Source organism: Aquarana catesbeiana, linkage group LG13 (genome assembly GCF_042186555.1).
Source record: "Aquarana catesbeiana isolate 2022-GZ linkage group LG13, ASM4218655v1, whole genome shotgun sequence".
Taxonomy (NCBI): Eukaryota; Metazoa; Chordata; class Amphibia; order Anura; family Ranidae; genus Aquarana; species Aquarana catesbeiana.
This window is the reverse complement of record NC_133336.1, coordinates 48659265-48731353: the sequence shown is the minus strand read 5'-3', so window position 1 is coordinate 48731353 and position 72089 is coordinate 48659265. Positions and strand designations below refer to the sequence as shown.

The 72089-nt window shown below is 42.5% G+C and overlaps 1 protein-coding gene across 1 annotated transcript; it reads right to left on the bottom strand.

The window, feature by feature from the left end:
- Positions 1–18284: 18284 nt before the first annotated feature.
- LOC141117129 (prostaglandin E2 receptor EP2 subtype-like) lies at positions 18285–69034 on the bottom strand. Its single transcript, XM_073609767.1, has 2 exons — positions 67854–69034; positions 18285–21815 (listed from the first exon to the last, which is right to left on the bottom strand). The coding sequence occupies exons 1-2, from the start codon at positions 68640–68642 to the stop codon at positions 21495–21497; spliced, it is 1110 nt and encodes a 369-aa protein (XP_073465868.1). The 5' UTR covers positions 68643–69034; the 3' UTR covers positions 18285–21494.
- Between the last annotated feature and the right edge of the window lie 3055 nt (positions 69035–72089).

The window sequence follows — 72089 nt, the reverse complement described above, 5'->3', positions numbered from 1 at the left end:
AATATTTATATCTGTGCCCTTACCCAGCATAAACCCAGTCTGGTCAACATGGATCAATGTGGATATAACTGAGGACAGGCGAGTAGCCAATATTTTTGCCAAAACTTTTGCGTCCACATTGATCAACGAGATGGGTCTATAGGACGCACAGTCCTGAGGGTCCTTGCCTGGCTTGGGAATCAGGACTATAATAGCCTCCTCCATGGATTCGGGCAGGGCCCCCCCATCCGCGAGCCTAGAGAAGAGGGTTGTCAGTCTAGGTGCCAGGAGCTCTATATGTTGGGCGTAAAACTCTGTGGGTAGGCCGTCCGCACCCGGGGTCTTACCACTCTGAAGACTTCCTATCGCTGCCTGAACCTCCTCCAGGGAGATATCCTCATCTAGTTGGGTCCTGTGGACCTCAGACAAAACCGGGAATGGGACGCTGTCTAAATATTCCTGCAATTCAGCTTGGGTGGTACAGGTCTTTGAGGTGTACAGATCCTGGAAAAAAACTACAAAATCTAGAGCTGATATCCTCAGGAGAGGAGAATAGCAACCCTTGGGTGTCCCGAATATTCGCAATGTGGGTGGATCCCTCCTGTCTCTTAGCCAACCAAGCCAGAAGCCTGCCATTTTTATTACCATATTCAAATACCCTCTGCTTGGAGTTCAAACATGGACTTTTTGGTTTGTTCAACATTATACAGGGATAAGTCTCTCAGTGCCTTCTGCCATGTCACATGACCATCTGCACTTGGGGATGCAACCTATGCTGCCTCACACCTTGCCGCCTCCCCCTCCAGTTTTTCCAGGGACTGAGAAGCCTCTTTCTGCAATGATGATATGCGGAATATGTATTCTCCCCTTACCCAGGCTTTAAATGTGTCCCAAAGGGTTATAGCGTTAGCTGTTTCCACATTTGAGAGCCAAAAATTACATATAGCCTCCGTCATTGCTTCCTGTATTCTCTCGTCTGTTTCCCAGAACCTGGACAGACGCCAAAGTCTCAAGCCCGAGGATTCAATCAAGGAGATGGTTAAATTAAGAGGTGCGTGATCAGATATTCCTCTAGAAAGGTGTCTAACCTCCCTCGTCCAGCGCAAGGCAGCAGTGGACACAAAGGCTAGGTCTATACGAGAGAGGGTTCGATAGGAGGTGGAGTGACACATATATTCCCTATCATGTGGGTGAAAGTGTCTCCACGTATCCGTTAGGGCAAAAGTATCTGCCCAAGTTTGTAAATCAGAGGAGGGGCGGGCCACAGGGTGCAGTCTGTCCAAGTCCTCTAAGGGCACCAAATTAAAATCGCCAAATATAAAAACTTCTCGAGTATTATACCCCATCACTATCTGCATGATGTCATATAACAGTTGTACATTAGCCGGGGGGAGGAAGATATAAACCCACCAGTATCATCTGTTTAGCATAAATTAGTGCATGGATGATCACATATCTGCCTCCAGGGTGAGTACGCACATCAAGTAACTGGAATGGAAGAGACCTGCAGACCAAGACGCTCACCCTCCTGGCATAATTTGAGTAAGTGGAATGATATTGGGCTCCCACCCAAGCTCTCCGGAGGCCAAGAGTCCTGGAGCCCACCAAATGAGTCTCTTGGAAGATGCATATGTGCGGGTTATTTTTTTGAAGGAATTTGAAAACTAAGGACCTTTTAATAGCCGAGTTCAACCCCCTGAAATTCCAAGAGGTAATTGAAATGTTAGTCATTAATTAGCAGGTGATGAATAAATAGCCATGGTCCGCATGTCCCCTCCTCCCACCAACAGGACCCAAGAGGCAGAGACACGACCCAACAGACCACCACATACCAGGCGGACCACCATAAACCGTACGACAACATGTTATAAAAGAGCTGGTAAGAGTAGTCATGCACATAGGAGACCGCATATCTCCGACAATGGTAAAGCAACTCCAAAAACATTAAAGTAAATACCCCCAATATCTGCAACGGCAGAAAACCTTGCCCCCCTCCCTGCATCCCCCACAGCAATTGGCGATGCATACTATCCCTTAACCCCAACTATTAGAACTTTTCAGAGGATGTGAACTTAAAGCAGAGGGCTGTTGCTTAACAGAACAACAGAGATGCTGGTTAGATGTTGCGTCAAAATTCTCCTGGGTGAATCCAGGGGTATGTATCTTAGTTGCATGTAGAGACGTGGAACCTAACATCATACAGTTATAGTTCAAGTAAACCAGGTTTGTTGGCCCGCTTCAAAGCCCAGATTATAGATACAATTCCACCCCATATCCAGTGGAAGAGTTGCTCCAGCGTTAGTGTCTGCCTGCAAGAGAATAAACCGCTTCTACGATGGTGGCCATCTCATGGTCAGTCAGGGCAAGGTTATGACAACCATAGGGCACATAGACTGTCACCCAAATAGTTAGTATCTTATGGCCATAATACATAGCCCACGCAGGACTGCCAACCAACTGCATCTGTATATTTAATAACCATCAGCCACTTGCAAATAAGGGGCATCCAGAGTTAACGGCCATGCATTAGTATCTTAGCCCCTTGATTGTTGATGAACTGTAAGAGCGATGAGCAGACTTAGTCTCCATACCTTACAGCCCCAATCAACAAAAGCAGAACAGCAAAAGAGAGAAATCAGTGCATTCTGCGGTCCCGTAAGGAAGACAACTATGCTGGATACTTTCAGAGCGGGGAGCACACACTGGAACGACTCCATTTAGAGAGGAACAAACCCGATGGTGTACATTGAAATTCAAAGCGGGCATCACAAAAATATATAAAACAAGCACATGGAACAAGTAGATTCCTAGAAGAATGTTGATGTCAGCTGAATCTTTCCCCTTAACGGAGGGGAGGCAGAGACTCCAGCCATGCAGCGGCTTCTTGAGATGAAGTAAAGAATTTTACCGATTCTCCATCCTGTACCCTCAACTTAGCTGGAAAGAGGACGCTGTATTTGATATTTCTTGCCCGAAGCCCCACTTTAACCTGATCAAAGGACCTTCTTAATTTCTGGGTCTCAAGGGAGTAATCCGGAAAAAATTCACATTTTGATATTTCAACTCACCCGCTCTTCGAGCTGCCCAAAGTATTTCATCCCGGTCCCTGAAGTTTAACATTCGAAATTTCAGGGTGTGGGGGTTAGATCCAGGTGGTCCAGGCACCGGGGGATCCTGTGAGCGTACTCCACAGTGAAGTAGGGGGAGAACTGAGCATCCGGTAGTATGGCTCGCAGGAGCTCCTCCACAAACACCGTCGGGTTTTTCCCCTCCACTCCCCCCGGCGTACCCACGATCCGGAGGTTATTCCTCCTGTTTCTGTTCTTTGCGTCGTCGATCTTGTGTTCCAAGGCCCGGACTTTAGTTTGGAGGGTACGGATGGACACTGCATGCTCACCCACAACATCCTCAGCCTGACCGACTCTCCGCTCCGTCTCCGATACCCTCGAGCGGAGCTTGTCAATATCCTGCCGTATGAGGCCAATATCCAATTGTACTGCCTCAATCTTGTTAGTCAGGGCCACCTGACAGGAGGCAATCGCCGCCATCACCTCCTGGAAGCCGAGCTGATTCCCCGTCGTGGAATCCTCCATCACTGTCTGTGACGCCATGCTGCGCATTCTGCCAGACCGTCCCGCCACGTGGGGAGACTCTTTCGGGGTTATATCCTCCTCAGGCTGTGGAAAACTGAGCTTTTACCCCCTGTGTCTTGTCCTGTATGACATCCGGAACAAAACTGGGTAAATTTGAGGGCAAAAGATCAACTGGGAGCAGGATAAGTATAAAATATCCAGCAGAGCTCTGGTTGCTGCGTCCTCTCAGGTTGCCATCTTGGTCACGCCCCCCATTTCTGCACTTTAGTTAGCGCCACATACTTCACTTATTCGTATATTTTATCTGTGTTGGGAACACTGTTATATGTTGGCAGCTTCTCCCATCCTTTTATATCTTATTCTATACAGTTTGGTTTTGCGCATTAGTTCCCCCATTTCTTAATGTGAAAATGAATGCTGTATATGATTTTACATGTTGACCACAGATCTGCTTTAAGTACTGTTTTACATTTTTAATAAAACAGAATGAACTGTTCTGAAATGAATGAAATGAAATGAAGTGAAATGCTACAAAGTAATATGGAGAACACAAATATGATCCCTGCATCCGTTCACTGATGTCCAGGGATGGACTGGCCATCGGGACTACCGGGAGATTCCCGGTGGGCCGATGGCTCAGTCTGGGCCAGTCTCACTTTCAGCCGCATTTGCGGTGCCCGGCGATCTACCCGTCAACCGCCAACAGCTGGCGCCTGACGGGTAGATCGAGATTAGCCAGCATGCAGAGTAGCGCAGGGAGCTTCTGTAGTAATAAGTTCTCTCTCGTGTCATCACGCTGTTCTCCGGCGGCCCCGCCCCCTCCTCTCTTCTCGTCTATACTAATTGGCTTGTAGGATCATCTGTTATAGACAAGAAGAGAGGAGGGGGCGGGGCTGCCGGAGAACAGCGTGATGACACGAGAGAGAACTTATTACTACAGAAGCTCCCTGCGCTACTCTGCATGCTGGCTAGTAAGACCCCACAATGTTCCCTGATGATGTGCTATGTGCCCCATCATGTGCCCCGCTATGTGCCCCATCATGTGCCCCGCTATGTGCCCCATCATGTGCCCCTCTATGTGCCCCATCATGTGCCCTATGTGCCCCGCTATGTGCCCCATCATGTGCCCCATCATGTGCCCCATCATGTGCCCCGCTATGTGCCCCATCATGTGCCCCGCTATGTGCCCCATCATGTGCCCCGCTATGTGCCCCATCATGTGCCCTATGTGCCCCGCTATGTGCCCCATCATGTGCCCCGCTATGTGCCTCATCATGTGCCCCATCATGTGCCCCATCATGTGCCCCGCTATGTGCCCCATCATGTGCCCCGCTATGTGCCCCATCATGTGCCCCATCATGTGCCCCGCTATGTGCCCCATCATGTGCCCCGATATGCTATGTTCCCCATTATGTGCCCCGATGTGCTATGTTCTCCATCATGTGCCCCGATGTGCTATGTGCCCCATCATGTGCCCCATCATGTGCCCCGCTATGTGCCCCATCATGTGCCCCATCATGTGCCCCGATGTGCTATGTGCCCCATCATGTGCCCCGATGTGCTATGTTCCCCATCAGGTGCCCCGATGTGCTATGTGCCCCGATGTGCTATGTGCCCCATCATGTGCCCCGATGTGCTATGTTCCCCATCATGTGCCCCGATGTGCTATGTTCCCCATCATGTGCCCCGATGTGCTATGTGCCCCATCATGTGCCCAGAGCCCTGATGTGCCCCATGCCCTGATGTGCCCCGATGTGCCACGTGCCCTAATGTGCCATGTAGCCTGATGTGTCCTAATGTGCTATGTGCCCTGATGTGCCCCGTGCCCTGATGTGCCATGTGCCACGTGCCCTAATGTGCCATGTAGCCTGATGTGCCCTAATGTGCCCCATAATGTGCCCTGATGTGCCCCATCATGTGCCCTGATGTGCCATAATGTGCCCTGATGTGCCATGTGCTCCGTGCCCTAATGTGCCATGTGGCCTGATGTGCCATGTGCCCCATCATGTGCCCTGATGTGCCATGTGCCCCGTGCCCTGATGTGCTATGTGCCCTGATGTACCATGTGGCCTGATGTGCCCCATGCCCTGATGTGCGATGTGCACCATAATGTGCCATGTGCCCCATCATGTGCCCTGTGCCCTGATGTGCCATGTGCCCCGTGCCCTGATGTGCCATGTGGCCTGATGTGCCCCGTGCCCTGATGTGCCATGTGCCCTGATGTGCCATAATGTGCCCTGATGTGCCCCGTGCCCTGATGTGCCCCGTGCCCTGATGTGCCTCGTGCCCTGATGTGCCATGTGCCCTGATGTGCCATGTGCCCGTGCCCTGATGTGCCCCGTGCCCTAATGTGCTATGTGCCCCGATGTGCCCCGTGCCCTGATGTGCTATGTGCCCTGATGCGCCCTGATGTGCTATGTGCCTGGATGTGCTGTGCCCCGATGTCCTATGCCCTGATGTGCCTTGTGCCCCGATGTGCTTTGCCCTGATGTCCTGTGCCCTGATGTCCTGTGCCCCGGTGTGCTGTGCCTCAATGTCGTGTGCTCTGATGTTCTGTGCCCTGATGTGCTATACCCTAATGTACTGTGCCCTGATGTGTTGTGCCCTATTAGCTGATGTGCTGGGCTCTGTACCCTGATGTGCTGTGCACTGTACCCTGATATGTTGTGCCCTGTACGCTGATGTACTGGGCACTGTACCCTGATATGTTGTGCCCTGTACGCTGATGTACTGGGCACTGTACCCTGATATGTTGTGCCCTGTACGCTGATGTGCTGGGCACTGTACCCTGATATGTTGTGCCCTGTACGCTGATGTACTGGGCACTGTACCCTGATATGTTGTGCCCTCTACGCTGATGTACTGGGCACTGTACCCTGATATGTTGTGCCCTGTACGCTGATGTACTGGGCTCTGTACCCTGATGTGCTGTGCCCTGTACCCTGATGTGCTGTACCCTGATGTGCTGTACCCTGATGTGCTGTGCCCTGATGTGCCTTGTGCCCTGATGTGCTGAGCTCTGTACCCTGATGTGGCCTGATGTACCGTGCCCTAATGTGTTGTGCCCTGGGCCGGTCTGGATGAAGTCCAGGGCCACATTTTTGTCCCAGTCCAGCCCTGCTGATGTCACAAGTTTAGGTTCAGATTGAAAATTCGCCATCTTGGAAGTGTTGCCTGATGTACTTTCCCAATATGTAAAGGTCTGCTTTAACACACTTTTACCACTGCTTTATTGGAAGTATTTTTTTGACAAAATAATCAATTTTCCTTTTAAACTGACATTTGTGATTTCTGTTTAGTGTGAAGTAAATGTCTGAAAGATGGTACTTGCCAGTACTGTCTTCAGTGCAGCTGGGAGTGCTCATTATGTTATATATAGAAGAACCTGGTTACATTCCAACTACATGTGGTATGGTTTTTTTTTTTTTTTTGCTGGATGCTCGCGTAAGCTTGCCAGTCTCAGGGAAAAAAGATCAACTTTTTAAAATAAATAAAACCTAAAGTACAATGGAGTTCTTTAATTAGTAAAAACAATTAAAGAGTTACAGCTATGACATTTTTTACATCATTACATTGGTACAGCTTGGACCAATATAACTTTGTATATACCATACCTGTGGGATCCCTATGGAAGCTGGAAATCAATATAGTAAACATAGCAACTCCAGTCATCTCAATTAGCTTGGGGTCCTGTGCTGAGCAGGTGCCCTGCTACATTCTGAACACAGGAGATTTCCCGCTTGACACAGGAACCTTTAAGAGAATGCTTTGTTCTTCTCAATAAATGCAAAGCATTCTCTGATTGGACGAAACGGGGACAGTAACAGGATAAAGCAGGGGTGTCAAACTCAATTTCATCATGGGCCACATTAGCATTATGGTTGCTCCAAAGGACAAGTTGTATCTGTAAGACTAGCTGTCCAGAGCAATTCTCTCCACCTAACATCAGATGTCAAGAACCCCCCACCATCAGAAGTCAAGCGTCCCCACCATCCCTTTCATCACAGTGCACTCCTCTTACATTGTGTTGCTGCAGGGAAGAAGCTCACAGAGAGTCAGTAACTGGCTAGTGTGAAAGGGGACATCTATACTGATAATCAGGGCAGAGGGCACTGATCATCAATGTCCTGATGATCAGTGCAGCCCCAACAGTGCCCATCACTGCTGCCTATCAGTGCCCTTTAGGGATGCCTAGCAGTGCTGCCTATTAGTGCCTATCAGTGCCCACCAGTGCGGCCTCATCAGTGCCCATCAGTGCAGCCTCATGAGCACACGTCAGTGAAGGAGAAAAATTACCTGTTTGCAAATCAAAATCTTTTTTTCATTTGTTTAGCAAAAAATTTTAAAAAGATTAAATACCATCAAACGAAAACTCTGTGTGAAAAAAAAGTGATTCAAATTTAATTTGGGTACAGTGTTGCATGACCGCCCAATTGTCATTCAAAGTGCAACAGCGCAGAAAGCTGAAAATAGGCCTGGGCCGGAAGGGGGGTGAAAGTGCGTGGTATGCACGTGGTTAAAGAGTAAATAGCTATACCCTAACACACACATTTCCAATTATTCTCAGAACTCGCTGACACCAGGAATTGTATCATTCTCATCACATAACTGCTTGTTTATGACAAACATTTGTGCTTTAACATTTTGGAACTTGACCAAAGAAAAGGAGAAGATAACTGACAAGCTGCGTGTGCAGCGGACCAGAATTAAAGTGTCTCAGTTTGTTTAAGGAACAAAGTCGGCTGGCTTTGTGATTTTAAAATATTTATTTACAGTGAAATCCTGTTTGTGAGTCATTCAGTATGAGTTTTGTTTATTTATCTTGCCTTTTTAACAATGAAATGCCAATTAGGCCTCATGCACACTGGATGTCATAAAAAAAACAGTAGCGTTAGCTGTAGAAAGATGTAGCTCTAGAACGAGTTTCGCAGTAGCGTTTTTTTTTTTTTTTTTTTGGTGTTTTTAAGCTTTTATCAGAGTTAGAGCATTTTTACAGCTGAAAAACGCCCCTCAAAACCCACTGGTTCTGCCAAAAACCACTGACAACAGCCTATGTGTGCATGGACACATAGGATAACATACTGGGGAGTTTACTGGCTGCAGAAAAAAACTCCCAAAGCCAAAAACAGCAGCTATAAAAATGTCCAGTGTGCATAAGGCCTTAAAGTGCCAACATATTCTGCGGTGATTTATAAAGTATCGTATTTATCAGTGTATAACAGGCACAGGCGTATAACACGCACTCCAGTTTTAGGAGGGAAAAAAAACTTACATTTTAAATAAAGAACTTTGAAGCAAAATTAGTGTCACAGCTCATCAATGCACCCAGCTCAGTGCCCATCTGCAGCCTCTAAATTGCCCGTCAATGCAGCCTGTTCAGTGCCCATCTGCAGCCATTACATTGCCCAACAATACAGCCTGTTCAGTGCCCATCTGCAGCCTCACCTTTCCCATCATTGCAGCCTCGCCAGTGAATTACACAGAGCCGCGATCTCCTGTGTACCCGGCGCTCCGTCACTCACACCACGCCTCCTGGCCCTGCTCATATAATAGACAGAACAGTGGCCCAATGCGGGGCCAGGAGGCGTGGCTGTGAGTGCCGGTTACACAGGAGATTGCAGCTCTATGTAATTCAGCGGCGCTCACTCCTCTTCCCTCGGAGACAGCAGGGATCGGTGTATAACGCGCACCCACGATTTTTCCATGATTTATAAACCTAACTCAGCCATCACATATTCCCTGCCAATGCCACTCCCTTTAATTGGGATCAGTGATATAGCACTACACTTTGGACCTGCCACTGACTGGCCTGGTCATGGCTCCTCCTCATGATATCGTGATGCTGTTGGGTTCTTTAGGACCTGTGAGGATCCAGCCAATAGAAAGTGTCCATGTCACAAGGAAGCAATGTAGAAATCTGAAAAATGGACCCTCCCACTCTGCCGCTAAGAGAGGATTTGGGACTTAAGATATCACATGGCCACAGATGTATATGAGTATTTGAGGCATTCTTATTAGGATTTTAAAAAAACTTGCTGCAGGGATAAGTTAGAAAGGGGTGGGGGTATATTGACATGCCTGACTCTCCCCTGGAGTATTTGCTCCACGTGCCATCTATTCCTCTCAGCCATTACCACAAGTCGGTTCTACCTCAACTTCTGAATGCAGCCAGGCGTTTGATCCTCGTTCACTGGAAAACAGCTCATGTCCCTGGTTGAGTTGATTGGATCCACTTGGTAAACAACATTATGGCTGCAGAGGAGTGGGTGGCAATGTGTAAGGGCTGACATGAAAAGTTCTATGGGATTTGGGCCACTTGGATACATTAAATTACAGTGCCTCACAGACCCCATGGCCATCGGCCTCAGGGTCCCATACATCTTTATAGTTGGGGAACTGATTTAGCTTAGTTTTGTTAAAGATTGGGGCAGACTTGCTCAGATCCATGGAATATTTCTGGAATTCATTTATTTTCTCAGCTATAGCGCTGTCTGTTGTGTCTTTTTGTTTTTGTTATTTATTTTATTTTGTTTCTTTATTACTTTTATGCTTGATCTGCTCCCCCCCTTTCTTTCTCTTCCCCTCCCCCTCTCCTCTTTTCTCCCCCCACCCCCTTCCTTGTCCACATAACCACGTTTTACAAATGGGCTCATAGCTCTTGACTGGTAATATATGGGTATATGAATGTATATCAATATATATATTTGTAGATAGTTGCACCAATACGCTTTGATTGCCAATTTCAAGTCTTTTTTTTTTTTATTATTCTCCTTTGTCATTTTTGACCTCGTGCCCGTTTTGGCTTTCTTTTTTTTTTGTTCTTTGTAAGCTAAATGTTTGTAAAAATCAAAATAAAGACTACTTAAAAAAAGAAAAAAGAAAGGGGTGGGGTACTGTTTTTTATGGTAGAGGATCCCTGCCAGGAACATAGCTTTAAATAAAAAAAACACAGCTATTTTCTGTTTTAACAAAAAAAAGCCAATAAATGCCTTAAAGTGGATGTAAACCCAATGTCATCCTTTCTAAACTATTGCCATAGGGGTTATCTATAAGGATATACATGCCTCCTGTATGTATCTTTACCTGTCAAATGTCTCCCCTCTGTCTGTTATTAGACCCAAAAAACTGCAGATTCTGTGGGCGGGTCTGTTGTCTGGCGCTCGGTGGGTGGAGTCGTGATGTCAGTAGACTCCCCGCCCACCTCTACACTCCCCTTATCAATATGCCTTCAGCATGCCAAATCATGCTGAGGTGTGGAACAGCCAATCCTTGCAGAGCTGCTGAAGAAAGGAGTGGGGGTGGGAATTAAAAAATAATGCATGTCTTAGGCTGGTGCACGAGATATGTAAATTACCTGTCACTCACAGCAAGGGGGAGGATTTGACAAAGTTTTTCTCTGTCAAGTTTTATCTCACTGAACAAAAAGAGGATTGCTCAGAGCTGGATTAACTCTTTGTGGCAAGACTGGGCTCAAATGATAGGAAATCTTATACTCTACATTATGACATAAAAAAAAATAAAAAAATTCAGGTTTACATCCACTTTAAAACACAATTTATTCCGTGATCATGTCACTATACCTTTCTTTTCTAATGTGCACACCAGAGCTGTGTGTGTTGAAAGCCAAAGCATCCAATCATTGCCAGTGAAGTTGCTGTTGGTTTCAGGACAAATCCCATCAATTTAGTGCAGACAGAGAGGCATTGCTGCATGAAAATGGGAATCTACAGTAAAGCAGTGCATTAGCACTATGTCCTACAGTCCCAATGCTGGGGCATGTACAGCGGGGTGACCGCGTCTATAGCATCACAAATCTTTTGTTAGTGCTGTTAATTATTCAGAAGAAGAGGCACATGCTGGCAGGATCAAGAGGAATATACTTACATTTATGAAACAGATAAAGAATTGCACTGGAATATTTGGCAGACAAGGAGCTGAGGGAAAAATTGGACCTGTTGTGGAAATTTAAGCTAGGACCCCAGCACTGCAGAAGACAAGAGCTAGTCATTAAGTTACACATCTCTATGTACAGTGTACATACTTACATATATACAGTACATGCATACATAACATATGTATACATTTATAAATTAACCTTCCAAATTTCAGAGCTCTTTCCTCCTTATACCCCCTTTTTGAGTCCTATTTTTTTACGTTTTGGAGAAGCCTGAAACTTGTACATTTTGTAGCTCTTGTATTGTACCCAATTATAGTAAACAATATTTTTCTTCTGGTGCACATAGTGCTTCCATTTGGTAGCAACCAGTCTCTGCAAGGTATCTCCAGAAACCGTAATTGGAAGAGGAGGGGGAAAAAAGGAGGAGAAGGGGAAGAATGAGAAAGCTCCACTATGGAGTAGTCGTTTTAGGCCCCTTTCACACGGGGCGAATCTGCTCAGCAGACTCCGCTAGCTGAGCAGGAGATCGATGCGTTGATCCCCGCCGAGCCGGCAGATGACAGGTCCGTCTCTGCTCACTGCGCAGGGACAGACCTGTCAGAGCCCGCTGATCTCTATGGGAAGATCTGATGAAAATAGACAGCACGTATTGCCATCCTTCTGTTTTAAATGGATCTTGTCGGATCGGATGGCAGGCGGGTGTCAGCAGACACATCTCCGCTGATATCTGCCTGCCCATACAAGTCAATGGGTGGATCGCTCAGAAAAACGGACAGGCGGATCCGAGCGGGTCTGTCACGTGAAAGGGGCATAACAGTTGATTGCCACTGTGGATTGTGAGCAAAATTATTCTGCACTTACATTTGTGAAAGTGGATCTAAAAGCTAGAAGGTAAGGCATTATGTGCATTAACCACATGCCAACCGGGCCATAGCCGAAAGACGGCTACAGCGCGGTCGACTTATTCTGGGTGGGCGTCCATGGACATCCTCCCAGAATCCTGCTCTTGCGTGCCCCCTGGGGCGCGCACCCGAGAACATCCGTGACCGCCGGGTCCAGAGGACCCAGCGCATCACGGATCACTGATCGCGGCCGTTCACCATGTGATCCCTTCCCGCCGCCCTCCGGTGCTTCTACCGACTCACCGCTACGATCGAAGCCAGGATCGTTTTTTTTTTATTTTTATTTCAGGCTTCCCAGCCTAGAATTGAGATGTGGGGTCTTATTGACCCCATATCTCACTGTAAAGAGGACCTGTCATGCCATATTCCTATTATAAGGGATGTTTACGTTCCTTGTAATAGGAATAAAAGTGATCAAAAAAATTTTTTGGGGGAAAAAAGTGTCAAGCTAAAATAAATAAAGTAAAATGAACAATAAAAAGAAAAACATTTTTTTAAAGCGCCCCTGTCCGTGTGCTCGCATGCAGAAGCGAATGCACACGTAAGTCCCGGCCACATATGAAAACGGTGTTCAAACCACACATGTGAGGTATCGGTGCGAACGTTAGAGCGAGAGCAATAACTTTGGCCCTAGACCTCCTCTTTAACTCAAAACATGTAACCAGTAAGTAGCGAAGTTTGGCGCCATTCCACGAGCGTGTGCAATTTTGAAGGGTGACATGTTAGGTATCTATTTACGTGGCGTAACTTCATCTTTCACATTATGCAAAAACATTGGGCCAACTTACTTTTTTAAAGCACGAAACTGTTTTTTTTCCCCAAAAAAAAGCGCTAAAAAAATTGCTGCGCAAATACAGTGCGAGATAAAAAGTTGCAACAACTGCCATTGTATTCTCTAGGGTCTTTGCTAAAAAAAAACATATATGATGTTTTGGGGTTCTATGTAATTTTCTAGCAAATAAATGATGATTTTTACATGTAGGAGAGAAATGTCAGAATTGGCCTGGGTGCTCCAGAACGCCTGGAGGTGCTCCCCTGCATGTTGGGCCTCAAAATGTGGCCACGCTGTGTAAAAGTCTCACACATGTGGTATCGCCATACTCGGGAGTAGTAGCAGAATGTGTTTTGGGGTGTAATTTGTGGTATTCATATGTGGTGTGTGAGAAATAATCTGCTAATATGACAATTTTGTGGAAAAAAAAAAAAAGAAAAAAAAAATCTTGATTTTGCAAAGAATTGTGGGAAAAAAATTACAACTTCAAAAAACTCACCATGCATCTTTCTAAATACCTTGGAATGTCTTCTTTCCAAAAAGGGGTCATTTGGGGGGTATTTGTACTTTTCTGGCATGTTAGGGTCTCAAGAATATAGATAGGCCGTCAGTAATTCAGGTGTGATTAATTTTCAGATATTGGCACCATTGCTTTTGGACTCTATAACTTTCACAAAGACCAAATAATATACACCGATTTGTACTTATTTTTACCAAAGATATGTAGCGGTATAAATTGTGGCCAAAATTTACGAAGAAAAATTGCTAATTTGCTACATTTTATAACAGAAACAAAGAAAATTTCATTTTTTTTACCGAATTTTCAGTCTTTTTTCTTTTATAGCGCAAAAAATAAAAAACCCAGCGGTGATTAAATACCACCTAAAGAAAGCTCTATTTGTGGGGAAAAAAAAAGAGAAAAATTTCATATGGGTACAGTGTTGCATGACTGAGTAATTGTCATTCAAAATGTGAGAGCACCGAAAGCTGAAAATTGGTCTGGTTAGGAAGGAGGTTTAAGTGCCAAGTTGTCAAGTGGTTAAGGTAAAAAACCTTCTGTGAACAGGACCCCCCCAGCCCCCCCATTATACTAACCTAAGCCCGATCTTGATCCAACACTGCGCCCGACAGCAGCAACTTTCTCCGTTCGCTCTCTCTCCTCACAGGACAGAGAGGCAGCAACGGGAGCCGTTGGCTCCTGCTGTTAATCAATTCCTGTGATGAGGGAGTTGGGGGTGGTGCCAAGCTGCGCTGCCTGTGTCTATGGATGCAGGTAGCATGGCTCGGGATCAAGCCCACACGAGTGCCCCGTAGAATGTGGCTTCCCATGGATGCACTGGCCGAAAAGGAGAAGCCAGGCACATTGACTGGGGACCCCAGAAGAGGAGGTTAGGGGCTGCTCTGTGCAAAACCATTGTACAGAGCAGGTAAGTATGACATGTTTATTATTTAAAAAAAAAAATCTGAAGATTTAAGTTTGCAAGAGACTAAAGTGGTATCGGCAATCTGGATTTGATGTGTTAAAACTTGAGAACTCATGTCCAGCTATTGCCAGAATCTTAACATACCTTTCCAGAGGAAGTGTGATTTTGATTCCATGAAACGTGTTTCCGTTCAATGTATGTTTTTAAAGGGCAAAATCTGAGATAATATATTGTATTTTCAAAAGCCAAGGGCCTAATATAGAGTACCCCTTCCCCCTTTACAGCTATAATAGCCCCTCCATTCTTCTGGTAAGGTTTTAGAACAAGATTTTGGAATGTGCATGTAGGAATTCGGGCCCATTCAGCCAGAAGAGCATTTGTGAAGTGGGTACCAAAAGTACATTGAACAACCAAACAAACTCCAAGATGAAAGACAAAAAGTCACCAACCTCGATGGGGAGATTTCTTCACCCAAATCTTTCAGATGATACAAGCTAGCTGGGTGGGTAATTATTCAAACCAGACATAAGGAATTCAGTTAACAAAATAATTGGTTTAATATATTTTATTACAAAATTCAAACAATAAACACAAGTTCTATTTAATTTAAATAATATTTGTCCCTTGCTGTACATATCATTGAAATATCTGTCCATAGATAGATTGGAATGTAAGTGCATTTAACATACATCAAGTGTCAGGTGATATTGGTTCCTCCATAAAATAGCAGTTGTAAACACATTTTTATTCATATAATAATATAATTAAAACACAAAATAGAGGATTCCTACATCATATCATTTATAAGGCATCAAATTATTATTTTTTTTTGCACCAGCAGAGAAAGGGATTGAAGTCATTGCACACATCTCAGGATGAGAGGAAATTTTTCTGCACTTGATTTACTCATGGAATTACCAATTTTTCAGTCAACAAAATTAAAATTGCAATTGAACTTAAATTTCATCATGTAGAACAATTAAGTGAAACATGCTCTAAATTTTTTTCTAAAAATAAACAAAGCTAAGGCCATCTAAGGCAAGCCAAGCAAGGATCGTTTTTTGAATCGGCAAGCAGGCTGATCAAAAAAAAAAACTGAACAGATTCCCACATCCACACAAGCAAGGATGGAGGAATCCTCTCCGCTGCACTATTGTATTCTGATAGCACAAACTCCTCTTCTGTCAGAATGCACTGATTGGCTGCAGCGCTGATCGATAGAAATTTTTCCATCAAGCCAGTTTGAGAGATGTTGATGATGATTATTAGATCGACTTCTCTAGACCTGGAATAGCTATAGATGGATCGAAACCTAAATGCCATAGATGAATCGAGCCAAGTATTGAGCCATCTATGGCCAGCTTTAGGCTGGACCTTTTTTTTTTCTCCTTTTGGATGATGTAGAGAAGGGTTAAAATGCATTCATTTCCTGTACTGTAAAAACAGCAGGAAGTGAGAGTAAAGCAGGACATAGATGATTTGATTTTCTTTCCTTCCACCATGGGTGGAAGGAAAGAAAGTCGCTTGATTCCCCCATTAACACAGTCAGTGTTGATAGGGGAATGCCTACTGCAGCACTATTGTGTTCTGCTGGCGGGGGGGGGGGCACAGGGAGCCTTCACCGCTGGCAGAACACAATGATTACAGCTAGTGGCTATAGCCACCAGCAGTAATCGCATGTAAAACAACCGATAGGCTGGTTGGATTAACTTGGGTACAATCAGCCTGCCTATAGATGGATTGGATCTCAGTCTGCTGAAGCAATTGAATTTTGATCCATGTATGGCTGGCTTAAATCTATCCAAAGTGTCAGAAAACCTCTTTTGATTGTCACCAGAACAAGCGCTCATATTAAAAGATTTTCCATTAATTCCAATTCCAGAGATAACTGAAAAACTCAGATTTTTCTATACTCTTAGTCCCAGTGACAATGGTCACTGGGAAACCCAGAGAGGGGAACAGAGCAGGGACACAGATAGCAACAAAAGCCTGACTGGGGTTGTAATCCTTCACCACTCTATCCAAAACGAAAACAAATTTTTCTTTTTCTGGCATTATGTACACTTTAATGCCAATCCTTAAGCTAGCCCCAGCTTTGAGTCTAGGTTTACAATGGCTGGCACTACTGTGCATTGCGGGTGTGGGAACTGCATCGCTACTGAATGGCACCCCCACGCATCTCAGCAGCAGCGTGATTGTGGGTGCAGGAATGCCAAGGAAACTGTATGGAAACCATTTATAAAAATGTGCATGCACCTTTTTTGTGCGTTTCACACAGCACAGCATTCCATTCAAATGAATGGGCTGCCATGCCTGAGCAAACGGGGGACGCACAGCCCAAACTATTGTGGACCAAGCCTTACAGTAGTTTCTAACAAAACCATCAAACATTATGTCAGTGCTGACAAGGAGACCACACAACTTGATCAACTCGATGTGTACCTAGAAAAACATTTTTTAAAGCCCATTTGAACCCTCATTTGTATTACTATAATGCAGTCAGACGGCATATACAGTACAGTAATAAATACATAGGGCCCCAAAAAAATGTATACACTTCAACATGAAAAATAAATGCATAAAAATGTTATAACTAGATTTATATAAACATCAAATTGTAGCTGTAAGTCATGTTTGAATTATGCAATCACATTAGCTGCTCAAAGTGGTTACCATTAGCATCCAGACACTATTGATTTCATGCTCCGCACGATGTTTCAATTTCTTCCTGTAGTGCAATCAATGTAGGTGTGTTCCCCACAGATAGAAATGGAGGGGTATTAAAGTGATTGTAAAGTCTAGTTTTTTCTATTTTTTAAATAACAAACATGTTATACTTGCCTCCTCTGTACATCAGGAGAGCTTAGACATTTGTAGAAATCACTGGAGAGAGATGGGGCTCAGGTAAGTAATTAGGGGGTGCTGGTGTGGCTGCTACACACAAAAGGGTTTTTATCTTAATGCAGAGAAAAACCTTCTGCCTTTACAACTCCTTTAAGTCTAGGGAACACGGAGGGAATTCAACAGCACCTCTATGTCCTATCCAACGTATTGGCAGAATGTTGCTGTCTTGCTGGAAGTAAAATTGCTTATTATCTTTGGCTCTCTCCTGTCACATGATGACATCAACAATGGTGCGACTACTGATATCTTTAGGGGAAACATAATACTGCACATTGCCGCCATGATTAAAGAGGAACTGCAGTCTGCTCACGTAATTTGTAATAAAAACATCTTTGCCATTCTGAAGCTTCCCTCCAACCACTTTGCATATTATTTTATATATACTGTGATTCTATACTTGCCAAATATGCTGCAGAAATCTCCCTCCACTGAGTATGGTTGCAGCCATTTTAACTGTGGGCAGCTGAAGCTGCTGCCTGTTCACTTCCTGGATTCACACCTGCAGCTCCAATTGGCCCTCTTATGACTCATCCCCCCTCCCATCCTGGCAAACTCTCACGAGAGTGAGAGCGCTTTGCATGATGTCATAAGCCTAGGCTTTTTACCAGACAAGAAACACGAAGTGGGCTGCATATGGTATTTACTGGCTGAAAAGTTAAAAAATACAAGGGCAGAAGATTTAATAGATGGAAAGTTGAAAAAATGACTAAAGGTCCGCTTAAATCTTCTGCCCTTGTTGTTTTAACTTTGGATAGTAAAACATTGTTTCTGCCAGTAAATATCTTATACAGCCCACTTTCTGTTTCTTGTCTGGTGAAAAGCCTAGGCTTATGACATCATGCACATCTCTCTCTCTCTCTCTCTTGCAAGGAAGAGAGAGTTTGCCAGGAAGGGAGGGGATGAGTCATAAGAGTGCCAATGAGAGCTGCAGAGCTGGAGAGGTGCCTCTGTGTGTCTGTATAAATCCAGGAAGTGAACAGGCAGCAGCTTCAGCTGCCCACAGTTTAAATGGCTGCAGCCAGACTTGGTGGAGGGAGATTTCTGCAACATATTTGGCAAGTACAGAATCACAGTATATATAAAATTATATGCAAATGTTTTTATTACAAATTATGTGAGCAGACTGCGGTTCCTCTTTAAATTCAGGTTTTAAAAAAAGGGCATAGATAGCAAATGTTGAAGTTAGTATACATTTTTTGGGACCCTGTATGCTGTTTTTTGCTTGTTTTTTTACAATGCTGTTACAGCAGGAGTGCAGAAATGGTTATAAAAACAGACACGCACACAGTGAGCCCACCTCTACAGCAGTCTGACAAGCCACCCCAAACACTGCTTTAATCAACAGTGCTGCTCAGGGAACGCTGTGATTAGAATATTCTTCAGGAAGGGGGCCTGTTAGACCACTGTAGAGTCAGGCTTCAGTGGTCCAACTCTCCTATAGGAGAGTTGTCTCCTTCAGGCACAGGGAACTTTAAACCTTGCTGCAGCACTTAGCAGTGTAAGGCCTCTTGCACACTGCAGCTTAAAAAAGCTCAGTACAGCTTTTTTTACTGAGCTAAAATACAGCCCATTAATTGTAATGTGCCTATGCACACAGGCGCGTAAACAAGCGCCATGCATTCTTCAGTAAAAAAAAATAAAATAGAAAAATCGTCTCAAGTGCGAAAAATACGCGTGATTGCGCGCAAATGCCCATTTACAAACTGCCGAACAAAAACGCGAGGATACGCTTTTGCGCGAGTGTGCAAAATTGCACAATACAGGAGTATCGTGTACGAGAGGCCTAAAAATGGCAAAAAACAGCTTACCTGCTGTAGTATTGTCTATGCCTGAATGCATACAGTAACAAGTCATGAGGGTTCAGTTAGATTTTAATAAAATGAAGTGTATGTATCTAAACCCAAAAGCAAACAATTTAATATATTGCAGACAGTTAACTAATCCCTAGATGTGGTGGCAACATTCGTTTTCTTTATTCAGGATTTTTTTCTATTTATTTTCATCTTGCTATCTGGCTGGGAAGTCTGTTATTTGTTAACTTTTCTTAACAGCCAAGCTGTCCAGCAAAAGTGGCATTTAGAGGGTTGAGACAAACCATATACAACTGACATGGGTGCTTACAATGGTCAGTCTTTATTCATTTATGAAAACTTTTATCCCAAAAGGAAAAAACTGCTTAGCTCTGGTTAGCTAAATGGTTAAGTGGTTAGCAAAATGTGTTAGCTGGAGTTCTGCTTTAATTTAGTAGTCAAGTCCATACAAATATGCTAGTGTATTTAAACACTACCCAGATTGACAATACCCACTTAAGGACCGAGCCTCTTTCTGAGATTTGTTGTGTACAAGTTAAAAACAGTTTTTTTTGCTAGAAAATTACTTGGAACCCCCAAACATTATAAATATTTTTTCTAACACCCTAGAGAATAAAATGGCGGTCGTTGCAACACTTTCTGTCACACCATATTTGCGCAGCGTTCTTACAAGCGCACTTTTTTTTGAAAAAATATACTTTTTTTAATTAAAAAATAAGATAACCGTAAAGTTAGCCCAATTTTTTTAATATTGTGAAAAAAAAAATTAATATTGTGAAAAAAAAAATTATATTGCATGTTTTGAGTTACAGAGGAGATCTAGGACTAGAATTATTGCTCTCACTCTACCGAACGCGGCGATACCTCACATGTGTGGTTTGAACACCTTTTTTCATATGCGCGTGCTACTCACGTATGCGTTCGCTTTTGCACGCGAGCTCGGCTGGACGGGCCACGTTTAAAAAAAAAAAAAAGTTTTTTTCTTATTTATTTTACCTTTTAATTTTTATTTTTACACTGTTTTTTTTTTTTAAATGTGTCACTTTTATTCCTATTACAAGGGATGTAAACATCCCTTGTTATAGAAAAAAACCATGACAGGACCTCTTAAATATGAGATCTGGGGTCAAAAAGACCTCAGATCTCATATTTAGACTAAAATGCAATTAAGAAAATTAAATTGTCATTTAAAAAAGAAAAAAAATGGCCCTTTAAGAGCTATGGGCGGAAGTGATGTTTTGACGTCGCTTCCACCCTGCAATGTTATTGAGGCGGGTGGGGGGCATCTTCCCCTCACTGGTCTCCATACCCAGCAAGGGGTAATATCCGTTCGCCTCTGCCACTGCCGACAGATCCAGTAAGCGTCGGAGGGCACCTGAGCGCGGCGGGAGGGGGGGGCCCTCTTCCGCTGCCGGTAAAAGTGATCTTGTGGCGAGTCCGCCGCAGAGACCACTCTTATCGGAAAGAGGAACGCTGGCCGAAGAAGAGGATAATGGGGTTATGGCAGCTAGCTGCTGCCATAACAACGATTTTCCTTTTCAAACTTAGAACCTATATCGGCGTGCGGCGGTCGGGAAGTGGATACTCCTCCATTGAGTGGAGCCATCCTAAGACAGGAAGTGTGTTACTGGCTGGATCATCAGATAAAAAAAAAGACTGAAAAAGATAACCAGCTGCTTTATTCAAGGACTGGTAAGCTGCAACAGAGTTTTTGTTTTTGGGTTTAGATACACATGAAGAAAAAACTGAACAAAATGTTCCTCTATAACCCTGAGAAGCCATTTTAAGCTCAATGTACCCTAAAAACCAAGCAAAATCACCTTCATTCTTAATTTTTGCCTCTCCTATTGCCTCTTCAATAGATTTAGCCAAAGTGGTTATTTTTGAAGACTTTTTGGTGAAGAGCAATCTCTTAATTTCGCTCATCACTACTAGCTGCAGAAACAGCCAAGCAACACCATCATTAATAGGGTGCAGTACTGCTGTGTTTTTGGTGTAGCGATAAACCATATGTCATGCTCTTCCTTTATGCCACACTGTCCACAGGTATCCGCCGAGTAGATTCCATGTTTTCATATCGCTCCCATACAGAGAATTTTACAACAATTTGACCAACTTTAGTCAGAATCTACTTCTGTAAGTGCCCAAATGCCGTCTGAAGTGCTTTTGAGATGCAATTTGCATCTAACTTTTTAGACAAACAGAATTGTTCTTATGTGCCTGTTTGTTCTCCCCATGCAATCTTCTCCCCATCAGCTAAAGCCTTCTCCTGAGCACTTCCATATGTAGTGTCTATATTTATCTTGGTGTTCGTTGTTAGATTAGTATTGAGAGAGGGGAAGTTTGAGATACTCTTGTTTTTGAAAGAGGTCTGGAAGCATATAACTGAACGCAGCACTCTGAGAACAGAGGGCCGCAGGACGGTGAAAATCCATGGGTCTAAAATAGGATGCACAGAAAGGAACCGGAGCGCTAAAAGGTCCAGATTGTCTTCACCTTTGTCACCGCCAGCTCTGTTGATGTATGCCCTGATCTGCAAAACAAGTAAAACGAACAGTGGCATTAAAATTTGCAGTCTGGAAAGAAGACATAAAACTTTATATAGCCAATATGCCTGTGAAGGTTTCCATTTATGCATGTTATGGCATAGCTACCGTGTTTCCCCAAAAATAAGACCAGGTCTTATATTATTTTGGCTACAAAAAACACATTTGGGCTTATTTTCAGGGGATGTCTTATTTATTGGCGGTATGTACATAATACTGTATATAATAACGGTATGTAAAAAAGTTCCTGTGTCCCCTGTCTTCTCTCCTCTCTCCCCCTCCCTCCCTGTAAACTCAGGAGTCAGCATTATAAAAATCCTGTAATCTCATAAAAGTCCTTGTAAAATCATGTAATCTGCACTGCAAAAGTATTAAATAATGTCCAGTGTATGTCTTTATGTAACATTATTGTGGAAAATACCTTATTTACAGCACCGCTGGGTACTCACGTGACCCGCCAGAGTCTCCTTCCCCACTCCGAGCACTGCAAAGGGAGGGGCCAAGTGCCCTAAACTGATGTCAGTCCAACTCTGAGTACTGCAGAAGGAGGGGCCACTGATGTCAGCCGGGAGGAGAGCTCCAGTGGGTCACGTGAGTGCCCAGCAGCGCTGTAAATAAGGTATTTTCCACAAAAATGTTACAATAAGTCACACACTGGAAAATTTATATAATCCTTTTACAACGTGGATTACATGATTTTACAAGGACTTGGGGTAGGGCTTATATTGCAGCCATCCTAGAAAATCACAATAGGTCTTATTTACGGGATAGTTCTTATTTTCCGGGAAATACGGTAGTAGTAGCTGGTCACATTTTTTTTTGACTAAGAAAGGCAAGGCCCCATCATGTGTGGTGTTTTTTTATTTATTTTTTTGCTTTTCTTGCTAGTTAGGTTTTCCTTTCCTTCTTGTCTTGGAGATGCAACAGGTTGTGAGGGGAAGTCTACCCAAAGTGACGGGAATTCCCATCTAAGACAGTTGCTAAAAGAATGTTCCCATTGGAAGATTCCCCCTCATCTTTAACTCTCATGACAGTTCTAAAACGTAGGACTTTAATGAACTTTCAGTCTTTGGTATTATGGTCACCAAGACAGATGAAGTGGTGAATCCAACCAGTTGGGCTATAGACATCAGTAAAAACTTGGCAGAGAGTCTAGCCTTTCTCTCCCTATCACAAACGAAAACTGTCTGGTTCACACTATCTGAATGGTAAAATTTTTGCCATACAGATAGGGGGTTATTTACGAACGGCAAATCCACTTTGCACTACAAGTGCAAACTGCAGTTGAAATTGCACTTGGAAGTGCAGTTGCTGTAAATCTGTGGGGTAGATCTGAAATGAGGGAAAGCTCTGCTGATTTTATTATCCAATCATGTACAAGCTAAAATGCTGTTTTTTATTTTCCTTGCATGTCCCCCTCAGATCTACAGCGACTGCACTTCCAAGTGCACTTTCACTGCAATTTCAAGTGCACTTTGCACTTGTAGTGCAAAGTGGATTTGCCTTTCGTAAATAACCCCCACAGTGTCAGTTATGGGTGGGGTTCTTGTTAGTGGTGCCTTTAAAGCACAGAGCACTGTTCACTTTTTTTTTAACTTTATTGAAATGTCAAAGCATGACATTTCATTTATCACTTTGCAAAGCAGATTAACACCACCTACTAAACCATATTAAATCAAAATAATTTTCTATATATGCCCATCCAACTTTAAGATCATTGGCCTGAGGTTAGGGGGGTCATGTTGTGTCTGGGCCTGCCTTTCCATTAGCGAGGAAGAGCGACTACACAAAGGGGGTTATTTACTAAAGGCAAATCCACTTTGCACTACAAGTGCAAAGTGCACTTGAAATTGTAGTGAAAGTGCACTGGGAAGTGCAGTCGCTGTAGATCTGAGGGGGACATGCAAGGAAAATAAAAAACAGCATTTTAGCTTGCACATGATTGGATAATAAAATAAGCAGAGCTTCCCCTCATTTCAGATCTAACCCTCAGATTTACAGCGACTGCAATTCCAAGTGCACTTTCAGTGCAATTTCAAGTGCACTTTGCACTTGTAGTTTGCACTTGTAGTGCAAAGTGGATTTGCCTTTCGTAAAGAAGCCCCTTTGTTATTCTAAAAAAATTAGAAATTTTTCACATCTGTGACTCGACTATCTGAACTTCACAAACTCTGAGCTATTTTTTTTTTTTATAGGAAGATATAATTTTTCTAAAATTACATTAGAGCGGATTTATTTTGTGTTCTTTACTGTTTGCTTTTTTTACTACCTGTACATTTAGCATGTCCAGTGGTATATGTTTTGCAGGAAATAGCAAAAATAGCATATTCCACAGCCATCTCAGTAAAGCTGGAATTTGAAGATTATGCAGCAAAGAGCTGGTGTTTGGGTCTCACTTTATCATGAATAAATAACGAGGGTGATTCATTTTCCCTACTTTACAGCATCTGCACAGGAACCACTTTGCGGTCCTAAAAGCACCATTATGAGCCCTGGAATTAGCCATAAAGCTAATTCTGGTCAATCTTTAAACCACCTACATGATCTCAGGATGGGGATTTCTGTACCTTAGATAACATTTATCTTCTTTCAGACATTAGTTTAACAAAAATTATCCATAATGGACTGACAAGTAAATTATCTTTGTGGGTTAGTTGAGAGTGAAAAAAAAACATCTAAATGCAATTGCCCTCATGTATGCATTAAAAGGATTTTAACCTACATAGATGGATGGAGTTTGGTTCCTATGAGCAACAAAAGAACATTTTCCATAAAAAATACTGCAATCTTCAACAACATAGACTTCTATCCATCATTACTTTGCTATAGAACATCAAGCCATTCTTGCATTGATTGCAAGGTGTTCCTAAATTAAAATGTTGACTGGAAAAATGCAGCTCCCTTCTCAGTGTTATATGAACATTGTTATAAGGGGTGCCAGGTACCCAATAAAGGCATAGTCTACCCAAAAGTAATATTCTCTGTGGATAATGTCTTTTACAGATGGGGGAGCACTGCCAGAGCAGGCTAAACAGAGATTGGAAACACTGGGAGCTGTACGCCTTCCTGCATTTAGCCTCCATTAGAATGCATACCTACATTTACAGTATATCATAAAAGTAAGTACACCCTCACATTTTTGTAAATATTTTATTATAGCTTTTTATGTGACAACACTGAAGAAATGACACTTTGCTACAATGTAAAGTAATGAGTGTACAGCTTGTATAATGCCCCGTACACACGGTCGGACTTTGTTCGGACATTCCGACAACAAAATCCATGGATTTTTTCCGGCGGATGTTGGCTCAAACTTGTCTTGCATACACACAGTCACACCAAGTTGTCGGAAAATCCGATCGCTCTAAATGCGGTGACGTAAAACACGTACGTCGGGACTATAAACGGGGCAGTGGCCAATAGCTTTCATCTATTTATTCTGAGCATGCGTGGCACTTTGTCTGTCGGATTTGTGTACACACGATCGGAATTTCCGACAACGGATTTTGTCGGAAAATTTTATATCCTGCTCTCAAACTTTGTGTTTCGGAAAATCCGATGGAAAATGTGTGATGGAGCCTACACACGGTTGGAATTTCCGACAACAAGGTCCTATCACACATTTTCCGTCGGAAAATCCGATCGTGTGTACGGGGCATAACAGTGTAAATTTGCTGTCCCCTCAAAATAACTCAACACACAGCCATTAATATCTAAACCGCTGGCAACAAAAGTGAGTACACCCCTAAGTGAAAATGTCCAAATTGGGGCTCAAAGTGTAAATATTTTGTGTGGCCACCATTATTTTACATTATTTTCCAGCACTGCCTTAACCCTCTTGGGCATGGAGTTCACCAGAGGTTCACAGGTTGCCACTGGAATCCTCTTCCACTCCTCCATGACGAAATCACGGAGCTGGTGGATGTTGGAGACCTTGTGCTCCTCCACCTTCTGTTTGCAAATTCCCCACAGATGCTCAATAGGGTTTAGGTCTGGAGATATGCTTGGTCAGTCTATCACCTTTACCCTTCTTTATCAAGGCAGTGGTCGCCCTGGAGGTGTATTTGGGGTCGTTATCATGTTGGAATACTGCCCTGAGGCCCAGTCTCCGAAGGGAGGGGATCAAGCCCTGCTTCAGTATGTCACAGTACATGTTGGCATTCATGGTTCCCTCAATGAACTGTAGCTCCCCAGTGCCGGCAGAACTCGTGCAGCCCCAGACCATGACACTCCCACCACCATGCTTGACTGTATGCAAGACACACTTGTCTTTGTACTCCTCACCTGGTTAACACCATCTGAACCAAATAAGTTTATCTTGGTCTCATCAGACCACAGGACATGGTTCCAGTATTCCATGTCCTTAGTCTGCTTGTCTTCAGCAAATTATTGCGGGCTTTCTTGTGCATCATCTTTAGAAGAATCTTCCTTCTGTGACGACAGCCATGCAGACCAATTTGATGCAGTGTAAGGCGTATGGTCTGAGCACTGACAGGCTGACCCCCCACCCCTTCAACCTCTGCAGAAATGCTGGCAGCACTCATAAATCTATTTCCCAAAGACAACCTCTGGATATGACGCTGAGCACGTGCACTCAACTTCTTTGGTCGACCATGGCGAGGCCTGCTCTTAATGGATTCTACCCTGTTAAACCGCTGTATGATCTTGGCCACAAGCAACAATTCTTTTTTTCAGATCCTCAGGGAGTTCTTTGCCATGAGGTGCCATGTTGAACTTCCAGTGACCAGTATGAGAGAGTGAAAGCTCACAATTCACACCTGAGACCTTGTAACACTAATGAGTCACATGACACTGGGGAGGGAAAATGGCTAATTGGGCCCAATTTGGACATTTTCACTTAGGGGTGTACTCACTTTTGTTGCCAGTGGTTTAGACATTAAAGTGACACTAAAGCTTCATTTTTTTTTTAAAACAACAAACTTTTTAATACTTACCTCCAGTGTGCAGCTTGTTTTGCACAGAGTGGTCCCGAACCTTGTCTTTTGGGGTCCCTAGGCGGCTCTCGCGGCTCCTCCCCGCATTAGGTGACCCCCTAGGAGAAGCGTTCTCCCGAGGGGGTCACCTTGCGGGCGTGCCCGAGTCATTCATTCGGCGTCTATAGACGCCGAATGTATGACTCGGCCCCGCCCCCCGGGTCATTGGATTTGATTGACAGCAGCGGGAGCCAATGGCTGCGCTGCTATCAATCCATCCAATCAGGACCCGAGACACCGGCTTTTGGTGGTGTGCTCGTCCCCGGGACAAGATAGAGGGGGTACAGGTAAGTAAAACGGGGGCTGGGGGGGGTTGGGGGCTGGCTGCAGCATAGAATGCATTGAGGTGAAAAACCTTGAAGGTTTACAACCCCTTTTAACCCCCCAAGCGTTATTCCCGAGTCTGGCTCGGGGTGGATTTTCAGTACCACTTGCGGTAACCCCGAGCCAGACTCGGGATTGCATTGCAGGATCCATGTAGAGGATACTTACCTTGTCCCCTGGATCCTGCAATGTCTCCCCGCTGTGATCTGCAAGCCGCCGTGTCTCGCTCGAGTCACAGTGCCTAGCTCCGTTCCCTGCGAGCGTTGCGACGCAGGGGATGGAGTTCGGCGCCAAATTCAAAAAGTAAAACACACAGTATAGATACAGTATACTGTAATCTTACAGATTACAGTACTGTATCAAATAATTACACATCCCCTTTTTCCCTAGTGGTTTGTCCAGTGCCCTGCATGCAGTTTTATATTATAAAAACTGTTCTTTCTGCCTGGAAACTGGAGATTGTCCATAGCAACCAAAACCATCCCTTTACATCAAAAGTGGTTTTAGACCAGCTAGAAAACAGTGATAATAAATTAGAATCACTTGCAGAATTGAGCGATAGTGATTTGTGGGGAGATCCGTCATCAAACACTGAAAAGTAATGATAGCGACAATTCTGCAACTGAGCAAATTTCAGTATATTTGATTACATTATTGAATATTTTTTATTATTATTATATTATTATTTGTTATTATTTATAGTTATTTATTATATTATAATTTATGATTTAGTTTTTTAAACTTTATCATACCCAGGATGTCTACTAGACTCTGGTTTGGACAGATTTAAGTGAATTATTCCTAAGAATTACAGGCCTACAATATAAAACGCCAAATTTCGTGCAAAATAATTGTACCGCTTTCAGCACCTAAAATCTGAAATAATCATTCCGCCAGGGAGGTTAATGACTGTGTGTTGAGTTATTTTGAGAGGACAGCAAATTTACACTGTTATACAAGCTGTACACTCACTACTTTACACTGTAGCAAAGTGTAATTTCTTCAGTGTTGTCACATGAAAAGATATAATAAAATATTTACAAAAAAAGTGAGAGGTATACTCACTTTTGTGAGATACTGTAGCTAGAGAACCTGTGTTAGGGGAATGTGTCGACGGCTTTTGCTAGCATCAATCCAGTTTTAATCCTTGGGAATGAAAAACCCACTTGAAAGAGTAGTTTGGGCTATATAAAAAAACAAAAAAAATACTCGCCTCAATGCTGCAGCTGTCCACCGCTAGCTCTAAACCTGAGAACTGAGCATGACATGACCGCTGATCGCTCAGTTCTGGGTCAGCTCAGAGCAGAGTGGTGACTGTTAGTCACCACTCTCTGTTCTGTCTCTCCAGCGCTCACTGAGAGGGGGCTGGTGCAGCTGGGTGGATCCCAACAATAGGTTTGGGATGCTTCCAGAGACTGGAGCGGCTTTGTGACATCGGCCAACAGGCTTTAGCCTTCTGTTGGCTGATTCTGAGTCACAGGAATGCAATATTAAGTGCACTCCTGTGGCCCAGAAGTGACATATGACCAAAAAAGCTTTGGCCATACTTCCCTTTTTAAAGCTGGTCAACTTCAGGTCAAATGCATCGGTCAATGAATTCTAAATAATCTCAAAAGTGTTGATGTCATTGACACAAGCCAAAAGCCTGTTGACGCAGGTCGTTAAACCCCATAATTATCATCTCTTTCATGGCTGGTTTTGATAGCATGGAAGCTGAACAGTAGCAATATACATATTTACTATAGCATGTGCTGTTTTCCTATCTTAAGAACTTCCTCATGAATGTACTGCCTGAGGCTTGACAAATTGCCTTATGATAAGAACAGCCCTGTTTTTCTTGAAGCAAATAGTTCAAATGAAATTGGAACGAAAAGTTGCCAAAACATGCAGACATGGCTTTTTGAATTTTATTTGGCCAGTTGCATTCGACAGGAAATTGGACTATTTGAAGAAAGCAATGCAATTTTAATATTCTTCTAAATATTTTTTTTTTTTTCATTGTGTTGTAACTTGTAAAAGAATGTTATATGTTAGTCAGATTTGTACTTTTTCCCATGTAAATATTGCCCTTGAAGACTTAAAAAAAAAGTTTACACAAAGGACTTAGCTGACTCATTTGTTTCCAAACCACCTCAATCCTTGCAGATTCACAACACAGCTTTTATCCGAAATATCTGCACTGGGCCTCATTTGTCCCAAGTATGTGCTACAAAAATTCTGCTGCTGTAGCATCCAGTCAGAACCTCCGTGGAGCTTAGTGTGGCCATAGACGGGTGGGGTGTCTTTCTGCGCTACATCTGGCAATCCTTGGCTAGGCTACAATCTACAACAATAGTGTTGGTTCTCTAAACTGCCTTTAATTATCCCACATGCCTTTATTTCTCAATATTTTTCTCATCAGAATGCTTAATTTACAATACGTATTACAAAGCATTATTTCTCATTATTCTTTATTCTATCACCAGCTCAGTTGGGTCCTTTCCACTGTCCTCAGAAGACACCTTATAAAACCTCTCTATTAACACAGGCGGTACTTAAAGAGGAACTTCAGGTTTTTTTTTAACCGCTTGGCCTCTGGAAGATTTACCGTTTTATGCTATACTGCACTGCGGTACTTTACCTGACAATTGCACGATCATGCAACGCTGTACATAAATTACATTTGTGCCCTTTTTTCCCACAAATTTAGTTTTTCTTTTGGTGATGTTTGATCACCACTGGATTTTTTGTTTTTTTGCTAAACACAAAAAAAGGCCGACAATTTTGAAAATGCGAGACACCAGCACCTGGAATATACCTGCTGCTTGTTTAAAGAGACACACTAAGAAATTTCACAGCGAACGTTGTTTTTTCACCTTATAGTGCACTGGGCACATATCACAGCTAATCTTGAATAGCAAATTTATCACAAAGCAACACTATTTATATGGACAGTTTATTAATATTTTAATGGTCACACAAATTATGGTTTATGATAATTTTTGCATGTCACCTGTGATATATTTTACTTACTGCATTTATTGATTTTTTAATGATAGGGCACGAGTCACTTTGATATTTATGGCTTATTGGAAGAGTTGATTTATTTATTTATTTATTTTGGGGAAGCTGATTGATTTATATTTTTTATTTGTTTTTGGAGGAGTTGATTTATTTATTTATTTATTTATCAACATATTACTTTTGATGAAATATAGCACAAGACACTTTGGTTTCAAAATATAATTTTTACACTTACAATTCATTTGGGAAGCCGCTCTTAAAAATAGGATTTGGGACGGCGCCATACTCACATTCTTTTTTCTTTTATAAATTTTTCCGCTTATTTCACTTTGGTGGAGTCAGCGTATGTGAGGGCAGCAGTCTATCAATTAATTAAATTTCCCATCTTGTTTTCCACCCAATTCCGTTGCGCGGATTCCCCACCCCTTTTGTCATATTTTGAAAAAACAATATTTTTTCATTTCTGCTATACAATATACTCCATAAAAAAATAAAAATATATAATTTCTTCATACATTTAGGCCAGTTTACACAAAAGTTATAGCGTTCTATATACATTTAAATTTTTTTTTTTTTTATACTAGTAATGGTGGCGATCAGCATCTTATAGTGGGACTGAGATATTGCGGTGGACAATCAGACACTAACTAACACTTTTGACACTTTGTGGGAACCAATGACACTAATACTGTGATCAGTGCTAAAACTATGCACTAATGACACTGGCTGGGAAGGGGTTAAACATCTCGGTGATCAAAGGGTAAATTTGTGCCTAACCAGTGTTTTTGTGTGTACTATGTGCTGCTTTCACTAAGGAATGTGCTGGATTTTATTCCCTACTTTGCAGGGAAATAAAGTCCTGCACATCTCCACTGACAGGACAGGGCTCTGCCTTGTTTACATAGGCAGAGCTCCATCCAGTCTGTCCCCTCGCTGATCAACAAGTGCAGGTGGACATACATTGACTGGCACCTGCTGATCGGCTTCTACTGTGACTTATCACAGCATAAGTGGTACGCCCCCCTAGCCGTGCTTAGCAATCAAGCCCTCCCACAGGCTTCGACATAGAAAAAATCCAAACAAGGGATTGCTGCACAAACCGTATTTATTTTGAAATCTTCAAAAGGACATCACCACGACATCCATAAAATCAGGCATCCATAATGGATGCCTAATGGATGCCTGATTTTATGGATGTCGTGGTGATGTCCTTTTGAAGATTTCAAAATAAATACGGTTTGTGCAGCAATCCCTTGTTTGGATTTTTATATATATATATATATATATATATATATATATATATATATACAGTATCTCACGAAAGTGAGAAAGTGAGTACACCCCTCACATTTTTGTAAATATTTTATTATATCTTTTCATGTGACAACACTGAAGAAATGACACTTTGCTACAATGTAAAGTAGTGAGTGTACAGCTTGTATAACAGTGTAAATTTGCTGTCCCCCCAAAATAACTCAACACACAGCCATTTATGTATAAACTGCTGGCAACAAAAGTGAGTACACAGGGGGGGTTTACAACCACTTTAACAGGACAGGCTCCACTCAGAACAGGCCTCGCCTTACCGCTGAAGGTCTTCAGCACTGCCATCTTGGATAATGGAGCTGGCTGTGGGGACCTCGGCTTCCTGGGGAGCCACAGCTGCTTCCCCATTGTTCATGTGTGAGCTCGCATGGTGGTTTGAAAATGGTCCTACAGGGCAACGGACATCTAGACAAGGATTGCAGAAGTGGAAACCAAATACTGATAAAATCAGTACTTGCTCCCCCAAGTAATCATGCAGCTAAATACCTTCTTTCACATTGCCAATGTTCGGTCACATGACCACCCGCCGCTCTCCTTCCCCGATCTGAGGACTACAGTGAGATTCCCCTCTGATGTCAGCTGGGGGGGGCACATGTGAAAGTACGGTATTTAGCTGTATGATTTAAAAAAAAAACAAAGACACTCACAGTATATCCTTATTACAGAGGGGCTGCCAGTAATTGTAATCACTAACTTTGCAGACACATTATAATAGCGGCCGGAAGGAAAAAGCAGGCAGGTGATGGCTCACACACTAGGAATTGACAAGGAGGGAGGGAAGGGGAGAGGGGAGAGACTCTGGACACAGCGGGATGACGGAGGCACATAAATTGACCACGGTATCATGGATCAGCAGCCATGATTACCGTGGTCAGCACACACAGGGGGGACACAGGAACAGGCAGGATCAACCAAGTATTTTACAGCATAGAAAGGCACAAATAACACTGCAAACGCACTATGCTGTTTAACATGCTTTAACCACTTGCCGACCAGGCGCCGCAATTATACGGCAGGTCGGCTCTATTGGGCTTTTGGGAATTCTGTATTGATAAAATGTTAGGAACCCACAAACTGCAAAGTATGAAGAGGTTAGATTGGCCTATCTAAATGTCAGGAAGCAGATTGTCTTTCTCAAAGGCTTACAAAAAAAGTCTATCCAACTTACTATGTTTGCCTATCTAAAAAACCATCTGAACAAATCTGTACTGGTCACTGTGAACTCACTGAGCAGCTAAGGTCGCAGGTGCTCTCCCCGATTTAAAAAACAAAACAAAAGCTATATGGGATATTTTAACAACCACTATGATGAGCTTTCTCAATATGACTGCAATTAAAAGTCAAAAAGGTAAGATTATGTGGTTTTGTGACTTTAGAACACGTGTGATATCTGGATAGATTTAGCTTGTTAGGTCTCAGGCTCTGGCCACCCACCAGTGCAGCAGATGGCTACTATAAATTACCAATGCAGCGTTTTCTTCACAAACAGATCGACTCTATAAGCCTTATATAAGCCTTAAATGACTTTATTCTTCTGCTATAACTCCACTGATAATGAACTTGTCCTGTCACTGTCAGCATTTGAGAATCAGCTTAAATATGTTCTTTATCCCATTCCTGCATACATACTGTACATATGTGTGCATACACAGTTATACTGGGTGGGGGTTTGTACTTGGTAAAAGATCCATTTCTGGTAGCTTTAGTTTAACGTTTCTCAACTTTTTTTCAGTTAAAGCACCCTTTAAAAATTATGGACAGTCTTGAGGCACCCCATCCTCAAATGCAAAAACTTTTCTAATAGTTTTGCATGACGCAGAAACATCCACACAAGTAGGACACCCAACGTTAGAGGTGATTTATTCTTCCAAAGCAAGTACACTTTTGCAAACTGGTACTGACTAGTATTCCAATGCTTCTCTTCATACATACTTCTATGGATCACAGGAATGCAGTTCGTTCTACATCCCTGTGACCCATTTTCAGCAAACAGCGGGCTGAAGCGCGCTGTCGTCTGACGTTGCAGAGCTCGTCCGAGTCTCGGGCAAGATTGCGACCATATGGACCAGCACCTGGCTCAGCCGCACAGCGAGCCACTGAGATCCTGAGCTGGCCACTCCTGCCCCCTCCACTGCCCAGCACTCCAGTGAGTGACTGACAGCCACCAGCTCTCTGCTCAGGGAGCTGTGAGAACCGAGCGATCAGCGGTGTTAGACTGATCGGTTCTCCGTGTTGGAGCCAGCGGAGGACAGGTGCAGTATCAGAACAATGCTGCATCCACCTAAGTAAGTATGACTGGGGAAAAAACAAATCCCACTTCTCTTTTAAACGTCATCTGTAAAGGCCAAGTTTACCTTTTGCACCATATTACATGTAACACCCGTATTTTGGTGTAACATGTATAGAGATGTAAAATTTCCGGAAATTTTGAAGCTCGGAAAAAAAACATGTTTTTTTCCGTTTTTTGGGGGGGGAAAAATGAAATTTTCGGAAAAATTGAAAAAAATGCTACATTAGCACTTTTATGTCTTTTTAAGATTGAACGTCATTCTGTTACTTTAGGAACATAAAATATGACTATGGACAATTTGACTTGGCATAAAATTATCACAACTAGCATATTAAAAATATAGTGCAGCCAAACAATTATCACAAACAGAATTTACTTTTTTATAATATTTATTTGTAACAAAGGGAGCAACAATCTCCTGAACTGCTTACTAGTTTATGTGGAACAGCCAAAAAGCCGCCACAAAACAATTTTTAAAACCAAAAGTAACAATTTTTCATATTTCCTCTCCACAGTATTAAATAAAAATAAAAACCCCATTCTCATAAAAAGAATTGAAGATGGGGGAAGTGTTAAGAAGAGAGTGGGACTAAGTTTCAATGGACATTTAATCAGAATCATTTTCTGAGCTGAAATTGTCAGTATCCGTCTCTGCTTCTGCAGCTACTCTTTTTTGTCCGTCATCACAATTAGGAACTTCTGTCTTAAAATATTTTATTCATCATGTTAAAATAAAATATTCCACAATTTTTTTTTTTTTTTTTTTAATTTTTCCAATTTAAAAAAAAATAAAAAAGCCTTCAGGAAAAAAAACGGAAAAAAAAAACATTTTTTCCCCAAATGTTTCAGGTTTTTTTCCGGGCCTTCACATCTCTAAACATGTAACATGGTGCAATTGCCTCCCATCCAACTCTCAAACTGCCCTCCCCCCACAGCCACTGTCACGTTGAAAATTGTCTTGGCTGTGCGGGGCTCCTGCACATCCCTGTCATTCATTCAAAGAAATCTGTCGATGGTGAACTATAAAACTATAAATCCCGTCCACTACCGTGGACTGCAAGTGCAGTAATCGGCACACTTTCTTGTTTGCAGGTAAAAAAATGTGCATTTAAAAAAAAAATAATTATGTTTACAAAAAGTAAATCTAGCCTGCAACTACTGTAACTATGTAGCCTGTGCTACATAACTTAGTAACTGACCCCTATCAGTTTACATACTATACAAGAGCTTCAAACGTGCTTACATGACTTTTCTGTAAAACAATCTGCCATATTCTTCATTTGCAAACTGAACATATAGCTTTGAAGAATGCCGTGTTCTGTTTGGCTGGCACAGAGTGATACAAACAATGAAAAAAATTACATACTTGTGTGTGTATGTGTTTACAGTATATATACACAAATGTAGAGAATCTTCCAGATTGTAAGCTTTAACAAGCAGGGCCCTCTGATCCTTCCTGTATTGAATTGTATTGTAATTGTACTGTCTTCCCCAATGTTGTAAAGCGCTGTGCCAACTGTTGGCGCTATATAAATCCTGTATAATAATAATAATAATAATAATAATGTTGAAAGTTAATTAAACCTACAAGGAAACATAGATCTAAATCAGTGGGATGATTTGATGAGTCCAGGAATGTTATGCTTGGTGTGTTTCCCTGATCTTTATCTGAGTCTCTGTGTCTAACTATTGCTTTTTGATGATCACTGTGCTCACTCACAGGAAGTGAAAGGGTTAACAGGCATTTTCTTTACTTTCTGAAAATGTTCTTAGCCTGAAAAGTGAAAACGTCTGCAGCCACCACATTTAAGGACTGGTAAATTGCAATATATAAAACGTTTGGTTTATGGTTTAGACTTTAATGCCGTGTACACACGGGCGGACTTTTGCGGCATCAAAGGTCCGACGGTCTTTCCGACGGCCTTCGACGGACGGACACATGGACACACGATCACACCAAAGTCCGACGGATTTGTACGTGATGACGTATGACCGGACTGAAATAAGGGAGTTGATAGCCAGTAGCCAATAGCTGCCCTAGCGACGGTTTTCGTCCGTCGGACTAGCATACAGACGAGTAGATTTTTCGACTCGAGTTCGTCGGAAAGATTTGAAACATGTTCCAATTCTAAAGTCTGTCTGATTTTCGTCCGAAAAAGTCCGCTGCAGGTCGGATGAAGCCCACACACGGTCGGATTGTCCAACGGATTCGCCCCGTCGGACCAGTCCGGTCAAAGTCCACCCGTGTTTACACGGCATTATTGTTACTATTTAGGGTGACAAAAGCAAAATCAGTATTCACTCATTCACATTGGCCACAAGCAATACAGATTTTCTTATATTTTTCTTCTATTCTGATAAATATTTGTAATATGCTTGATGCAATGTTGCAACACTACTGAGGCTGGGTACTCGCGGGCTGAATATTGGCCAATTCAACAGACACCGACCAACATTCGGACAGTGTGTACAGCTGTCTTTCAAACAGAAGCCGGTCTAAGGACTTCTCACTGCATCACTAAACAAAACAAGCACTTAAAGTGGTTCTAAAACCTTAAGGTTTTCATCTTAATGAATCTATGCATTAGGGTGAAAAACCTTCTGTGCTGCAAACTCCCCCCCAGCCCCCCTTTATACTTACCTGAGGCCAATATGATCCATCAATGTGCATGAGAGCAGCAGCTCTCACTGCTGTCTCCCTCCTCCCTGGGCATATTGATAGCAGCGAGAGCCATTGGCTCCCGCTACTGTCAATAAAATGCGATGCCAAGCAGGGCGGGGCCTAGCCACCCACTCTGTGTCAAAAGACGCAGACAGGGCAGCTCGGGAGTGAGCACGCATAGGTGCCCCCATGGAAAGCCGTTTTCCATGGGGGTACTTGTCGAAGAGGAGGAGCCTGGAGAGCCAGCAGGGGACCCCAGAAGAAGAGGATTGGGGCTACTCTGTGCAAAACCATTACACAAAGCAGCTAAGTTATAACATGTTTGTAAAAAAAAAAAAAAAAATGAAGCTTTAATATCGCTTTAACCACTGCAGTTGGGGGGGGGGCAATGCAAGAGTAAATTTTGTCTACTTCCCACAGTTCAGCCTTAGGCTGGGTACACAGGAGCCGCCGAATATCAGAATCCGGCCCCAACATTTGGTCAATGTATGCAGCTTTCTTTCCAACAGGAGACCGGCTTTTGTCGAAGGAACATGCTGAAAAACCAGCATCCGATCAGTGCACCCAGCCAATGTCTGCAATCGCTGATCAGTGTGTACTGGCGGGGGATCGTGGCAGCAGTCTCCCTTTCAGAACACGAAGGCTCTGTTTTTTCGTTCAGCCTACTGGGTTGCACGAAAAAACTTTACATGCGTACCTAGCCTAAAAGAGGATGCAATAGACACCGATGCCTCCTGCATCTTCCTCTGAGGACAGATTGCAACATCTACCTCTGGACTGTCCACCACAGTGTGCAAGTCATAATGGGATTTTGAGTCCCCAAGAGAAGATAGGCTTGATCATACAGTGGAATGCTAGCTGAAAGCCATAGCAATGAGAGGCGGTCCTATGCAGTGTACTGCAAAAAAAATAAAATCTTTAAGGATGAATTCTAGGCATGAAAATTTTATACATAGCTATATTGGGCTGGCTTGGACCAATATAACAATGTATATACCATACCTGGCTGATGCCCCTGGTAGCCGGAGATCACTGAAGTAGACACTACTCCAGTGATCTCCACTAGCTTCTGGGCCCCTTGCTGAGCAGCTGTCCTGCTGCATTGTGAACACAGGCGGTCAGCCGCTTGGCATGGGCACCATTCAGAGATTGCTTTGTATTTCCTGAATGAATGCAAAGCATTCTCTGATTGGACAAGGTAGAGAGGCCTGAATGACACCTGTGTGTTCAGAATGCACCAGGTCAGCCACTCGGCGCAGGACCCAGAAGCTGGTGGAGACCACTGGAAAAGTGATGTCAACTTCAGTGATCCCCAGCTTCCAGGGGCATAGGCCAGGTATGGTATATACATAGTTACATTGGTCCAAGCTGGATCAAAGTAACTATGCAGAACATATCCATACCTGGAGTTCTTCTTTAAAGTAAGCAAATGCAAAATTTTATTTAAAAGCAGCCCTCCAGCTGTTGCGGAACTACACATCCCATGAGGCATTGTAAAACTCTGATATTCACAGACATGACTAGGCATGATGGGAATTGTAGTTCCTGAACAAATGGAGGACCGTAGTTTGAAGACCCCTGCCCTAAGAGCTGGTTCACACAGGGGTGGCTTCAAAGTCGCCAGACTCTGAAACCGCCCAGTACAGCGCAACTCCCGCGCGGCTTGCAAATCGACTTCTGTATAGAAGTCAATGCAAGCCGCTCTGGAGTCGCCCCAAAGTAGTACAGGAACCTTTTTCTACGGCGGAGCGACTTGAGTCGCTCCTATTAGAACGGTTCCATTGTACAGAATGGAGTGTGACTTGCTAAGTTGCCTGACAAGTCGCCCCTGTGTGAACCGGGTTTAACACATAATTGTTTCTGTACTATCCCTTCATGTAAGCTTTACTTCTGCAGCCTTTAGTTATGCTTTATATCTAAAGCTGCATTTTTTGTATAGCATATAGAATGGTTAAAACATGTTTTTTTTTCTGGATACACAAGAAGAAGAGAGAGAGGGAAGCTCTAAAAAGATCGCTGTCACTGGAACAAGTGTCCCCTTCACAATCTCCTTGTGTTCTGTTGACCGTGGTAAAACTGAATTTCCCATCACATAATTTATCCTGATGGTCATTGTTACTGGAACATAGAGAGTGTGATTCTCTCCTGATAGCATTAAAGCCCTGACTGTAGCCAAGGCTAAAAAAAATAGTTTAGCTTTAAATATGCTTTAAAGCCGAAATCCAGTTTTCCTGGCACTTTAAATGGTTCGTTTGGGCCAAGCTGGCAAAAGCAAACTATTTCCATTACTAAATTATTCTGCAGCTGTGAGAACTGAATCGGGCTGTAGTAGCATCAGCTACTGATTTTGTTCCAGCGGCAGACGGGAAGTCGCCTGTACTGCTGTGGAACACAGCGCTGCCTACTGTATGTAGCTGATGCTGCTACCGTATGATAACAGGGTTCACAGTTGTCAAATAACTTTGGGCCAGCTTAGCACAAACTACTTTTAAAGTGACAGGAAACCCAAATTTGGACTTTAAAGCTGAGCTCTAGGCTAGCAGATAAAATACATACGCTGTTACCAAAAGTATTGGGGTGCCTGCCTTTACACGCACAAATCAAGGTCCATAAAGACATGGATGAGTGTGAATGGGTGGAGGAACTTGACTGGCCTGCACAGAGTCCTGACCTCAACTGGATGGAACACCTTTGGAATAGATTAGAGCGGAGACTGCTAGCCAGGCCTTTTTGTCCAATATCAGTTCTTAACCTCACAAATGCGCTTCTGGAAGAATGGTCAAACATTCCCATAGACACATTCCTAAACCTTGTGGACAGCCTTCCCATAAGAGTTGTAGCTGTTATAGCTGCAAAGGGTGGACCAACTCAATATTGAACCCTACGGACTAAGACTGGGATATGCATTACAGTTCATGTGTGTGTAAAGGCAGGCGTCCCAATACTTTGGGTAATATAGTGTATATGAAAGCAGTATTTCTGTAAACTCAGTGGGGGTTATTTACTAAAGGCAAATCCACTTGGAGGTGCAGTCGCTGTAGATCTGAGGGGGACATGCAAGGAAAATAAAAAACAGCATTTTTGCTTGCACTTGATTGGATGATAAAATCAGCAGAGCTTCCCCTCATTTCAGAACTTTCCCTCAGATCTACAGCGACTGCACTTGCAGTGCACTTGTAGTGCAAAATGGATTTCCATTTAGTAAATAACCCCCATTGCTGTGATATACATAGCTCTGCCACACAGATCAATAAGCCTAGGAACCTGATTCTTCTCTGCTTTAGTAAAGTAATACAACTACTTCTAGTCTATGCAAACCAGGATAAAAAGTAGCTCTCCTGCACTCACGTCATATGCTCAAGGGAAGGAAATCTATATATCTTAGTCCTTAAATCCACACTTTGAGTCTTGCTGCCCTCTTAGGATCACATGTATCCAAAAGTACTAAAAGACAACGAAAAAACCCGAGAGGGGCGCACCGACCTAGTGCAATTCCATTAAAAATATTTAGTAAAAAGTGACACAAAACTTACCCATGAACATAGATGGTAGATATGCATATCAAAGCACAATATGAACCAAACGCCTCCAGGGCTGCTGGAATACTCCAGACGTGCAAAGGGGACCAGAATGTGTCCGTGATGTCTAGGCTGACACGTTTCCAGGGAGAACCCTCTTCCTCAGAGCCCTACCATCTATGTGTGTGAGTATGTTTTGTGTCACTTTTTAATAAAAAAATTTAATGGAATTGCACTAGGTCGGTGCGCCCCTCTCGTTTTTCGTTGACTTGACGCCGCAGCCTTTGAATGGACAGTAGGAAAAGCAGAAGACTGATGAGCTTGTCTTTCTGTAACTCTGCCCTCTCCTCCTGTCGGCATCTCTCTTGCTAGTGAATAAGCGCTGCAGGATTGTGATTGGCCCCAAATCCTGCCCCTTCATGTTTTTATATCTGCCTGGAGTTCAGCTTTAAATATAGGTTTACTGAAAACAGCAACAGGGCAATCAAGGTCTTATATAAAAACGCCTTGTTTGAATTTTACTCCAGGGTTCTACCGCTTTTACTTACGTCTCTGCTTATTGTATGGGACAATTTCCAGATTACATAACTTTGTTTTTTAAGGTCAGCAAGAGGATACCGTTTAGAAAATTAAAGGGTTTATAATCACACCAGAGAATGGCAACACATGAAGGATTGATTTGTCTCCAAGAAAAATCCCAAAAATGATCCCTGAAATAAAAGCATGGAAATGAAATATGCAGATGGAGGAGAACTGAATTACAGCCAAAGTCGGGCGGCTTCAGTCCGCTCTTTCTCAATGTGTATGTAGTGATACACAGGAAGACGTGTCATGTTATTTGATGTCCCAAGGTTATGTAATAGCCAGAATATTTGAATAAACCATTTTCTGCCCAAAGGAATTTTTTATTCATTTCCCAAATCTAGAAACCACAGTGCTGTCTTTAGAAACGGTGTGTTTTTGGTGATATAATACCCAGAAATATCATCTCTTGCTCAGGCAAGATATTGATGTGCCTAAGACTTGGCAATGGGTCTTATTGGAGGTTATCCAGGTGGTACTATGGATCAGGTCAGAGTAATGAATGAAAATATTTCTGACATGTCTGTATGCTCATTGGAGGATTCCTGTACAGGAATACTTTTTGTCCAATCAGCTTTCAAATGACAATCCTGCAACAGGTCTATCAAAATGCCCATTCAGCCTAGTTACACAGGATTTAACGTGTATAGGAGCGATGTGTGCAGCATCTGTACAGCTTTCAGGAACCGTTGCTAGTTTTGTTGTAAAGCAGCCTCGGCTCTAGTTTGAGGATATTAAAGAAAGATATTATTCAGCGTGCTGGCTGTCACTTTAAGTAAGTGGCTAGCATAGGGTTGCCACCTGTCCAGGATTCACCCGGACAGTTTGGGTTTGGAATCATGTGTCTGGGTTGCAGACTGCCTGAAACCCGGACACATTATTCAGACTGGACTATGGCTTCACAGCAGGGTTGCTGGCTGCAGTGTCTGTTACACTCTTTCATGCTGCCCAAAGCCAACGATAACAATCCCCCCCCAACACACACAAACAGATGGGAGAGGAGAGAGCTCGATCTACACCTCTTCGTTCCGCCCCTACCCCTCTGTGTCTGCCCACACTCCAATCCCCGGTGCTGTGCTTCAGAAAAAAAAAACGGGGGCCGTAAATTTGAAGTCCAGCAGCCTCAGATACATCTGGATGAGAGGTGCTGACTGCCAAGGGGTGAGTGAGCTCACCATCCATCCCTGTCTGTGATTGAAGTCTAAAAACAAGGAAAAGGGCGCCTCTGAGTATGTATCATAAAACAATATATTTAAACAACAGTATCCACTCACATGAAAGAAAGAGGAGTTCCATTCGGGTCCATAATCTGGGCTGAGGAGATGGTATAAGACTGAAGGTCACAGCAGATCCTGTATGGCTGGCACTCCATCAGATCCAGGCAGGAAACAGACCATTCCATGAGATTCATTACCACATTTGAGAAGGCATTAAAAGGCATGTAAGTAAAATCACATATCGCAGTGGCATCAGCAGAGCCTGTCCCGACTGGTTTCGTCTCAATAAGACATCATCTGACTGGTTTCGTCTTATTGAGACAAAACCAGTTGGGACGGGCTCTGCTGATGCCACTGCGATATTTGATTTTACTTACATGCCTTTTAATGCCTTCTCAAATGTGGTAATGAATCTCATGGCAATGGTCTGTTTCCTGCCTGGATCTGATGGAGTGTCAGCCATACAGGATCTGCTGTGACCTTCAGTCCTATACCATCTCCTCAGCCCAGAATATGGACCCGAATGCAACTCCTCTTTCTTTCATGTGAGTGGATACTGTTGTTTAAATAAATTGTTTTATGATAGATACTCAGAAGTGCCCTTTTCCTTGTTTTTATCCTAGCTTATTGGAACCCGCTTTTGGTTTCTTGGTGGCTGCCCAGACTGACCAATTGACATATACATATACAAGTGTACATTTGTGTACATATTTACATCTCTCTATCTTTGCCCTCAGACCATTGGGTACTACGTTCTGAGGTATCTGCACATTGCACCTTTTTACTTGTTCAATGTGACTGGAGTCTCCCCCCTTCTCTCTCTTGCCTCTGAGTGAGTACACTAAGGTATATCAGGGTTCTCCGAGCACCCCTTACAGAGTTCCTCTTTACACCAGAGGCCACAGTGTTCTCCCATACATCAGAGTTCTCAGTGTTCTCCCTCCCTAAATCAGGGTTCCCAGAGCATCCCTTATGTTAGGGTCCCCAGAGTTCTCCCTTACATCAGAGTCTGCAGAGTCCCCCCTTATAGTTAAAGGGAACTCTGCAAGTTCAGATGTAAAAGGGGAACTCTGTGGACTCTGATGTAAAGGGGGACTCTTGTTATTAACATCATATGATTACAAATGCTATTTATTAGCAAAATATATGTATAGTTTATACAAAAAAATAAAAATATTGCTGTGTACCACTAAATTGTCTGGGTTTGACTTGAAGAAAAGGTAACAACCCTAGGCTAGAAAGGCTTCTGCGTGCTTTAGCACACTTTAATGTAACAGTTTCTGTTATGCCAGCTCACTTTTCCACAAAACACCCTTATGAATTGCCTGTTTAATTTTTGCCAAAATTTTGTTGAAATTGCTATCTAATTTTGCAAAGCAACACTGTTAGGCAGAATTGGCTGAGGCTCCATTCACACCTGAGCGTAGCGCAGCGACAGCTGCTGCATAACGTTTTTTTTTTAGCTTTTTTTGTTTTTTAGTGGAGCATTTTTGGAGCGGCACCATTCATTTGAATGGACCTCCCTGCGTTCCCAAAACGCTCCAAAGAATCTTGGCACAGAGCCAGGGGCGTTTGCAGATGCGTTTTTTTGCTGTGATTGTAGCGTGTTTTGTCGCTCGGAAAATCACACCTCGTTTGGGGTGCCATTAAGAAATGATGGCATTGCAAACATGTTCCGGGAAAGAAAAGAAAAGTTTGCTGTTTGACATGGCTTTGTTTATTAACAAAGGAGTTTCACTGACATGACTTTTTTTTTTAACAAAGCTGTCACTTTATATTTAACAAATGCTTAGAAAAAAAAATAAAATAAAAATAAGTTTATAGAAAAAAAAATGGAATCTCCCTAGCCCTCAAGTACTGTATTTATACCTTTTGCCATGCACCATAATGATGAACTTCACCCAAATGTTCACACAAAACTTTAATTTTTCTTATCCCTAAAAGTGTTTTCTAATACAGTCAGATATTTATTTTAACCACTTCAGCCCAGGAAGATTTGGCTGCTCAATGACCAGGCCATTTTTTGCAATACGTCACTGCATTGCTTTAACTGACAATTGTGCGGTCGTGCGACGCTGTACCCAAACAAAATTGACGTCCTTTTTTTCCCACTAATAGAGCTTTCTTTTGGTGGTATTTGATCATCTCTGCGTTTTTTTTTTTTTTTTGTGCTATAAACAAAAAAAGAGTGTCAATTTTGAAAAAAACACATTATTTTGTACTTTTTGCTCTAATAAATATTCCCAATTTTTTTTTTAAAAAAAGCTATTTTTTTCTCAGTTTAGGCCGATATGTATTCTTCTACATATTTTTGGTAATAAAAATCCCAATAAGCGTTTATTGATTGGTTTGCGCAATAGTTATAGCGTCTACAAAATAGGGGATAGATTTATGGCATTTTTATTATTATTTTTTTTTTTGACTAGTAATGGCGGCGATCTGCGATTTTTATCGATACTGCAACATTATGGCGGACACATCGGACACTTTTGACACATTTTTGGGACAATTGACAATTATACAGCGATCAGTACTATAAAAATGCACTGATTACTGTGTAAATGTCACTGGTAGGGAAGGGGTTAACACTAGGGGGCGATCAAGGGGTTAACTGTGTTCCCTAGTGTGTGTTCTAACTGTGGGAGGAAGGGACTGACTATAGGAGAAGAGCGAACATGGTTCCTAGCTATTAGGAACTCACGGTCTGCATCTCCTCTCCTCACAGAACAGGGATTTGTGTGTTTAAACACACACACACACGTCCCTGTTCTGCCTCTTGTGCCCGTGATCGCGCATGGCAGGCGGTCATCGCGACCGCCGGTCACTAGCATCGGCACGCCAGCAGTGCATCAGGTGCGAGCCTGCTATCCCACTTAAAGGAGCCAACGTACAGCTGCGACGGTTCGCTGGATCGTGCCGACCTGCTGCAGTATAATGATGGCGGCTAGTCAACAAGTGGTTAAAGAGACATTGGGTTGATTTACTAAAACTGGAGCACTTAGAATCTAGTGCAGCTGTGCATGGTAGACAATCAGCTTCTAACCTCATCTTGTTCAAATAAGTTTTGGCAATAAAGCCTGGAAGCTGATTGATTTCTCTGAAGAAGTGAGCCTGATTTTGCACTCTCCAGCTTTAGTAAATAAACCCCTTTGTCAACCTTGACCATGCAAGAAAAGTGACTGTTTCTCTGCAAAGGGCCCTCTGTGAAAAGAGACACTTGAGAGGGGATATGATTTCAATGTACAAATACTGTACTGGTGACCCCATAATAGGGATAAAACTTGTCCGCATTAGGGATTTTAATAAGACATGCGGCCGTTCACTATGATTAGAAGAAAAGAGGTTTAACCTTAAACTGCGTAGAGGGTTCTTTACTGTAAGAGCGGTTAGAATGTGGAATTCCCTTGCACAGGAGGTGGTCTCAGCGGGGAGCATCGATAGTTTAAAGAAACTATTAGATAAGCACCTGAACGACCGCAACATACAGGGATATACAATGTAATACTGACATATAATCACACACATAGGTTGGACTTGATGGACTTTGTCGTTTTTCAAGCTCACCTACTATGTAACTATTTAACTATGTGACCCCCTGTGTAACTGTGTAAGCAGTGACGTCACTTGGTTGTGTGACTGTGCTCATACTTAAATTGATACTAAAGTCTTGTTTGTTTTTTTTTTTCTTTAAAAATAACAAACATGTTATACTTACCTCCTCTGTGTAATGGTGCTTTGCACAGAGCAGCCCCAATCCTCCTCTTCTTGGGTCCCTCACTGGCACTCCTGGCCCCTCCCTCCTGCTGAGTGCCCCCATAGCATGCGCCAGCTCTGTGTGTCCATTCAGACATGGAGCCTCTGTTCGGCCCCACCCCCTCTCTCTCCTGATTAGCTAACTGACTTTGACAGCAATGGCACCGCTGCTGTGTCTCAGCCAATCAGGAGGGAGAGTCCTGGACAGCCAAGGCACTTGTGCACATCGCTGGATCGAGATGAGGCTCAGGTAAGTATTAGGGGGGCTGAGTCACACCGAAGGTTTTTTATCCTAATGCATAGAATGCATTAGATTAAAAACCTTCTGCCTTTAGAACCACTTTGACAATAGTCTGCTAGGCCCAAGCACTGTCACTGGCAATGATGCTCCTCAATATGCTGAAGTGCCAGCTAGTGTGGCTGGCTGCAGAGAAAAAAGCAGCAGTGAGAAGTCAGCTGAGTATATGGAGGTCACTTTTGGTCCCCTGTAAGTCACTTTGCTCTGCATGGTCAAAGTGAGTGACAGTATGTCTTAAAACATTCAAAGATACTTTACTATTACTGTGCAACGATAATGGTTTCCATATTGTCTCAGTTTGCTCTAAAACTTTATTACCTTAACTCACAGGTGAAAGATCCACTTTACAAAGGGCCTGTCCTGATAGAAAGGTGGTAGATGATATTGGTGATCTGTGCACCTTGTATTTGCATGCTCGCTTTAGGTAGGCACCCAAGCATGAAGATGATTCACTTCTAAAAACAAGCCCAGTATGGCAGCTTGCATAGTTTTAGCATGACAGGTTCTGTTTTTAAATGAATCCCACATGTGTAAGAAATGAAAAGAAAAAAAGTTATATAAATTATTTTTTTGCATATGACTAAATCAGATTATGTAACCAGATAACTGGCTTCTTCACAATTTTTAGGTGGTTCGCTGGTACACATAATTACAGAAGAATGGCAGGTGTCCAAGAACCTCCATTATAAATTCCATTTTCCAACAAATTGCAAAACTTTTAAAGCCAACACAGCTTTCATTTCAGTTCCAGCCCCATGGTATCCAGTAACCGGAAGCAGCTATGCATTGACAGGGGGTGGAGTCTGTACTAGGAAGATTGCCATCTTGGCTTAGACCTGATTCACACCTATGCATTTTTAGTGCTTTTTGCATTTTGCACTACAGAACATGTTCCATAGGAAACCATGTTTAATGGACTGTAGTGCAAATCTGCAAAATGCAAAAAGCACAAAAAAGCATAGGTGTGAATCAGGCCTAAGGCTCGATTCACACCTATGCATGTTGCTTTTGAGTGTTTCTGCAGTGTTTTTTGTGATGCTTGCCACGTTTTTGAGCAGCGTTTTTGCAGCGTTTTTACAGTGTTTTTGCAGCGTTTCTGCTGCGTTTTGCATTTTTGTTTTTTTTTTTTACAGTTTTTTTAGACTGTATACAGTCTAAAAAATAAAAATGCCAAAAACGCAAAATGCGTCAAAAACACATCAAAAACGCTGTAAAAACACTGCAAAAACGCGGCACTTGCATTTTTGATGCTGGTCCGTTGAATTCTATTACATGCAAAATGCTGCATTTTGCATGAAAAAAAGTCCCTGACCCTTTCCAAAAACGCAGAGGTACAAAAAGGCATTGATGTGAACATGTTCCATAGGAACCCATGTTAAAAAATTCCCATGCATTTCTGCAAAATGCAAAATGCATAAAAAAAGCGCTAGTGTGAATGGAGCCTTAGATCGCACATACAGCGTTTGAGAGTACAAAATCTGGTGCAGCTGTGCATGGTAGCCAAACAGCTTCTAACTTAAGCTTGTTGATGTAAGATTTGACAAAAAACCTGGAAGCTGATTGGTTTCTATGTAGAGCTGCACTAGAATTTTGCACTCCCCAGTTTTAGTAAATCAACCCCACTGCGGTGATCCTAGCTCCCTCCTGGCTGTTACTGAGCCACGTTATGGGCATGTTCACACCCTTTCATGTGTGTAAATGCTCATTAAAGCATCCCATCAATTTGGAATGGGCAGTAACCAAGTCAACCTTGAATAGCCAATAGCCATGGGCAATATCCACGCACAAAACGATTTACCTGACCTTTTTATTGTCAACACGCCACAAGACACACAGCGTTCACATCTGTGCATTGTGGTGCATTATGGCATAGCTCCTTATGTTTGTGCATTGGAGTGCTATTTCAAAATACGTGGCAACACACATTTACCATGCATAGTGTTAACCCTTTCATGACTAAGCCTATTTTTGAAATTTGGTGTTTACAAGTTAAAATCCATATTTTTTGCTAGAAAATTACTTAGAACCCCCAAACATTATATATATTTTTTAGCAGAGAATCTAGAGAATAAAATGGAGATTGTTGCAATATTTTATATCACACGGTATTTGTGCAGCGGTGTTTTAAACGCAAATTTTTGGAAAAGGGACACTTCAATGAATTTTAAAAAATCCAAACAGTAAAGTTACCCCAATTTTTTTGTATAATGTGAAAGATGATGTTACGCCGAGTAAATAGATACCAAACATGTCACGCTTTATAATTGCACGCACTCGTGGAATGGCGACAAACTATGGTAGCTATGAATTTCCATAGGCGACGCTTTAATTTTTTTTTACGGTTACCAGGTTAGAGTTACAGAGGAGGTCTAGGGCTAGAATTATTGCTCTCGCTCTGACGATCGCGGCGATACCTCACATGTGTGATTTGAACACCGTTTACCTATGCAGGTGCGACTTCCGTATGCGTTTTCTTCGCTGCGCGAGCTCGCGGGGACGGGGGCGCTTTAAAAAATTTATTTATTTATTTATTTTATTTATTTTTAGACTTATAAATTGTGTTTTTAAAAAAATGTTTGTTTTTTTTTTCACTTTTATTGCTGTCACAAGGAATGTAAACATCCTTTGTGACAGTAATAGGTGGTGACAGGTACTCTTTATGGAGGGATCGGGGGTCTAAAAGACCCCCGATCCCTCCTCTGCACTTCAAACTATTCAGATCGCCGAAAACGGTATTTTTTTAAATTCGGCGCCATTGGCAGCCGAGTAAACGGGAAGTGACGTCATGACGTTGCTTCCGCTTTTACATTGAGAAGGCTGGAACGAAGCCGCCCACAGCTTCGTTCCAGCCCGCCCACAGCCGCCGGAGGCAGCCGATTGGACACCGGGCCAGGCCCGGTAAGAGCGTCGGGAGGCGGAGGGGGGGTTGTCCCCTCCCGCTCCTCCGGTATAACAGTCGAGTAGCTTTTAGCTGCATCGGTTGTTATATACGGGTAGCCGATCGCCCGCTCAAAACAACGGTACCGGGATGATGCCTGCAGCTGCGGGCATCATCCCGGTATAACCCCGGAAAGCTGAGTACGCACATATGCGTACGGTCGGCGGGAAGGGTTAAAGTCCATTAGAAGAATGGCTATTTCTAAATATACCCAAGCTCTGATACTCTATATACTACTCAGGGCAAAACTCATGATAGTCCATGCTTGGAAGAGCTCTGCAGTTTCCTTCTCATTCATTTCATCCTCTTTATATAGGCCTCTTTGACCTATATCTCTGACAATCCAAAACATGTACTCAACTTTTTTCCATAAGTAAAAGAGATTGGCGGTCTGATATACCCCTCTATGGAGGTTGGTACATCACCCTCCCCTAGATAAGAATCCTCAGTACCACATATCAGCTAAACATTAGTTTTTATAAGCTGCACCCTAGGATTACGGTTTACTGAATGGTCATGTGGAGTACAACATTCTAACATTTAGTATTTTGTTAGTGAGCATATTGCTATCCTTTTGAGTTATTCACTCAGTTTGAATGTGACACTGTTAACTTTTCATTATAATTGAAATTCATACTTATTTTTTATCTTTAGTAATGAGACTGTAACTATAGATAAGCTATGTTATCCTCCACTTTCTGACACAGCTTGATCCCAGATGAGATGTCTTAGTGGTATAGACATCATCTATACTAGAAATTTAGACTCAATACTATTTCCAGCTCTCAAGTTTCGATAATTTAGAGAAATTTGCCTTGTTAAAGTTAATCTTGTAATCTTGTAAACACCTTTTGATTATGAGTCCACAGATATATGTGAACAACTCAATGTTTTCTTATCGCTTTGTACCTTTATACATGAAAAAATTCGATTAAAATTATTGGTAAAAAAAAAAAAAAAAAAGAATGGTTACAATGTTGACATAATGCACAGGTGTGAAAGGGCACTAAACATGACAAGGGTGCATACAGCTAATTGTAGAAATCCAATTTAAAATCCAATTTAAATATATGCCTGCCTCTGCCTTCCTCAGTTGATACAGGGTCTAAAGCTCCTTACTCTTCCTCTGGCCCTATGGTGGCAAGTCTTTTCTCCTTGCAATTTCAATTTTCACTACTTTCTTTTTTTCCTAATCACTTGGGTGTCTCCTACGTTTCACTTCACTCTTCACTACATTTTATTTTCCTTTCTTACCTGCCTCTCACATCTACTGCTATGTCTACTAGATGTTAATACCCTTTAACCATTTATTGTTACAAAAGCCCCATTGGGCTCATACCTATCACTACATACCTGTTGAAGGGGGATCCATCTCAGGTGATGTTCTCCTATTCCTATTCATTTGGCCCTTCTGGCGCCTGCTTAGCCATCATCTCAGCTCCCAGGGGGGGTTGCTCTTTACCTCTTAGTGCCCCTTGCACATCATTATTACCATTCTATGTTTTTTACAATCTACACATAGGCAAGAGTGATAGGACCATAGGTTTTGTGTTACCTCTCTTCCTATTTTTAATCAATTACCATTAATTAATCATTTTTAATTCATTATAGATACTCCCAGTGTATAGCTGCTCCTGATGAGTGGAAACAACCCACGAAACGCATCGAGCATTCCTATTTGATGCTATGCCACAACAATCATGTGCTTACTATGGGTTTTACTTGTCTGAATCAATCAAATAATCATTACTTCTTATTTTTTGTTATGTTTTTTCCTCTATTGGCTATGTTGCTGGTTCATTATCTATTATGTGCAATAATGTCTACCATGTTACTTGTATTACTATATGATCTACTAAACATGTTTTTCATAATTCTGTATTGTACATACTGGTCTACTATTAATGTTACCTATGCACCACGCCCAATTATATTAACAATTATCCTATCTACTATTTTTGTTTGATTCATTCTACCCAAGTGTTGTGTTTCATACAAAGTCCCATTTTCCCCTATCCCCCTTTATCCCCTCCTTATGACAAAACCGGGATGGAGACCTGTGTACTGTACAGTCATGGTCTCATATAAAGTCCCAACAATTTCTATGTTTGCTAAAGCTCCTTTTGTTTAGGGGATAAGTTAAAAATAGGGCATTCCTTCCCTTAATTGAGGGTCCTCCTCACCAGTTCCCGTTGTGATGACTAGTCCCATCAGGACTCACCCCCTTGTCTACATCATCATATAAAATGGAAGATCAGAGCCCATCTCTGATCCTGCATTGTAAATGATGAGGTAGAGGGGCCCCTGGCGCTCCAGCACTGAAGAGAAGAGGACTAGAGCACCACCATGGGTTAAGGGAAGTACTGCTCTGCTATCCTATGCCCTAGACAAAACAAGGAATGGATCTTTTTTTTTGAGGAGGGGGAGGGGGGGGGGGGGTACAATGATATGCTTAAGGAAGGCAGAGAATTTAATAACTTCGATACTTCTCGGAGTTGAGCTTTATTATTATTTTATTTAAATAAATTGACCTTTAAAATTAAGCTGCATACATCTGGCATTACAGTCTAAGACTTAATATTAGTATAATGATGAATAAGCTGTTCCCAAGATATTATTTCCTGTTTATAAGTCAACAGGGCTGTGTTATGTGTTGGTGATATTTCCCAGACTCTGCAGTTATGTGTTCTCCTCGCTCGGTGATAACCCCTCACCTCTGGCTTCGTTCACTGATATGTATCCGTCACAGAGCCAATACATGTAAATTGCCATTGGATTCAAATAGAGCCAAAAAACAAAAAATTGCCATTTCACGTACAGTATCATGTGTATGAACACTGTATGCAAAAGTGATTTGAGTTGGATTGAGGTAGGCGTGAAGCTACAAAATTGACTTTCAGAGACTGTAAAGCATGAGACTGATGACTTAAACAGAATCTATCCACAAAGCATTACTTCCTAATGTGTCCCAAAAATCAACTAATGGCAAATAGGCTGTTCATTTTGCAGGGGAAATTTACCTTTGCTTAGTGAATGAGGTGAAGCTGTGCTGACTTCCGTCATCCAATCATGTGCAAGCAAAAATACAGTTCCAATTCCCACCACATGGGGATACATTAGGAAGTGAAATAGTTGAGTGTTTTTCAAAACATCTGACTATTTATCAGCTTTCTGAAACCCTTTGTACAGCACCAGTCATACTGTGAGTGAGAGGGACGGCTATATCAGAACCCTATTAAATTACACAATGATGGACTAATAGAAAGGAGGCTTGGTTCAGATGTATATACAATGAAGTATGTCTTCCTTTTAAGGGAGCTGATCTATAATGAAGAATTATTGTAGGTGGACCTTGTTCCGGTCCTAGGCATCTACCTGAATTTCATGCATAACAACTGTGATTCCTATAGTGATGCTGTGATTGGCCCACAGCTATTACATGGTACCTGGGCCAATCACAGCACCCTGTACCATGTGATAGTTGTGGGCCAATCACAGCACAAACTTTTCTTCATACATTTTAGCCAGAAGTTATACTGCTACATTTTTTTGGTAAAAATAACCCAAATCTGTGTATATTATTGGTCTTTGAGAAGGTTCTAGAGTCTACAAGCTATGGTGCAAATCATTGAAAATTGATCACACCTGATCATACCAAATGACCCTTTTTTGGAAAGCAGACATAGTTTAGTAGGAGGCATAGTGAGTTTTTTGAAGTTGTAATTTTTTTCCTACAATTCTTTACAAAATAAAGATTTTTATTTTTTCTGCTGCCCATTCACAGAAAGCTTTGTATTCTGTGAATAGATTCACTTAACACAGGTATGATTGGGCAGGAGGAGGGGAGGGGTGGGCCACAGCAGCTGCAAGTGACTTTGCAGGTACAGGATCTGAGACCAGCTTCGAGGGTCTGCGATAGTGCTCCTTAAACGCTTCAGCCCCGGAAGATTTGGCATCTTTTGTGATTTGGCACTGCGTCGCTTTAACTGACAATTCCGCGGTCATGCGACGCTGTACCCAAACAAAATTGTTGTCCTTTTTTTCCCACAAATAGAGCTTTCTTTTGGTGGTAGTTGATCGCCTCTGTGGTTTTTATTTGTTGCGCTATAAACAAAATAAGAGCGACAATTTTGAAAAAAACACTATCTTCAACTTTTTGCTATAATAAATATCCCAAATTTTTAATAAAAAAAACAAATGTTTAGGCCGATCTGTATTCTTCTACATATTTTTGGTAAAAAAAAAATCTCAATAAGCGTAGTATGAACACACGATCTGTCTCCTCCCCCCCTGAAAGAACCGGGATCTGTGTGTTTACACACACAGATTCCGGTTCTTGCTCTGTCACGAGCGATCGCAGGAGCCCGGCAGTCATCGTGCCCGCCGGACACTCGGGGGTCGGGCACACGCTGCGGGCGATTCGCCCAGCCATGCCACTCTGCCGCAGTAAACTGCGGTGGCTTGTCGGCAAGCAGTTAAAGTGATACTAAACACACCCTCTTTAGTTTACATTATCCATTCTATATATGGATGATGGCACTGCAATTATTAATAAAGTACATTTTTTTCTAATCGATGTTACATGACCCGAATCTTTCCCAGCCTGTCTACAGGGAAACAAAAGTAGCAGGAGCTGCTAGTCCTCTGCTGCTAGTCACGTGTTCAAAATAATAAAAGAGTAAATATAAATAATATCAATAAACTGTTTTAAATCATCATACAAATCTATATTTGAAATCCAATCTTTACTATTTTTGGCAATAACATGGTTTGGGTGCCGGTCACAGGCTGTCACACCCCTACAACCGGTGTCTTAGGAAGGGAGGTGAAGCCTCCATCAAACAAGATGTAATATCCCACCCCCATTGTTACATAGTATTTGAGGTTGAAAAAAGTCCATCAAGTCCAACCTATGTTTGTGATTATATGTCAGTATTACCTTGTATATCCCTGTATGTTGTGGTCGTTCCGGTGCTTATCTAATAGTTTCTTGAAACTATTGATGCTCCCCACTGAGATCACCGCCTGTGGAAGGGAATTAAACATCCTTGCCGCTCTTACAGTAAAGAACCCTCTACGTAGTTTAAAGTTAAACCTCTTTTCTTCTAATTTTAATGAGTGGCCACGTGTCTTGTTAAACTCCCTTTCGCAAAAAAGTTTTATCCCTATTGTGGGGTCACCAGTACGGTTTTTGTAATTTGAAATCATATCACCTCTCAAACGTCTCTTCTCCAGGGAGAATAAGTTCAGTGCTTGCAACATTTCCTCATAACTAATATCCTCGAGACCCTTTATTAGCTTTGTTGCCCTTCTTTGTACTCGCTCCATTTCCAGTACATCCTTCCTGAGGACTGGTGCCCAGAACTGGACAGCATACTCCAGGTGCGGCCGGACCAGAGTCTTGTAGAGCGGGAGAATTATTGCTTTATCTCTGGAGTTGATCCTCTTTTTAATGCATGCCAATATTCTGTTTGCTTTGTTAGCAGCAGCTTGGCATTGCATGCCATTGCTGAGCCTATCCTCTACTAGGACCCCCAGGTCCTTTTCCATCCTTGATTCCCCCAGAGGTTCTCCCCCCGTGTATAGATTGCATTCATATTTTTGCCACCCAAATGCATTATTTTACATTTTTCTACATTGAACTACCATTTGCCATGCAGTTGCCCACCCCATTAATTTGTTCAGATCTTTTTTCAAGGTTTCCACATCCTGCGGAGAAGTTAATGTCCTGCTTAGTTTAGTATTGTCCGCAAATACAGGGATTGAACTGTTTATCCCATCCTCCAGGTCGTTCATGAACAAATTAAACAGGATTGGTCCCAGCACTACCCACCCCTTAACATTGTGTTAAGCTGGTTAGTGGGCATGGAGGAGGAGGGAGGGGGAGAGGGGGCTGTCATCTACCACTGTGTATACGCCCACATGGGTGACTCTATAGTCACATGATATAAAGTATAATAATAGTGTAGCGCTCAAAAGTGGTAAAATAAATAAAAATGAAAGTGAAAAATGAAATAAATCACTGTGACAATTGATATAGAAAAAATCACATGGCATATCAGTCCTTCTTGATTAAACATACAATGACAGTGTGAATAAACATCAACACAAGTATAAAGTGTAAAAATGGCATATCTTTAAAAAGTGCTTGATCATGAAGTGCAGTCAAGGAAAGTAAGGTTGGCACATTTACGAGATGAGGTGGACACATGTACTTTACAGCACGTGGGTCAAACAGGCATAGTGAGGACTTCGCCTCAATGTAGTAATCTGTGAGTGCAGCAGTAGATGGAAGGTAGACCTCAAGGATGGATAATGGAAGATCGTACTTCGGACAAATGAACTCCAAAGCACGCAGCAAATGTTAAATCATTCCATTGGCATTGAACATGAAAAACAAATGGGTCCACATAGCGTAATTCCATAAGATCTTTTATTTTTAAAAAGAGGGGTTCACACTTACAGAGTTGGAGGTAAAAACAAGCTTGTTCTTTGGAAGGTAAAAAGCGATTGCCACGAATGCCATCCAACGCATTTTGTCCTAACGGACATCATCTGATGATTGAGTGGCCCCCTCTCACGTCCTCCGCTGCCTTTACCGGGCTCTTCTGTCCCATCACAGAGCCCAGGAGTCATGCGGCCGGCAGCGATTGTTACCCTAAACAGAGAGAGAGGAATTGACGTTGCGAGTTATGTCGTCACTTCCGGTTCTGCCTCTTTTTTTTACCTGGCTGACAGGAAAGCAGCCAATCAGACAGATCTGGAGTCTGGCTAGAGGAGACTCCAGATCTCTCCATAAAGAGGACCTGTCACGGCCCATGCTGTCACAAGGGATGTTGTTCATCCCTTGTGATAGCAATAAAGTTAATCCAAAAAAAAGTGTAAAAATTAATTTTTTTGTATAAAATAAATAATAATACATTTTAAAAAAATGTAAAGTGCTCCGGTACCCGCGCTTAAGTGCAAATGCGAATGCATACATTACTCCGCACGCATAATGTAAACAGTGATCGCGCCACACACGTGCGGTATTGTCACGAAAGTCAGAGCGAGAGCAATAATTCTAGCACCAGACCTCCTGTGCAACTCTAAACTGGTAACCTGTAAAGGTGTTTAAAGCATCGCCTATGGAGAATTTTAAGTACCGTAGTTTGCCGCCATTCCATGGGTAAATGCAATTTTAAAGCCTGACATGTTAGGTATCTATTAACTTGGCGTAACAAAAAATTGTTAACTTTAGTGTTTTTTTTTTTTTTTTTTTTTTTATTCATGAACGTGTTTGTTTTTTTTCCCAAAAGGAAAGGGAAGGGAAAAGGGCATCTGCTTAAAAAATATATATAATGTTCGGGAGTTTTAGCAAAGTAATTTTCTAGCAAAAAAAAGATTTTATGTGTAGAAGCGAAGTGTCAGAATTGGCCCGGATGGGAAGTGGTTAATGATACCACTTCAAGACCAAGCCTATTTCTGACATTTGTTGTTTACAAGTTAAGTTTAAATCCATATTTTTAGCTAAAAAATTACTTTGAACCCCCAAACATAATTTTTTTTTATTTTGGCAGAGACGCTGGAGAATAAAATGGCGGTTGTTGCAATATTTTATGCCGTACTGTATTTGCGCAGCAGTTTTCAAACGCAATTTTTTTGGGAAAAAATACACTTCAATGAATCTAAAAAAAAAAAAAAACTAAACAGTAAAGTTAGCTCAATTTTTTTCGCATAATGTGAAAGATGATGTTATGCTGAGTAAATAGTTAACGAACATGTCACACTTTAAAAATGCGCACTCGTGGAATGGCGACACACGACTGTACTTAAAAATCTTCTTTTTGAATACTGAATTAAAAAAAAAAATGGCGACGTTGGCTGCCGAGTTAAAGCGGAGGTTCACACAAAAATTGAACCTCCGCTTTTCGGAACCCTCCCCCCCTCCGGTGTCACATTTGGCACCTTTCAGGGGGAGGGAGGTGCAGATACCTGTCTAATACAGGTATTTGCACCTACTTCCCGGCGTAGACTCCCACGGGAGTCTACGCCTCTTCCCGTCTCCCCACGCTGTCTGCTGGGACACACACGGTCCCAGAGACAGCAGGGACCGTTCTGATTGCGCAGCGCGACTCGCGCATACGCAGTAGGGAACCGGGAGGTGAAGCCGCAAGGCTTTATTTCCTGATTCCCTTACCAAAGATGGCAGCAGCAGCACCCGAGAACCGAGCGACGGTTTGGCCTCAGGTGCCGACATCGCGGGCGCCCTGAGACAGGTAAGTGTCCTTATTTTAAAGTCAGCAGCTGCAGCATTTGTAGCTGCTGACAATTATTTTATTTTTTTTCGCGGGACTCCCTCTTTAACTGGAAGTGACATTGTGACACCGCTTCCAGGTTTCTACATTGGAGAACTGATCAAAGCTGAATCTGGCTTTGTTTGGGTCTCCAACCAGTTTGGGTCGCCAGCAAGTGGAAGTGCAGGCTGGTGGCTCAGGTCTCCCAGTGGGACGGGTGACACCGGTGGAGCCGCGAAAGACGGTGGGAGGAGATGTCTCCTCCCGCTGCTTGTAATAACAGCCGAGCGGATGCTTAGCCGGATTGGTTGTTATTAAAAGTGGTAGCTGCAGGCATCACCCCGGTACAACCACTTTAGCAAAATGACGTACAGGCAGGGACGTTGCTAGGTCTACAAAAGATCTGGGGCTAGAGCCCAAAGCAGTGAAATAAAGAAAGTCATACGCTTGGGCGGGCATACACATGTATATAATATACGTGTGTGTGTGTGTGTGTGTATATATATATATATATATATATATATATATATATATATATATATTATATTATATTATATTGTCATTACATCAGAGTCCCCAGAGAGCCCCCTCTTACATCAGGGTCCCCAAAGAGCCCCTCCTTACATCAGGGTCCCCAGAGAGCCTCCCCCTTGCAACAGGATCCCCAGAAAGCCCTCCACTTAGATCAGGGTCCCAGAGAGCCCCCATTACATCAGGGTCCCCAGAGAGCCTCCCCCTTACATCAGTGTCCCTGAGAGCCCCCCATTACATCAAGGTCCCCAGAGCCCCCCCCCCCCCCACTTACATCAGGGTCCCCAGAGAGCCCTTTCTTACCTCAGAGTCCCCAGAGAGCCACTCCTTGCATCAGGCCCAGGTCACCAGAGTTAGGATGGGCAGTGAGAGATAATGTCATCTCTCTGCTCTCTCGCTCTCCCGTGCTGCCTGCATGCTCTCTGGTGCTGCCCATCGCACTCGTGGCCTGGCTGCAGAGAGGCCACAGACGTCTCTGAGAGAGAGACTAGGGGATTGGCCCCCAGATTGGGGGCTATAGCCCCAAAAGCCACCCCCTAGCGCTGCCACTGCGTACAGGTATGTGATTTTGCGGGAAGTTGTAAGCCAGCATATATTACAAAGTGGCTGAATTCCTGAAATTCAGCTTTAAGATATTTGTATTTTTTTAGAAATGGTGAAAATTAACTACATCGGTCTACAGAGTTCCCATGCCTGTAGCTATAGGGTACTTTACAAAAAGTTGAAAACATAAAAATGTAAAAATAGGACTTGTTTGTCCCTATCTTGCTAAGGCCAAGCAGATCTAAACCAGATTTGAAAAAAAAAACAAAACCTCTCCGGTACTGATCATGAAGTAGTAGGTGTGATGGGGAAAGGCACAAACTTCCAGGAGTCAGACAATAGAAATTCTATCCTCTCATTCATTCAAAGGAAAGTGAAACCTGCATTTGTGTAGTATTTAGAACAGATTCTTGGGAACATCCATGTTTTTTTATATAGACCGTATTTCTGTCGTAAGAGGAAACAGCCTTTGACAGGTCAAGTATTTTATCATCTATGACATCCGGTTTGTCATATTGCCAGATGGCTGCACGCAAGCCTGACTGGCTGTAATTGAACAGACTGCAATATGTAGTTTTGTGTAATTTGCAAGTTTATACAAGCCTGTGCAGTGTCCAGAAAACTTTCTGTGACATCTGTCTCTTTTATCCAAGAATTGAACTTGGTAAATGTGAAGGAATCCAATACAGGCAGGCACATGCCCTTCCCTGCTGCCTGTGAAAAAGAAAAATATGCAGCTAACTTTGTAAAGGTGAAACCCCAGACAAGATATCAAAAACCAAATTAAAGCAGCTCTACGCCCATTAAAAATAATTCAGTGTATGGCTTTTAAAAGCAAGTCCTTATTTTTCACCTTAATGCATTCTTTGCGATAAGGTGAAACACCTTCTGTAGTACAGCAGCCCCCCTGAGCCACGCTTTTACTTACCTGAACCCGATCGTTCCATCGACAGGGACGAGCACAGCAGCTCCAGCCAGTGTCTCGGGTCCTTATTGGATAGATTGAAAGCAGTAGGAGTCAATGGCGACTGCTGCTGTCAACCAAATTCAGTAACACAGGAGCTGAGGGCGGGGCCGAGTCCTGCTGTCTGTGCCAATGGACGGGGGCGCGCCTGCACGAGTGCACTCGAGAAAAGGAAGAGCCAGGATTGCCGATTGGGGGGACCCCAGAAGAGGTGGATCGGGGCCGATCTGTGCAAAAGCCTTGCACAGAGGAGGTAAGTATAACATGTTTGTTATTTAAAAAAAAAAAAAAAAAACCTTTACAACCCCTTCAAGTACCCAAAATTTGACTTGGTATCAGCCTCTTGCAGTATATGCACAGCAGAGCTCAGACTGGGAGAGGGAGAAACAGCATAATGAGCCAACCAGTTGGGATGCATTGCTCATGTGTTAGCAGTGAGCATGCTGATAGGAGGAGAGAGCAAAGTGACAGAAATGAACTCTAAAATCTGCTGCTTCTCCTTTCATTGTTCAGTCACATGTTTAGAATTGATTGTTTTAAATGCAAGTAGTGTAAGTACCTAAATTTGACTTGGTATGGGCCTTCTGCAGTCTGTGTACAGCAGAGCTCAAACAGGGAGAAGGAGAAGCAACATTAGGAGCCAATCAGTTGTGCTATAGTGCTCATTAGGAACATGCTGATAGGAGGAGAGAGCAGAATGACAGACAGATGAACACATCAATCTGCTGCTTCTCCTTTAATTGCCCAGTTACATGTTTAGAATTGATAGAGGAGCCTGCAGGATTACCAAAGTTGAGGAGAATTGTCCCAGCGATGATTAAAGGATAAGTTCACTTTCAGTAACATGTTACCTCATTATTCAAGGTGTAACATGTATAATGTAACATGTTACTAAAGCACCTGCCCACACCCTGACCTGATCCCCTACTATGACAGTGGACGCAGGATCCTCTCCCTGGACCCGCTGTCACAATGTAAAAATAGTGTTGTCTTCCACCGCAGGAGATGGCTTGCAGTTCCCACTAAACTGTGAGGGTGCTGGTGAATGCTCTCATAGTACATTGATCTTCCTGAACTTCAGTAATTGCCTGTCCATATGGGAGGTACGGACAGACAGCTGTACTGAGCATCTGCAGGAGCCTGACATTGCACTTCTGCTCTGCTGATCGTGGGTGCAATGCTCTGCAGGCTTCTCAGAAAAAAATAATAAATGCACATTTTTTTACCTGCAAAAAGTGCATTTATTTTTTTGTTTTAAGTTGACTTATCCATTAAATGAGTGGTGTTAATTTTTCATTTCATGCAGTGTTTTTTATTCACGTCAAACATAATAAAAACGTATAAAAGTGTGCACATTTACTATCTTCTCTTGAAGGTGGTTGCATTGACATGTGGGAGACGTGCAACACACTTCTCTATATGGAAGGATACTTCGAAAGTACACAATGAAAGAGGAAGTAGTTCTCATAAACTTTGCACAATTTACAGTAAAACCTGTCTGTCCCATAGTGTGTCGCAGTGCAAAGTGTAGTAACCCTAAGTAGTAATCACTAGTCCTCTTTCACTGATCTGAAGCTGGGCTAATGAAAGATAAATTACACGGTTGCTGCGGGATTTGTACATTATTGCACTTTGACTGCTTTGTCAACCGCTTAGCGACTGCCCACCATAGATTTACTGTGACAGGGCGGCTGTTCTGCGCCAGATCACGTACCTGGTACGTACAGTCTGGGGGGCGCAAGCGCGCAGGTGACGGCGACCCACTCCTGCTGTGATTGGACACAGCGGGAGCCAACCAGCAGGTCTATAGTACGCGATGTCCGCCGGGACCCGCCGATCCTTCGTGAGAAAGGCAGAATGCCGGTCTGCCTATGTAAACAAGGCAGCCGTTCTGTGAGAGAGGAATGTGTTGATCTTGTGTTTCTGCTGAGCAGGAACACGGATCTTTACATTTCCACAGTCACTCCAAGGGAACACATTTAACCCTTTGATCACCCCTTCCCAGCCAGTGTCATTAGTACAGTAACCGTGCATATTTTTTAGCACTGATCACTGAATTAGTGTCACTAATCCCCAAAAAGTGTCAGGTGTCTGATTTGTCCGCTGCAATATCGCAGTCCCGCTATAAGTCGCTGATTTTGGCCATTACTTGTTAAGAAAAAATAAATAATATATACCATATTTATTGGCATATTACAACGCACCTTCATTTTAGGAGGGAAGTTTCAGGAAAAAAAACCTTACATTTTAAATAAAGAACTTTGAAGCAAAATAAGGGTCAGTGCCCATCAATGCAGCCTCACCATTGCCCATCTGGAGCCTCACAATTGCCTATCAATGCAGCTTGATCAATGCCCATCTGCAGCCTCACAATTGCCCTTCAATGCAGCTTGGTCAATGCCCATCTGTAGCCTCACAATTGCCCATCAATGCAGCTTGATCAATGCCCATCTACAGCCTCACAATTGCCCATCAATGCAGCTTGATCAATGCCCATCTACAGCCTCACAATTGCCCATTGATACAGCTTGATCAATGCCCATCTACAGCCTCACAATTGCCCATCAATGCAGCCTGATCAATGCCCACGGGCGTATAACATGTACCTTCATTTTAGGAGGGAAGTTTCAGGAATAAAAACTTAAATTTTAAATGAAGAACTTTGAAGCAAAATAAGGGTCAGTGCCCTTCAATGCAGCCTCACCATTGCCCATCTGCAGCCTGATCAATGCCATCTGCAGCCTCACAATTGCCCATTGATGCAGCTTGATCAATGCCCATCTACAGCCTCACAATTGCCCTTCGATGCAGCCTGATCAATGCCCATCTGCAGCCTCACAATTGCCCATCTGCAGCCTCACCATTGCCATGAATGCAGCCTGATCAATGCCCACCTGCAGCCTCACCTCAGATTACTGCTGCCTCAGAGGGGACAGGGAGGGGGGCGGGACGAGTGCCATCAGATTACATACAGCGAGAATCTCCTGTTTATGCGGCGGCCTCTTTAATACAAAGTTCTATGATAGACAGAACACTGGTCCAATGCTGGCCCAGGAGACGGGACTTCCTATTACAGAGGCCGCTGAGTGAACAGGAGATTCTCGCTGTATGTAATCTGATGGCTCTCGTCCCGCCCCCCTCTCCCCATTCCCTCCTAGGCAGCCCAAATTGCAGTATCGGCGTATAACACGCACACACTATTTGCACCAAATTTTCAGGGTGAAAAAGTGCATGTTATACGCCAATAAATACAGTAATATACCATAGCTGTTACTTTTGTGCAAACCAATCAATATACACGTATTGGGATTTTTTTTTACCAAAAATATGTAGCAGAATACATATTGACCTAAATTGATGAAGAAATTCGATTTTTTTTTTTTTTTTAATTTATTGGGAATGTTTTATAGCAGAAAGCAAAAAATATTGTGTTTTTTTTGGTCAGTCTTTTTTGTATATAGTGCAAAAAATAAAAACTACAAAGGTGATCAAATAACACCAAAAGAAAGCTCTATTTGTGGGGAAAAAAGGACGTACATTTTTTTTGGGTACAGCATCGCACGCCCATGGAATTTTCAGTTAAATTAAAGCAGTGCCGTATCGCAAAAAATGGCCTGGTCATGGAGTAGGGGTAAACCTTCCGGAGCTGAAGTGGTTAAATACGTTTCTGTTGAAATTGTCTTTAAAGGTGTAGACGTATGGAGCAAGACAGGAATTGCACAATCAGTCTAATCAAATGTAAAGAAGAAAAAAGTCTGGCATTAATCCTCAAGTCACGGTTGAATCAACTGGCTGCATTGAAATGTGCCTTAGTGGTTCGCACTTCTGCCTTTCACTGCTGGTTGGAATCCCAACCAGTCAGGACACTATGGAGTTGATTTACTAAAGGCAAATAGACTGCACTTTGCAAAGTGCAGTTGCTGTAAAGCTTCATGTGCAAGTAAAAATGCCGTTTTTTTTTTTTTCCCTTGCACGTGATTGGGTATTCTTTGCAAAATGAGCTTTACCTCATTTACTAAGCTTTGTAGCAACTGCACTTGCAGAGTGCACAGTCTACAGTAAAACCTTGGATTGCGAGCATAATTCGTTCCAGAAACATGCTTGTAATCCAAAGTACTTGTATATCAAAGCAAATTCCCCCATAAGAAATAATGGAAACTCAAATGATTCATTCCACAACCATTTATTGATAGGTCCTTCAGTTTATAGCTCATATAAAAAGATTATAGCCACGTGACCAGGTTGTGTAACCATAAAATGTCCGTCCACAAATGGAAGCCTCCACAAGGGGATTAGAAGCAAAATCCAGCAGGAGCTCCAGAGTACAAAAGAAAAGAGAGGCGCCTCTAAGTGTAGCAATATGTTGCTAAATGTTGTACTTTCATTAAATGTAACCATATTGCTACACTTAGAGGCACCTCACTTCTCTTTTATACTCAGTTGTGACTTGACGCTACTTGTATATCAAGACATCGCTTGTATATCAAGTCAAAATTTGTTTAAAAATGTTGCTGGTCTTGCAAAACGATCTCAAACCAAGTTACTCTCAAGCCAAGGTTTTACTGTACAGTACTGTATTTGCCTTTAGTAAATCAACCCCTATGTTCCCCCTGAGCTCCCCTCCAAGTACTCAGTTTTTTTCCCCACACTTCAAAAACATGCTGTCTTAACTGTCTCCTGTCTAACAATTGTCCCTCGCATGTGTGTGTATTTTGATATGAGTCTTAAGACTGTAAGCTCCTTGCGGACAGGGACTGATGTTGTTGTGTATGTACATTATGTAAAGCGCTGCATAAATTGCTGGTGCTTTAGAAATACCTATAGTAAATAAATATTTTATTTCTCATGTGGGTCCGCAAGCAATGCAAAAAGATGGCCATAACATGTGGAAATCCAATTCTTCAATTTTGATTCAATGTATCATCAATTTTTTTTTTAAAAAGAACCAAACATGATTGAAAATCCGAACACTTTCTATCATATCGCTTCACAAAACTTAAAGTGTATCTCTAGGCAAAACCTTTTTTTCGTTTTGGATGAAGTGCGTAAGAGTTATGCCGCGTACACACGGTCGGACTTTTCGTCTACAAAAGTCCGACAGCCTGTCCGACAGACTTCCGGCGGACTTTCAGCGGACTTGCAGCAGACTTTCTAACGAACGGACTTGCCTACACACGACCACACAAAAGTCCGACGGATTCGTACGTGATGACGTACACCGGACTAAAATAAGGAAGTTCATAGCCGGTAGCCAATAGCTGCCCTAGCATGGGTTTTTGTCCGTCGGACTAGCATACAGACGAGCGGACTTCGGGGTCCGTCGTACTTACGACGTAAAGATTTGAAGCATGCTTCAAATCTAAAGTCCGTCGGATTTTAGGCTAAAAAAGTCCGTTGAAAGTCCGGAGAAGCCCACACACGATCGGATTACCAGCCAGCTTTAGTCCGTCAGCGTCCGTTGGACTTTTGTAGACGAAAAGTCCGACCGTGTGTACGCGGCATTAGACCCTTTGTCAAGTCTTTAGTGATGTATATTTCCTCATTGGGGCGACTAGCCCCTCTCTATTGGTGACCATTGTCAATGAGAAAATAATGCAAAATCCCATATTTTAGAGTTGTCCACAAAATCACATCTGTTCCATATACAACTATCTAAGAGTGTAGTTTCCCCATACTTTTGGGAGACTTTCACTAACTTCCTGTTATGTTTCTGGGAAATGAAGTAAAGGAAAATTTCCCCAATGGTACACAGACAACAACTAATAAGCCGGAATGGGTTTTAATTCTACTCTACTCTATTTAAAACTAAGAATGTTTGGACTATACGTTTTAAAATGCTGGTGTTGGTAAGTTGCCCTCGTTCAATAACTTTCAATAGTATTATCAATCTAAAGTTGTTTAAAAGTGTTTGGAATAACCTGAAAACTGATACATATATTATTTTTATTTTATTTATTTCAGGTACTTATATAGTGTCGTCAGTTTACGCAGCGCTTTACATATATACAGTGTACATTCACATCAGTCCCTACCCTCAGGCCGGGTTCACACCTATGCAAATTAGATGTGCGTTTCCGCACATCTAATTCGCATAGCAGGAGAATGTGACTGGCTCCCTATGGAGCCGGTTCACATATCTCCGGGGCGGCTGCGGAGCGCACTGCACAAAAACGCTGTGCGTCTTTGGCTACGTTTCAGGGCCAAATTCAGGCATAGAATCGGCCCTGATTCATCCCTGAAACGGGGAACAGGGACGCGCAGCGCTCCTGTGCGATCCGCAGCCCGTTGTAGTGTGCACCCGGGCTCAAGGAGCTTACAATCTAAGGTCCCTAACTCACATTCATACATACTAGGGACAATTTAGACAGGATCCAATTAACCTACCAGCATGTCTTTAGAGTGTTGGAGGAAACCGGGGTACCCGGAGGAAAAACATGCAAACTCCAGGCAGGTAGTATCGTGGTTGTGGTCAGAATTAGAGCCCACAATGGCTCCCTTTCAGTACTGTCTACGCTTAGATAAGCTGGCATTAGAGGTATTTGGCAGCATGCACATGCATGTTTTTTACCACCTCTAATAAACAAAGACTGCTGCCATCTAATCGTTCCCTTCTATCAGGCTCCCTTTAATGTTGGCACCTAGCTTTGATGCCATGTTACACTTTATTAGTTCAGCCAATTATCTAGTAACCCTCTGCACACAACTCTACATTATAAAAATGGTTTAGTTAATCCTTTTACATTTTATATCTATACTGTTTGAATTTTAGAACAATTTCTCTATATTTAAAAGGTTTATAATAAGCAAAGAAAGGAAGTTTAAACTTGACACATTGCCCAAGTGTCCCTGGAGTGAAAAGAGCATATAGGAACTCTTGCAGATACACTTTTTCAATTGGCTCTTATTGTGTTATATAAGGTATTTTTGCTGTAATGCTTTGATCCAGATCCATACACAGAATTAAGGTTAAAGCGGTTGTATACCCGCAAACGAAAAAACCCCCAAAAACTGTAAGGCAAAGGCATAATGAGCTAGTATGCACCGCATACTAGCTCATTATGAAATGCTTACCTTAGAATGAAGCGTTGGCATCACATCCCGGTCACCGCCGAGGGAGCTGACATTTTTCTCCTCGGCGATTCTTCCGGGTTCGCGGCTCCGGCGCTGTGAGTGGCCGGAGCCGCGATGACCTCACTCCCACACATGCGTGCGGGAGTCCTCCGCTCTGGCAATTTCTGGCACTATACGACGGACCTTCACTGCTCATGCGCGGCTGACGTCAGCGACTGGGTGCAGGGTGAATATCTCCTAAACCATGTAGGTTTAGAAGATATTAATTTTACCTACAGGTAAGCATACCTCCCAACATTTCGAGATGGGAATGAAGGACACCTACTAGCAAACGTATGTAGGTATAGAACACTCCCCCTGTCACAACCCCTTAAAGGAGAATTAACCAAAAAAGTGTAATTAAATCCACAAAGGCTTTTTTTTACCACTACTAGTCCTTTATATTGGATTTTAAAATATACAAATGCAGCAATTTAGAAATTGGATGAAAGGTTTAGCACTGGGAAACACTTTTTGAAAGATAAAAAGTCCATTTTATATACAACCATATAGATCAGACCAAAATGAGGGACAAATGAGGAGGAAAGAGGGACAGAGGGACATTGCTCCAAATCAGGGACAGTCCCTCAAAATCAGGGGCAGTTGGGAGCTATGGAAGCCTTATTATAGGCTTACCTGTAGGTAAAAATGTAAAAAAGGGGTATATAACCGCTTCAAATGTATTGACCAAAAGCATCTTATTTGTTGCTCTCTATAAGCTCAACTCACAAAAGTTCTTAACATGCTTTATATATCCTGTTCTGCAAAGGGTCCTTTCCCAAGAGTGATCTAAACAGATCCACCTATCAGCCTATCACCTTCCAGGCAGACCTGTTTGGAAGCTCAATGTTAGTCTAAAGGCAGTCGGATGCAAATGGTTATGCATCCACTTACCTCTGATTACCTTCAAGTCCATTTAGGATTAAAAAAAAAAAATAGGTTTGTGCCCTTTTCTGTTTTTTTTCTAATCATAAGTAATGGATCAGATGTTCATCTGTTCACTGTGCCTGCCCATAGACCTAACTTGGGTTAATTTGCCTCCGATCACAAGGTGGTGGAGAAAAACTTACACAGATGTCACTTTTGTGACACGAAAGTGACATCCATTTCATTCGCCTCAAATTTAGCGAGGAATCTGTTCATGGATCCTCTGTTGATCGGAATGGAGGACAGCCATCTGAAAGGATCTTCCATTGTAGTGTTTCACTGCTGTAATGTTTTAACTGTAGCTACAATGAAATTCTCTAATGTTACTGCACAGGTTATCACTGTGTTAAATGGCATTAGATTCAGGTTGGGAATAAATGTGTGTTTTAAGAGGTGTCTGTTGAACATGAAAATTAGGTGTTTGGTCATAAAATAACATAAATAATACTTTATGAGAAAAAGAGGGTTAAATGCCCGTTTCAGTCAGAAAAATAACAACGACAATAATCTAACTGAAGTTTGTGTACTGGACATTTTTAGGAGGAAATTATCGTGAGATAAAGTAGAGTAGGGTTAAGAAAACTCAGCTGTCGTAGTAAACGGATCCTTGTGGTTTGCTGTGCAGTGCTGAAACCTCTCACTTTCCACCCTATAATTCTTTTGCAAAATATTGTTGGCGACATGGCTAACAGAGTGTAACCCTACAGGTGTGTAGAGCTGTGTGGACAAGTAAAATGGTTATCCCTTAGCAAATAACTTTGCATCTTACCGTAAAAGGTAGCGAACAGATAATGAAGGCGATGGTCATGATGGACAGCAGAATAAGGTGGTCAATCTCCTCAGACATGGAAATCCTGTCCCGCTTATTGGCAGTAATGGAACCAATCCTACGGGTCTTCTGCCTCTTGTGCATCCTGACCAGATTGACAATGACCACAAGGTTACAGGTCAACACCGCGATGATGAGGATGAGAAGAAGGGTGGCGTAAAACATGGAGTAGACGTTGCTAAGATTGGAATTGGTACTTCGACTCTTCATGTCAATGAAGCACCATGTCCCGGGACAATATTGGATAAACTCCCCAAAGTTCATTACTGGGAAGAGACAAAAGAAGGCGGAGAAGCCATAGATTACTGGGAAGGTGATGACCCCGCATCGCTTCTTGATGAACTTCTCATAGAAATAGGGGTGCCCAATGGCCAGGGCTCGCTCTAATGCTGTAGCAAATAAGATCATCATGGTGGCCAAGCTGAAAAAAGTCATGGCAAATGCAAAATATTTACAAAGTCCCATTTCGACTAATGAAAGACGCCTCGCATAAGAGGCCAAGACTACAGGGCTGATCATACAGGTACCAAGTAAGTCTGTGACCACCAGTCCAGAGACCAGAATAAAGAATAGAGAAATATTCCCTCGAAATTCCCTGCGACGAGTCTCCAGCAGCACCAGGGCAATCACGTTTCCCACCACGCCAGCAGAGAACATCACAGCGGAGATGGCTGGGTTATCGGTAGGGCTTAGTTTGGTAAGGTTTCTGCAGTCCGATTCCTCCGTCATAGTCCAAAGAGATGCAGGGCTGAAAATTCAGTCCTCAGGGTAAGACACTGCTAGATCATTTGGTCTTCCTTGATCGACACATGGCGGCACATGCAGACTTGGAATTTAGCAGAGTGAAACTTCACTCAGCCCGGCAAAGAGGGAAGCCTGTGACATCATACAAAGTCTCACTCCTCCCCAGAGCACACAGGGAGGGAGGAAAGGAAACGCAAAGAGACAGATATTAGATGGACCACTTGATCTGTGTATGCTTCAATATCCTAGGACTCTACAAGAAGGAAAGATTGAAAATGTCTTAACCAAGGACACTTACACTGCTCATGGCCAGAATTCCTGGGTCAGCAAGCCTCTGTAAAGCCAAGGTGCTGCTTCTCTGTATGCCTTTGTGACAAATGAAAACTTCAGCAGTTGCATGTGAAACAAATCCATGCTGCTCTAGTCCCTCCCAGATCCTTACCCACAGCAAGTTCCCTGCCTATAGAGTGAGCAACATCAGCCTGGTCATTATTCAGAGCAAGCAGTGGATGGTTGCAGTGCTTTATGACTCTGTGACCTGGGAAAGTCTGTAGCTGGAGGCAGCTGAAAAGAGTCATTGTCAGGATTCGACTTTCCCGGCAAGTTACGGAACTTTGATCTGGAGAGATTTAAATCACTTAGTGCAATGCTATTTTGCACTTTTTTATATACAGGTTCTGGTCCACAGTTACATAGCTCCCAACTGTCCCTGATTTCGAGGGACTGTCCCTGATTTAGAACAAAGTCCCCTTGTCCCTCTTTCCTCCTCATTTGTCCCTCATTTTGGTATGATCTATATAGTTATATATAAAATGCCCTATTTTTTTTATCAAAAAAAGTTTCCCAGCCTTTCACCCGATGCTGAATTTGTAAATTTCAAAAGCCAGTGTAAGGGAATAGTAGTGGTAAAAAATAAAAAGCACTTGGTGGGTTTAACTTTTATTTTTATTTTTTTGTACAATTCTCCTTTAACCACTTAAGAACCGGAAGGATTTACCCACTTCGTAACCAGGCCATTTTTTGCAACACGGCACTATGTCGCCTTATCTGACAATTACGCGGTCGTGCGATGCTGTACCCCAAAAAAAATGTATGCCTTTTTTTCCCCATAAATAGAGCTTTCTTTTGGTGGTATTTGATCAGTTCTGCGGTTTTTATTTTTTGCGCTATAAACAAAAAAAGCGACAATTTAAAAAAAAAAAAAAAAAAAGATTTTTTGCACTAATAAATATCCCCAAAATGTTTTTTAAAAACGAATTTCTTCATCAGTTTAGACCAATATGTATTCTTCTTCATATTTTTGGTAAAAAAAAATCGTAATAAGCGTATATTGATTGGTTTGCGCAAAAGTTATAGCATCTACAAACTATGGGAAAGATTTATGGCATTTTTTGTATTTTTTTTTTTTCCACTAGTAATGGCGGTGATTTGCAACTTTTAGCGGTACTGCGACATTGCAGCAAATGGATCAGACTCTTTTGACACATTTTTGGGACCATTGACATTTATACAGCGCTATAAAAAATGCACTGATTAGATGTCACTGGCAGGGAAGGGGTTAACACTAGGGGGCGATCAAGGGGTTAAATGTGTTCCCTCGTTAGTGTTTCTTACTGTGGGGGGATGGGACTGACTGGGGGAGGATACATATCGCTGTTCGTAATTACTACAAAGAGCAGATGTGTCTCTTCTCCCCTGTCAGAACAGGGATTTGTATGTTTACACACACATATCCCCGTTCTGGCTCTCGTGCCCACGATTGCGGGTGGCCAGCAAGGATCGCGCCCGCCGGCTACGTGCATCGGGTCCCCACCGTACAGTGGGTGCGGGTGCCTGCTATGGCTCTTAAAGGGAAAAAATACGGGTACGCCCTTTTGCGGTAAGGAACCACTCTGCCGGCGTAAATGTGTGTGCGCCGGTCGGCAAGTGGTTAAGGGACGTGGCAAGGGGGATGTATCCTATGCCTATACTTTTGCTAATAGGTGTCCCTCGTTCCCATCTCAGAACGGGAAGCAGTTGTCTATAGAGATGAGACCATCTACCGTACAAAAGCTGCAAGTATACAAAATAATGTAAATTAACACCTTTTTTAAAAGTATGAACACATAATATGATACAAATATATGTATTTTTGAAAAAATGTTGATGTTATGGATATACAGTATGTATTTATACATGCTAGGTGCTTCAATAAAAAAGGGGGAGTACATTTTTTTAATATAATGTATGTGTTTATTGTAGCTGAACTAATAAAATCTGTGAAATATAAGATAGTGATTATCCACTTGACCTCCGGAAGATTTACCCCCCCCCCCCCCCTTCATAACCAGGCCATTTTTTGCGATCGGGCACTGTGTTTTTTTAACTGACAATTGCGCGCTCATGCAACACTGTACTCAAATAAAATTTGTCATTTATTTCCCACAAATAGAGCTTTCTTTTTGGTGGTTTTATCACCACTGCATTTTTTGACCGACAATTTTGAAAACAAAATAACCAATATTTTTTACATTCTGCTATAAAACATATCCAATAAATAAGGTAAAAAAAAACTAATTTCTTCATAAATTTAGGCAAATATGTAGTATGCTACATATTTTTGGTAAAAAAAAATCCCAATAAGCGTAAATTGATTGGTTTGTGCAAGAGTTATAGCGTCTCCAAACTCTGGGATATTTACTGGAAGTTTTATTCATTAAATTTTTTTTTTTTATACTAGTAATGGCAATGATCACCAATTTATAGCAGGACTACGATATTGAGGTGGACATTCTGACACTAACTCCCACTTTTCACACTTTGTGGGAACCAGTGACACTAATACAGTGATCAGTGCTAAAAATATGCACTGTCACTATACTAATGACACTGCCTGTTTTTGTATACTTTGTGTGGTGCTTTTAGTAAGGGAAGTGATGGATTTTATTCCTTGCTTTGCAGGGAAAGAAAATCCATCACTTCACCCCCTGTCCCCTTGTTTACATAGGCAGAGCTCCATCCATCCTCTCTCCTCGCCGATCCGAGGGTGCCGGTTAGCCGGCACCCGCTGGTAGGCTTCTTCTGTATCCAATCACAGCACATCAGTGGCACGTACCCCCTACCCAGAAGTGTTGGATCACGTACTAGGTACGTGATCCGGTGCAGGAGAGTCGCCCTGCTGCCGCATAAGTGTGTAATGCGGTCAGCAAGTGGTTAAATTTGCACCAATGGGAATACCCCTACTTTAAGGGCATAGTATGAATAATGAACATAATTCAGAGTTAAATTCCCAACAGTATGGCAGATAAACGAGAATAGAAATGGACATTGGACCCAGCTTACTTTAGAAATCTATTAATCTTTTCTAAGCTATTGGCTTAAATCTATAATTACAGGAGATATATGGTCACAGCATATACTGTACATTCATTTTATAACGTCAACATTCTAAAA

Bases quoted from the DNA above. Each gene is read 5' to 3' on its own strand.
- LOC141117129 (XM_073609767.1), bottom strand. From the start codon at position 68,642: ATGACGGAGGAATCGGACTGCAGAAACCTTACCAAACTAAGCCCTACC. The intron at 21,816-67,853 runs GTAAGATGCAAA...CTTGTTTTGCAG, and splicing joins TCTGTTCGCTACCTTTTACG to ATCAGGGCATACATCAACAG.